The sequence below is a fragment of the Rhinoderma darwinii genome, chromosome 11 (assembly GCF_050947455.1).
Source record: "Rhinoderma darwinii isolate aRhiDar2 chromosome 11, aRhiDar2.hap1, whole genome shotgun sequence".
Taxonomy (NCBI): Eukaryota; Metazoa; Chordata; class Amphibia; order Anura; family Rhinodermatidae; genus Rhinoderma; species Rhinoderma darwinii.
In genome coordinates, this window is record NC_134697.1 from 27,638,975 (window position 1) to 27,703,807 (window position 64,833).

General features: G+C 43.6%; 2 protein-coding genes across 7 annotated transcripts; one reads left to right on the forward strand and one right to left on the reverse strand.

The window, feature by feature from the left end:
* The first annotated feature begins 2,054 nt into the window (after nucleotides 1-2,054).
* On the forward strand, nucleotides 2,055-23,498 carry M6PR (mannose-6-phosphate receptor, cation dependent). The gene is made up of 7 exons (XM_075843214.1): nucleotides 2,055-2,517; nucleotides 7,431-7,580; nucleotides 14,538-14,710; nucleotides 15,375-15,484; nucleotides 17,591-17,721; nucleotides 19,322-19,448; nucleotides 21,412-23,498. The coding sequence occupies exons 2-7, from the start codon at nucleotides 7,432-7,434 to the stop codon at nucleotides 21,532-21,534; spliced, it is 813 nt and encodes a 270-aa protein (XP_075699329.1). The 5' UTR covers nucleotides 2,055-2,517; nucleotide 7,431; the 3' UTR covers nucleotides 21,535-23,498.
* Nucleotides 23,499-27,245: 3,747 nt separating this feature from the next.
* PHC1 (polyhomeotic homolog 1) lies at nucleotides 27,246-49,443 on the reverse strand. Of its 6 annotated transcripts, none has more exons than XM_075843208.1 (15): nucleotides 49,336-49,443; nucleotides 43,023-43,150; nucleotides 41,116-41,226; nucleotides 40,140-40,217; nucleotides 39,866-40,018; nucleotides 39,062-39,223; nucleotides 38,483-38,807; nucleotides 37,700-38,256; nucleotides 37,480-37,612; nucleotides 37,146-37,333; nucleotides 36,629-36,740; nucleotides 34,681-34,786; nucleotides 33,330-33,489; nucleotides 32,053-32,278; nucleotides 27,246-29,662 (listed from the first exon to the last, which is right to left on the reverse strand). In XM_075843208.1, the coding sequence occupies exons 2-15, from the start codon at nucleotides 43,140-43,142 to the stop codon at nucleotides 29,508-29,510; spliced, it is 2,586 nt and encodes an 861-aa protein (XP_075699323.1). In that variant the 5' UTR covers nucleotides 43,143-43,150; nucleotides 49,336-49,443; the 3' UTR covers nucleotides 27,246-29,507. The 6 variants fall into 6 exon arrangements, with proteins under 6 accessions (XP_075699323.1, XP_075699324.1, XP_075699326.1 ...); XM_075843209.1 differs by having other exon boundaries at nucleotides 49,343-49,442; XM_075843211.1 differs by having other exon boundaries at nucleotides 39,866-40,015; nucleotides 49,276-49,429.
* Nucleotides 49,444-64,833: the final 15,390 nt, after the last annotated feature.

Sequence of the window (64,833 nt, forward strand, 5' to 3'; positions counted from 1 at the left end):
CAGAGGGGATCCTAAAACAGCGGATCCACGGCAGAGGAGGCAACTGGAGGGCATCAGATATTATTACTCCATATAAAATGCTGTCCTGGGACTGGGGGTCGCTTTAACCCCTTAGTGACCACCAATACGCCTTTTCACGACGGTCACTAAGGGGCCTTAGACTAGGCCGCCACCTTTGCACGTTAGCATAGTCTAAGTCCTGCATGGCTGTCCCGTGCAGGCTGGAGCCGGGGCTCTGCTGTCTGATGACAGCTGGGCTCCTGCTCCAACACCCGCGATCGAAGTTTACTTCGATTGCGACCGTTTAACCCATTAAATGCCACCGTCAATAGCGACCACGGCATTTAACTTGTTTACAGAGGGAGGGAGCTCCCTCTGTCACCCATCGGTGGCCCGCAAATGCAATCGCAAGTCTCCGATGGGGTGTCATGGCAGCCGGGGGCCTGATAAAGGCCCCCAGGTCTGCCCTGAGCATATGCCTATTAGGACGCGCCGGAGGCACGTCCTAATAGATTGCCTGTCAGATTTACACTGACAGGCAATAATGCTCTGGTATACTTCGTATACCAGAGCATTATAGCAGCGATCTGAAGATCGCACAGTAAAGTCCCCTAGTGGGACTGAAAAAATAAGTAATTACTGTGAAATTAAAATTATTAATAAAAATGACAGTAAAAAAATAAATAAAACCATTTTTTTTCCATAAAAAGTGGTTTTATTTAGCAAAAGTGTAAAAAAATAAATAAAAGTACACATATGTGGTATCGCCGCGACCGTAATGACTCCATTAATAAAGTTAATATGTAATTTAAACCGCAAGTGGAACACCGTTAAGAAAAAAACCTGCAAAAAACAATGGCGAAATTGTTATTTTTTTCCATTGCCCCCCAAAAAAGTCATAATAAAAATGAATCAATAAGTCCCATGTACCCCAAAACAGTACCAATTAAAACTACGTCTCGTCCCGCTAAAAACAAGCACAAAACATCACTAAATTGATGGGGGGAAAAAAATGACGGCTCTTGGAAAGCGACGATGCAAAAACAAATAATTTTAGCTCAAAAGTGTTTTTATTGTGCAAAAGTCGTGAAACATAAAAAACCTCTACATATGTGGTATCGCCGTAATCGTACCGATCCATAGAATAAAGGTAACATGTTATTTACGCTGCACAGTGAACGACGTCAATTTAAAACGCACAGAACAATGGTGGAATTTCAGGTTTTTTTTTCTAATCCCCCCCAAAAAAAGTTAATCAAAAAATTATATGTACCCCAAAATGGTGCTATTAAAAAGTACAACTAATCCCGCAAAAAACAAGTCCTCATACAGCTATGTAGACGGGAAAAATAAAAAAGTTATAGCTCTTTGAATGCGACTATAGAAAAACGAATAAAATAGCTTGGTCATTAGGGCTTAAAATGGGCTGGTCACTAAGGGGTTAAGGTTTTAGGTTAATAAAATAAACATTTTTTTTGTGACTTTTCTCCTCATTTGTCAAATTTGAAGTGATGAGAAAAGTTGACTTGGACGTGGTCTTCCAAGACACATAGTTCAGGCCAAACTTATAAAGTGGAGTGAGAAGCAATGCAGTAAAATCATGGAGCAAATCTATAAATCACAGAAGGTGTAAAAATATTTTTTAAGAAATGTGCAGCAAAACGCTATTATTAGTAAGGGCCATTGACTTTTATTATATATTTTAAATATTTACTAAGTGTTGAATAATTAGTAGCGTTATACATTGTTATATTGATAGTAATTTGTATTGACTTCCATTATTTTTTCCTTCTTTTCATTGTTTCCTTCCAATTCCTTTTTATCATATCGAAACTGGGCGCCTAAAAATAAAATTAAAAAAACTACAATTCCCGGCGTGCACAGACCTTCTACATCACGTGACTACTCATACACAGCGACTCCGTTCTAAAGACGGAAGATAGCGCTGGTGGGCGTGGTAAACTAGAGTTCCTGATCACTGATTGGTTAGCTGATGCGCCGCTTACTATTGGCCATCAATTGCCAATACAGATTTCACTTCCTTTTCGCTTCCGGTTTCCGGTCTTGTTGAACAGAAGGAGAAGTGACAGGAGGGAGTGAATGAGAAGTCACATGACTACAGGCAGAAAGTAATTGTGGAGGGACGGGGCTGCAGCGCATCTCCCCGGTAGCTAGGACGTCTCCGGTCTGTACGGGGCAGGGCATTGTGCGGTGTATATACTTTGAGGTGGCTGGACAGGTGACTACTGACCTGCCCTGTTCCATACAGCAGGATGGAAACTGTTACATTATAGCAGAGGAGGATACACATACATTAATAACTAGACATACTGTAGTTATATACCAGATTACTAGACATAGACTGTAGTTACATATTAGATTACTAATCTAGATTAGATCCAGGATCCTATAGATCTGGGGGGTGACAGACGTTGTTCTTGTGTGACCTGGTGAAGCTTCAAAGGACGGAATCCCAAGACCATATTTGTTCCATTGGAATCTACTGGATCCATACAGGTAACGTATGCCACGCAAAGTCAGGTGTAACCCTAATGTAGCCGGGAGTCCTGTGAGGGTTTAAATTTTCCAGATCAGGTACTTACACAAAAGAAACCTACCTGCCATCAAGACTGGAAACCAAGCCTTTTACTTACCACGTAATTCCTGCGCCCATCAAGGCCCACAGGCACCACTTATCTCATCCGCACAGCAAGACCCACAGGCACCACTTATCTACTATGCACAGCAAGACCCACAGGCACCACTTATCTCATCCACACATCATGACCCACAGGTATCACTTATCTCATCCGCACATCAAGATCCACAGGCACCACTTATCTCATCCACACATCATGACCCACAGGTACCACTTATCTCATCCGCACATCAAGATCCACAGGCACCACTTATCTCATCCGCACATCAAGATCCACAGGCACCACTTATCTCATCCACGCATCATGACCCACAGGTACCACTTATCTCATCCGCACATCAAGAGCCACAGGCACCACTTATCTCATCCGCACATCAAGATCCACAGGCACCACTTATCTCATCCGCACATCAAGATCCGCATGCACCACTTATCTCTACATGCACTCACACATCAAGACACCGTACATGTAGGTCTATATATATATATATCATTTCACTGTTTGAATAAACCACATTTTTTCATATTCACAATCAGAGTGCTGCAAGATTTTCTTCTGTATATCTATATGGTGTGCTCTTTATCTATGTATCTAGGTCGAGTGTGGTGCTTGTAGAGACATTAATGCTTCACATCATGACCTGGAAATTGAAGGCCCTACTTATCTGTATCTGTCCTAATACAAGCATCTAAAGACTCCAAACCTGCCTGCCCAGCAGTACTTCTACCTACCCATCATGGCCTGAAACCTGCAGGCTACACCTCTTTACCCACACATTAAAGGGTAACTAAACTTTCAAAAAACTTTTCACATGTCATAGTGACATGCCAGAAATTTGGATCAGTGGGGGTCCGAGCACTCAGACCCCCACGATCACTAAAACGAAGTGTTCGAGTGAGGGGTGTGCTGCTTAGTTTCGGCTTTCCTTGGCACGGTGTACAGGCTCAATAGAAAGTCTGAGTCTGTGCACCGCTCGCTCGACTTTCAGAAGAAAGCCGATTAGAAACGAAGCAGCACAGCGCTCAACCAAGCGATCGTGGGGGCTTGGACCCCACCCATCAAAACTTATGACATGTCAAAACTTTTTTTTTACAGTTTAGTTACCCTTTAAGGCTTGAATCTTGTAGATTGCACTTGGTAAATGTTTGTACGTTGCAGAATTGTGGCAAATGTTTCTGCAGCTAAAAATCTGTTCAATACATATGTCCGGAGTTGTATCAGACCCCTGATCTATGGAATGATGGGAAGTGACATATATAACTGTACCATACCATTCATAGATGTTATAAACATGGTAACTTGCTGCAGCAGCAGCCGGTTACTAGTCTGGTTCACATGTTATTATATACTTCTAAAAAAATTCATTATGGATTTGTTCAGCCAATGCAACAGCAAAAATGTTTTTCGTTTCCGTACAGGTTCGCAATATTAAAACTACCCTCTATAAAATGCTTCCTTTTAAAACGTTTGTCATTGCACCCTGATGATGTCATCCAGCACCGTGTCACGTGGCCGCAGTAGCCAATCACTTGCCTCGATGGTGATGTCACTATAGGTGACGGGATTGTCTGCTGTGGTCATCGCCACACTGATGGTGACGGGGAAGTATATTGTGAAGTTATATATTTATGTATCTCACACACACACACCTATTTTGTGGCTGTAGGAACCTATTCTTAGGGGTGAGGAAGCCGCTTAAAGGCCCTAAGTAAACGGGGTTTTCCTGGACAATAGCACAGTTATTAACTCTTTATGTGCTGGATCTTTAGCCTTTGTTATCTTAATCTATGGTGCGGAGAGCCACACTTACACAGGCAGAGCAGTAGGATAGAGGGAGCATGAAATGATGTAACCAAAACAATAGAGGTTTTAAGGCATGTGGTAACCTGAGTGACAACCCCTGGGGTCTGAATAATAGTTGCTATTCGTGGTTGTCACCCAGAGCCTGTGCGTGAGACCAAAGTAACATGGAAACCATTGAATAGATGAGAACCCAGAGCAATTTATTTCCAGAATTCTGTTCTTGAGACGCGTTGCTTTCCTGTGAAATCTTGGCCTTCGTCACGATTAAATATTTTCGTGCATATACGTCAGGTCCTCTTATAAGCCATTAAAAGGGGCTGTCTCATGAACCCCTCTCTCCGCTGCAGAGGAAATGTAGCATTACGTACCGTTCATTCAAATGAATAACTGTCCATGTAACTGAAGGACGTACGAGGATTCAGGCTCCAAGGTGGGTCCCAAGCTGGGGAACCCCTCCTCTATGATGTCCATATGCCCTAATAGAGTATAAGGATAGGGTTCTTCCTGACAACTCCATTAACGGTTAGCCAGACATATACTTTAGTTATCAGTGTACGGTTATCGCCCCCATAAACCTGCGTGCTCCTATCAGCTTAAGTTTATTTCAATATTTTTCAGTCTTTTTTTATATATTTATACTTTAACCACTTTGCGTTCCTGTGAACTGTGATCGCTCGGCCTCGTCTCTGTCCTCATACTTGAGGTCCCCCTTATGCTGTGATGAAAGAACTGGTTTCTTGGTAGTTCTGGTCCTTTTCGCGCCTCTGTCACTGTTTACCCTTCCTGTGTGGACTCTCACCCGTGTGCCAAGCTTCTGCTTTCTTACAGAACAGGTTCAAGCAGTTTGTTTGCTGCAGAGGATCCGGGGCTGGAATGATTAAATGTCAATTGCACTTGAATTCACGTGAAACATGAAAACAAAACTGAGGAAGCTGAGATCTGGGGTGCTCTTCTGCAGGGTCCACATATTTGGAAGATGCTTGTAGCTCCTCTGCCTGTTACTGAAGTATTTTAAAGGTGTTGTCCAGTCCCTAAAAATTGATGGCCTATCCTCAGGATAGGCCATCAATAGTTGATGGGTCGGAGTCAGCTGTTTTGAAGAGGGTGCAGCACTCGGACGACCGCTGCTTCCCCTTCATTTCTTCTCGCTCAATGTGATTCATCGACACAGATGCAGCGGCGATTCACAGGTATTGCAGCCTTCTTACATTCACTTTAATGGGAGGAGAAGGCTGCAATACCTGTGAATCGCCGCTACATCCGTGTCGAACATTCACCCCCTTCAACACCGTTGATCGGCGGTGGTCCCGTAAGCCGGACTCCCACCCATCAACTATTGATGGCTATCCTGAGGATAGGCCGTCAATTTTTGGGGACTGGACAACCCCTTTAATGTAACCTTTTCGCTGCCGTGACAATTTTATCACTTTTGACATACACAAATAAAACCGGGATTATAAAATTTTAATTCATATTATACCCCCTTACCCATATAATTAATGAAAGTAGACACCTGGCACATTATTTAACCGCCACCCAGCACTTAGCACTCATTGGCGCCTTCGTGCAATTTTGCATCAAAGCATAACGTTGTGTAAAGCAGCAAACCCTGAGATGCAAAAGTCCTTTTAAAAACTAAAAGTACAAGGTGTGCAGGGTTCATATATGCCACATATGCCTATGTCTACATGTACATGTCTACAAACATCCGAGTCGTGGAGTATACAAATGGTCTGATTAGGTGCTGGGGGGGATTAGATGCTTATCTTCTCACCTCAGTAGTAGGAACCTCCCCTCCTAAGTGAGACATTTTGGAGAGCACATATCTCCCCCCCCCCCTCCCTCTCCGAGTCACTTTGCGGCTGTACAGGGAGACAGATTATAGTAACCGGCTGTAATCTTTCTTCCTGCTCTCACTTGCAGCTCCCCCCTCCCCTCCCCTACACACAGAACCAGGAAGTAAAACTTTAGATCCTGCTCCCCCACTTCAGATGAGTGCTGCGCCCCGAATATTGCACCTAGAGACTGGTATAATGTAAACGTTACGTTTCTGGGCTTTATTATCTGGATCTAAGCTCTATTCCACAATCTGGTCATACACATGAGATTATAGTTGGCCGATTGTGGCCTTTGTGGCAGACCATTTTTTTGCAAAATTAACGCAAACTATCATTCGCGATGGCCAACAGCAGACTTCTGTCTGTCAAAAAAAATATGGTTGACCAAGTTGGAAAATCTCGGATGCAGTCGGGGACTAAACTACCTTTTATACGGCATTATAGGCCGAATTCGGGCGATTATTTGCCACTTTACGCTGGCCCCACTGATCGGCTAGTTTACTTTATGTTGCTGATAGGATTGTTCGTATGAACGATCCCATGAACGATTGATCGTCGGCATTCTGGCCGATCAAAGTCATGTGTTTATAGCCAGCTCTAGTCTTATATTTTGGTGTGGCAAGCGGTAAAAATCATGTCGTATTCCATGCGTCCTTGGCAGTGGAAGTGTTAGAGGGCTTCCCTGTCTCAGAAATTTCTCATACAATGTCCTATTTAACCAAGAGATGGACGCTCTGATCGAGACTCCCCAGTATTTTCCGTAGCTAAGAGATGTCTAGGGGAAGGCTCAGTCATTGATTGACAAGGTCTTTATTAAGCGCCCAAACCCCTTTGGTGCTGCTCAGAGATTTGTTACTGAAAATCGGACACATTTTAGGCAAAGGGTCATTCCAATCAATAGTTTCCATCAGATTACCAGTAATAGAAAGCTCTGAGCAGTGCCAAAGGGCGTTGTGGTCTATCGAGCCCATTGAATTCTGGAATCAATGGGGGTACAAGATCCTTTTGATTGAATTTCCCCTTCAAGTATCAAAAATGGTGGCATGCCGTCCTGAGACAGCTGACTAATGCTTAGTGTATGCCCGGCTTCTTACTAAACGTGTTTATATTCTTCTTTTCTTTGTTGCAGGATGTATTCCCGGTTGTTGTGCGTCTGTCTTGCTGCTGTTACGGTCATGGCTGCTGATCCAGTTGTTGAGGACTGCATATTGACCGGTGACAAGAAGTCTGCCTCTGAACAAGCTGTCCTCAACAGACTGGCTCCATTGAAGCACAAAAGGTAACCGTATAGGGTCAGGACTATCCGGATAATACAGTACAGAGCAAGGCTTTCAGTAACAGAAACATTACTTCTAGGGGAGAATATCTCCATGATGCGGTGCCGAAGGAAGTCCTCATACAGCAGCACATGAAGTGCCTACAGCTTCGCGGTACCAACCTGTAGGGACTCTGGTGCCACAGTACGGGCTCTATGTATACAACTCTGCCGTCATATTCGGGCCTTGCTCCATAGAGCAATGGTTTCCTCATATTGCACTGATGAGGCCTAACAACCCCAAAACCGCTGTATGCAAGTAGGAATTATAGTCCCTTAATTTAAAGGCTGTGTCAAATTAGTTCTGGATGTTTAATTGGTCACAGGGGCATACAAAAATTATGTAGGTCTTCACCTATTCTCCCAGGATGAGGATTAACCTTTTTTATTGATCTGGGAAATTCCTTTAATTCAATAATCCCGAAAGTCTGATGCTCCGCATAGGTTTACGGAGCAGAACTGCCATATTATCGACCGGAACCGGAAAAAAACAACAACAACAAAGGAACATTTCTCTAATAAAGTTATTAGTAGAATATTCTGTAGTTTTATTATATTTGGCCTTCCTAAAAGTTCTCAAACCAATAAGACAAATTTGCATACTTTTTCTATGACCATTCAGTAATCCAGAATATTTGGCATCAAAGGAACTTTATTGGTGCCAGACTATCAAAGGAGAGGCATTTTAGGAAGGCATCAAGGCCCTTGTTTGTTTGTTTTTTTACTTACTGTAATTTAAACATTCATTAAGTATGATCCAAACATGCTTGATATCACATCAGTTAATCCAACATATACCCATTGATACCCATTGTATGATGTACATATACAAAAATGAGCATAAAAGTGCAGAAAGTATTACGACAAACTACATGTATATAGTATAAATATATTAATTATCCCCACCCTACAAACCTCCCCCCCCCCCAAAAAAAAAGGAACCTAAACTCTCCCCTACCTTTCCTACCCCTCCCACACATTCTCTACTCCGTTATCATTTATAATTGTTTTTTAAGCCTCTGTTCGTCTGTCATACACTTAGTCCATGGCTCCCATAGTTGCCTGCATTTAGGCTTTTTAGGGTATGTTCACACTGAGTTTTTTTACGCGGAAACCGCGCCGCAAAACTCGTCAAAAACGGCCCAAAAATGCCTCCCATTGATTTCAATCGGAGGCGGAGGCATCTTCTTCCCGCGAGCGGTAAAACCGTCTCGCAGGAGAAAGAAGGGACATGCCCTATCTTCGGGCGTTTACGCCTCTGACCTCCCACTGACATCAATGGGAGGCAGAGAAAGCGTATTTCGCGACGTTTTATGCCCGCGGCGCTCAATGGCCGCAGGCGAAAAACGCTGCGAAAATCGGCGTGCAGGCAGAGGAAAATCTGCCTCAAACTCCCAAACGGAATTTTGAGGCAGAAATTCCGCATTCAAAAAACTCTGTGTGAACCCAGCCTAATTCTTGCTGTTATAGTAGCCAAATTCCATATTTACATTTCTCACTATCAATTTATGTCAATCTATAACCTTTGGTGCTGTATGTGCCATCCGTTTTCGTGCTATAGTTAGCCTTTGCAAAAAAAAAAAAAAAAAAGCAAAATGGCCACCAATTCTTTCTTACTCCTGAAGAACATACAACTTATCCAAGGTTCCAAGTAACCAAATCTCCATGTTCTTAGGGACCTTCTTGAACTTTTTCAATGAATCAACCATTGCAACTTCCTGTGGCAGAGTTCAATAATCTCACTGCTCTTACAGTAAAGAATCCCCATCTGTAATGACGGTGAAACCTTCCTTCCTCTAGATGCAGAGGATGCCCCCTTCTCATGGCTGCAGGCTGAGGTATAAAAAGATTATTAGAAAGATCTCAGTACTGTTCAATTATATTTTTCTACATTTTATTTAGATCGGCCCTAAGCCATCTTTCTTGGTACTGTAATCTGCCCATTCCCTTAATTACCTTGGTCGCCCTTCTTTGCACCCGCTCTAGTACAGCCATGTCCTTCTTATACGCAGGTGCCCAAAGTTGTACACGATATTCCATGTGTGGTCTGACTAGTGATTTGTATAGAGGCAAAACTATGTTCTTCTCATGAGCATCTATGTCTCTTTTGATGCATCCCATGATTTTATTTTCCTTGGCAGCAGCTGCCTGGTACTGGTTGCTAAAGATAAATGTACTGTCCACCAATATCCCCAAAGCTTTTTCAGTAGTAGTTTTACCCAGTGTTTTACCAATTAATACGTAATTGTAGAATTTGATTCCTCGGCCCAAGTTCATAACATTACATTTATCCCTAAATCCCTCTGTAGTATTATATTCTCCTCCTCTGTAGTATTATATTCTCCTCCTCTGTAGTATTATATTCTCCTCCTCTGTAGTATTATATTCTCCTCCTCTGTAGTATTACATTATCCTCCTCTGTAGTATTATATTCTCCTCTGTAGTATTATATTCTCCTCTGTAGTATTATATTCTCCTCTGTAGTATTATATTCTCCTCTGTAGTATTATATTATCCTCCCCTGTAGTATTATATTCTCCTCCTCTGTAGTATTATATTCTCCTCCTCTGTAGTATTATATTCTCCTCCTCTGTAGTATTATATTCTCCTCTTCTGTAGTATTATATTCTCCTCCTCTGTAGTATTACATTATCCTCCTCTGTAGTATTACATTATCCTCCTCTGTAGTATTATATTATCCTCCTCTGTAGTATTATATTATCCTCCTCTGTAGTATTATATTATCCTCCTCTGTAGTGTTACATTATCCTCCTCTGTAGTGTTACATTATCCTCCTCTGTAGTGTTATATTCTCCTCCTCTGCAGTGTTATATTATCCTCCTCTGTAGTATTACATTATCCTCCTCTGTAGTATTACATTCTCCTCCTCTGTAGTATTATATTCTCCTCCTCTGCAGTATTATATTATCCTCCTCTGTAGTATTACATTCTCCTCCTCTGTAGTATTACATTATCCTCCTCTGTAGTATTATATTCTCCTCCTCTGTAGTATTATATTCTCCTCCTCTGTAGTATTACATTATCCTCCTCTGTAGTATTATATTATCCTCCTCTGTAGTATTATATTCTCCTCCCCTGTAGTATTACATTATCCTCCCCTGTAGTATTACATTCTCCTCCTCTGTAGTATTATATTCTCCTCCTCTGTAGTATTATATTCTCCTCCTCTGTAGTATTATATTCTCCTCCTCTGTAGTATTACATTCTCCTCCTCTGTAGTATTACATTATCCTCCTCTGTAGTATTACATTCTCCTCCTCTGTAGTATTATATTATCCTCCTCTGTAGTATTACATTATCCTCCTCTGTAGTATTACATTATCCTCCTCTGTAGTATTACATTATCCTCCCCTGTAGTATTATATTCTCCTCCTGTAGTATTATATTCTCCTCCTCTGCAGTATTATATTATCCTCCTCTGTAGTATTACATTATCCTCCCCTGTAGTATTACATTCTCCTCCTCTGTAGTATTATATTCTCCTCCTCTGTAGTATTATATTCTCCTCCTCTGTAGTATTACATTCTCCTCCTCTGTAGTATTATATTATCCTCCTCTGTAGTATTACATTATCCTCCTCTGTAGTATTACATTATCCTCCTCTGTAGTATTACATTATCCTCCCCTGTAGTATTATATTCTCCTCCTGTAGTATTATATTCTCCTCCTCTGTAGTATTATATTCTCCTCCTCTGTAGTGTTACATTATCCTCCCCTGTAGTATTATATTCTCCTCCTGTAGTATTATATTCTCCTCCTCTGTAGTATTATATTATCCTCCTCTGTAGTATTATATTATCCTCCTCTGTAGTATTATATTATCCTCCCCTGTAGTATTATATTATCCTCCCCTGTAGTATTATATTCTCCTCCTCTGTAGTATTATATTCTCCTCCTCTGTAGTATTATATTCTCCTCCTCTGTAGTATTATATTATCCTCCCCTGTAGTATTATATTCTCCTCCCCTGTAGTATTATATTATCCTCCTCTGTAGTATTATATTCTCCTCCTCTGTAGTATTATATTCTCCTCCTCTGTAGTATTATATTCTCCTCCTCCGTAGTATTATATTCTCCTCCTCTGTAGTGTTACATTATCCTCCTCTGTAGTGTTACATTATCCTCCCCTGTAGTGTTACATTATCCTCCCCTGTAGTGTTACATTATCCTCCCCTGTAGTGTTACATTATCCTCCCCTGTAGTGTTACATTATCCTCCCCTGTAGTGTTACATTATCCTCCCCTGTAGTGTTATATTATCCTCCCCTGTAGTGTTATATTATCCTCCCCTGTAGTGTTATATTCTCCTCCTCTGTAGTGTTATATTCTCCTCCTCCGTAGTATTATATTCTCCTCCTCTGTAGTGTTACATTATCCTCCCCTGTAGTGTTATATTATCCTCCCCTGTAGTGTTATATTATCCTCCCCTGTAGTGTTACATTATCCTCCCCTGTAGTATTATATTATCCTCCTCCTGTGGCGTCGCGTTCTCCTCCCCCTGGGGCGTCGCGTTCTCCTCCCCCTGGGGCGTCGCGTTCTCCTCCCCCTGGGGCGTCGCGTTCTCCTCCCCCTGGGGCGTCGCGTTCTCCTCCCCCTGGGGCGTCGCGTTCTCCTCCCCCTGGGGCGTCGCGTTCTCCTCCCCCTGGGGCGTCGCGTTCTCCTCCCCCTGGGGCGTCGCGTTCTCCTCCCCCTGGGGCGTCGCGTTCTCCTCCCCCTGGGGCGTCGCGTTCTCCTCCCCCTGTGGCGTCGCGTTCTCCTCCCCCTGGGGCGTCGCGTTCTCCTCCCCCTGGGGCGTCGCGTTCTCCTCCCCCTGGGGCGTCGCGTTCTCCTCCCCCTGGGGCGTCGCGTTCTCCTCCCCCTGGGGCGTCGCGTTCTCCTCCCCCTGGGGCGTCGCGTTCTCCTCCCCCTGTGGCGTCGCGTTCTCCTCCCCCCTGTGGCGTCGCGTTCTCCTCCCCCCTGTGGCGTCGCGTTCTCCTCCCCCCTGTGGCGTCGCGTTCTCCTCCCCCCTGTGGCGTCGCGTTCTCCTCCCCCCTGTGGCGTCGCGTTCTCCTCCCCCCTGTGGCGTCGCGTTCTCCTCCCCCCTGTGGCGTCGCGTTCTCCTCCCCCCTGTGGCGTCGCGTTCTCCTCCCCCCTGTGGCGTCGCGTTCTCCTCCCCCCTGTGGCGTCGCGTTCTCCTCCCCCCTGTGGCGTCGCGTTCTCCTCCCCCCTGTGGCGTCGCGTTCTCCTCCCCCCTGTGGCGTCGCGTTCTCCTCCCCCCTGTGGCGTCGCGTTCTCCTCCCCCCTGTGGCGTCGCGTTCTCCTCCCCCCTGTGGCGTCGCGTTCTCCTTCCCCCTGTGGCGTCGCGTTCTCCTCCCCCCTGTGGCGTCGCGTTCTCCTCCCCCCGGGGCGTCGCGTTCTCCTCCCCCCGGGGCGTCGCGTTCTCCTCCCCCCGGGGCGTCGCGTTCTCCTCCCCCCGGGGCGTCGCGTTCTCCTCCCCCCGGGGCGTCGCGTTCTCCTCCCCCCGGGGCGTTTTTCAAATGTTTTCTATGTGTTTTACATAGGACTGCAGCTACTGCTACACTAACTTTAAGGGTTTGTCCACTTTCAGCAAATTTAATATTTTTTTTTTGTATAATTAAATGATAGAATTTTCCAATATACTTTCTGTACTAATTCCCGACGGTTTTCAAGATCTCTGCTTGTTGTTATTTAGTAAGAACCTTTATTATTTACATCCAGTGGAAAAATTCTGTCCATGGTCATGTGATGGACACACAGGTGCTGGGATCACTAGAAGACACAGCTCTGATACACATACTGTAACTGTAACGATCCCAGCACCTGTGTCCATCACATGACCATGGACAGAATTTTATCCGCTGGAAGTAAACCATGAATGTTCCTACTGAATAACAACAAGCAGAGATCTTGATACAACTCTGCTGCATCTGTACTTTGCGCTTTCTTCTTATCTGTTATATCTACTTGTTCATCTTTCTTTTTTGGATTTTTTTTTTTGTAGTCTTGCAAGATTCTGAGGTAGTCGTAAGTGCCCGAGTATCTGCAATATTAAAAGCATTTTACTGTTGATCCTTCTATTCCTTTATTCTTTAAAGGGGTATTCCCACGATTACATTGATGGCTCAGTGTGTATTTTACTAGTTAATCAATACATAAAAATTTCTAAAATCTATGTTTCACTTTTCCTCCCGACCAATATCCCCAGGTTCCTGTTTTTCTTTCCCGTTGCTCTGACATGACCTCTAGTAGTTGTTTTTCTTCTTTGGTCGAGTCTGCGCGGTAGTCCCGGTGACAATTCTTCGGCATCGCCTCTATTCTCCTCTTTGTTTGAACCGTACACGCGCGTCTTCTGTTCAGCCGCACATGCGCAGTAGATCCTCTTTGGCTTCTCTTCCATCTACATCGCTGCTGTGTTTAATCAAACAGCGCACGCTCGATTTACTTCATTCAGGGCGGCCGAGCATGCACTCGCTGTCACCCGGAGCGCGTAAAAATACACTGACCACCAATGAAAAAATGCAAAAAAATAAAGCAACATGAATATTTGTTTGCAAATTTATTTATGGGCAAGGGAGATTTTAGTGGGGAGTGGCAACTCAGGAGCACACGGGAGACCAGAGGGAGGTGCTTGCTGGGAAATGTAGTTTTCACAGGGGTAGAATGGCATTTAGAGCTGGACCGCCCATTTTGCTGGATGAACAGGGCAACACACAAGGGAGAAAGGCTGAGCCAAGTTTATTTTAGCATGGGGAAGTTTACTTACACGTTAAAATGGTACTGGGCTTATTAAAATAAAATAAAAATGATTGGTGGGAGTAATAACCCTTTAAGTACGGCTATGATGCCAAGGTGGTCATGCTGCTATATTTCATGAATATTGTGTTTCTTCTGCTGATTTTAGGTTTGATACCACAGTCCAAGATGGCGCAGACTCCTATACGTATACATTTGTAGTGTGTGGAGGAGTCCAGAGTGGCGACAAAATCAGTAATGATGGATTAGTGCAAAACAAAACCAAAACACAAGAAATCACTGTGATCGGCCGCGTCAATGACACCCACGTCCTCAATGGAAGTAAGACTTACTGTCTCAGATTAGAAAAAGGGTCTCTGCTTTGTTTCTTTAATTGCCCCTTCAACACCTTAACACATAATCATGGGTAGGGATACTCCGAGGCATCCTGACGTACCTGTCGCGGGAAGTTGGCTGTGATGGTCCGGAATCTGCTATGACAAAATTAGGGACCAACTGATCCTAGCATTTAAAGTCATTGCTGTGACTACTGGGAGGGAATTCTGCTGTAACTACTGGGAGTGTAAATGAGACTGGGATAAGTCCTACTGTGCCACTTGTAGAGGGCCTGGGAGATGTCCTTGTTGTGACTTGTGGGAGGGCAGCTGTAAATATTGGCTTAAATAGGGAGAAGCTACTAGGACTACTGAGGAAGTTGAGGAGGAGGCTACTTGTGACTAGGGTTGGAGGGGATTTCTAGGACTACTGGGTATTATCCAGGCATGTGAAAGATGCAGTAATGTAAAGCGGGCACTCCTGGTTTTCTTTGGAAGACTTTGATTTTTGGGTATGGCTCTTGATGTGCACAGGTGGGGGGGGGGGGGTGAATACACTACAAGTAGTAGGCGTTTGTGTTTCCCTAGTTAAAAACTAATATATGTTTGTGAAAGTCAAGTACAAGCAGCAGAAGCAGATTTAATATTTTTTTTTAATTTTTCTCCTGCAGCGGATTGGATTCTACTCATTTATAAATCTGGAGACAAATACGACAGTCACTGTGATAAAGAGGCAAGGAAAGCGATGATCATGATATCCTGCAACAAGAAGACACTGGCGGTATGATCTTCATTAACATGGGGGGGGGGCTGAGAGTTAAATGAGAACTCCTCAAAGATCTTTTAAGTTGATTCACAATGTTTAAACACGTGATTGTCAAGAAGCCCTCTGTCTGATAACACTAAGCTGCTAGAGCATAGGTCCAGAAGTGTTGTCATAGGGAACTGAAGAGCTGAAACACTAATAACTTTGTGTGATATGATTCATTATTTTGTTTTAACTTGTTAGGGGGAGTTCACAGAGTTTTTTTGATGTGGAAACTGCGTCGGAAAATGCGCCAAAATACAGCTGAAAATGCCTCCCATTGATTTCAATGGGAGGCCGAGGCGTTTTTTTTTCCCGCGAGCGGAAAAACCGGCTCGCGGGAAAAAGAAGACATGCCCCATCTTTGGGCGTTTAAGTCTCTGACCTCCCATTGACATCAATGGGATGCAGAGAACGCTCAATGGCCGCGGGCGAAAAACGCCGTGAAATTTGGCGTGCAGGCAGAGGAAAATCTGCCTCAAAATTCCAAACTGAATTTTGAGGCAGATTTTTCTAGTGCAAAAAACTCTGTGTGAACCCGGCCTTAAAGTGCATTATTAAATAGCCACTAATATTTTTCACACATATTAAGTCAATCTATCTGGAAGTTCTGAGCACTGGAGATGAGACATAAAGTAGAGATCATGGGGGCAGGGACTAATTTAGACTTCTTATTGCTTATCCCATTTATATACCCTGAAGCTTGCCTGAAATGGCTGATAACAGGGGACAATAGGGCTTATTTAACTGTAAATAGATATATTTTAGTTTTTTTATGTATAGGTACCAATCATGTATTGAGGGGGAAGAATAGCTGGAACACTAGATGGCCAAAAGTATGTGGACACCTGACCATTACATCTATATGAGCTTGTTGGACATCCCATTCCAAGACTATATGAAGTTGGCACCGGTTTGGGTCTATAAAAGCCTTCACTCTTCTGGGAAGGCTTTCTGCAAGATTTTGGAGTTTGTCCATGGGAACTTTTGCCCATTCATCCAGAAGAGCATTTGTGAGGTCAGACACCATTGTTGGGTGGTAGGGCCGGGCTCACAATCTCTGTTCTAGTTCATCCCAAAGGTGTTGGATGGGGTTGATTTCAGTGCTCTGTGTGGTCAGTCAAGTTCTTCCACACCAAACTCACCCAACCAACCAACCACGTGTTTATGGACCTTGCTTGGTGCACTGGGGCACAGTTCTGCTGGAACAGAAAAGGTCTGAACCCCAAACTGTACCCACAAAGTTGGAAGAAATACAACCCCATAGCGTTATCATTCTGGTAGGTAGCGTTACCCTGGCATCTGCCAAACCAAGGTTGATCCATTGGACGTTATTCGTAATTCCAGAGAACACGTTTCCTCTGGTCTAGTCCAGTGGCGTTGTGGTTTACATCACTGTGTCCAACGCTTTGCATTGTGCTTGTTGATCTTAGACTTGTGTACCCATTTCATGAATCTCTGGACGCACAGTTCTGGTGCGAACGTCCCCTCCCGAGGCAGTGTGGATCTCTGTAGTGAGTGATGTAGCCGAGGATAGGCGAGTTTTATCCACCACACCCTCCAGCGCTTAGGGGTGAGTTTGCGTAGTTTATCACTTCGTGGCTGAGCTGTTACTTCTAGAAACTTCCACTACACAATAATAGCACTCTAAATGGGGCAGATCCAGGAGGTTAGAAAATAACAAACGGACTTCTGGCAAAGGTGGCATCCTGTGGCAGCGCCACATAAAGTCACTGAGCTCTTCAGTACGAACTGTTTTACTACCAGTGTTTGTCTATGGAGATCGCATGGCTGTGTGCTTGATTTTATTCATCTGTTTTTGATCTGGTGTCGCTGAAACACCTGAACTCCATAATTAGGAGGGGGTCCACATACTTCTGGAGTAGTGTAGCTGTGAGATGGACATGTCATGGGTGGATTTTAGGAGATTTCCATTTTGAGGTATATCACCACGGGGCTGGATTGGTGGCCGAACTGCATTGATGAAGGGACGTAGGTATTTTTGTACAACCCTTTGCTTGTTGCTTTTTTGTGTCATTGTATATAATGCGCTTCTGCTGGTTACTGATGTCTTTATTTCAGGATGGCTTCACGATAATTAATGAGCAGAGAGAGAAGATGAGTGAATGTTTCTACCTCTTTGAGATGGACAGTAGTGTTGCTTGTCCTATAGAGGAATCTCATCTCAGCGTGGGCTCCATCCTACTCATTGTGTGAGTTCTCTTACAGACGAGTACAATAAAAAAAGTTGATATTTGTTTTATTTCCGATATCTGTAGGTTTCTAGACCAAACACTAATCTTCTTACTACCCGCACGCTCTTAGGCCTCCATTGTTCTATTTTTTTTGTTCAGTGGCAAGTTCTCTTAAAGTGTAACTTTATTTTAATTGGTGGGGGTCCAAGCGCTGAGACCCGCACCGATCACTAAACCGAAGCAACAGAAGCGCTTGGGTGAGTGTGCGCCATTTAGTTTCCGATAGGCTTTTCTCAGAGCGGTACAGGCTCAATAGAATGTCTGAATCTATACACTGCTTGCTTGGCTTTCTGAGGAAAGCGATCAGAAACAAAGCGGCACGTCACTCACCCATATGCTTCTGCTGCGCGATCAGTGTGGGTCTGAGTGCTCGGGCCCCCACCAAACAAAACTTCTGACATGTCAAAAGTTTAGTTGCCCTTTAAGGGTTGTCTAGTATTAGAAAAAAGGATCTTCTTTTTATCAACAAACAGCGCCATCCCTGACTATTGACAGTTCCTGGAATTGCAGCCAAATCCCATTCAAGTGCAATACCTGACACAGCCCATGAGAAGTGAGACAATATCTGCATAGAACAGTCGTCTCCGCAACGCAGGGGGGTGTGAGCAGTAGCCTACACTGTTCTTTTATTGCAACTCTATGGGTCGACCAGCACTTCTTTATTGCTTTCTGTAGCAGAAGGGGGGGATAAGCAGCTACTAGATTGCCATGACACTGCTTATCTCTGAGAGAAATGAGAATCAACCAGGAAAAATGGGTCTTGTTGGGTCCTTCTTTCACCTGAAGGTGGGCAGACCCCAAAGATATTCGTAATCAGATGCCACTGAAAATCATCAGAATCCACCATCAAATTTTCAGCTCAAAGAGGTTTTCTGGGATTAATAATTAATGACCTATCCTTAGGTGAGGTCATCAAAATCAGAACGGCGGGGGTCCGACTCCTGACACCCCCACAGATTGAGGAGTCTGCGGCGCTCACCCGAGCACCACAGCCTATTCACTACATAACAAGCCCGTCTCTGTACGTTAGAATGTGGCTGTGCCCGGTTCAAGTGAATGGGGCTGAGCTGCAGTACCAGGCACAGCCACTACTGAATGTACGGTGCTGTGCCTGGTAAGCAATGAAGAGACTGCAGCGATCACAAGAGAACCGCGACCCCGTCAATCAGCTGATCGTAGGGTGCCGGTAGTCGTACCCCGACCGATCTTCTATTATTGACCTATCCCATGGACAGGTCATCCGTATCCTCCTTGGAAAGCCCCTTTAACACTCCACTAGTGTTTATTTATAATCCTGACCACATGGCTGCCACAGAAATGACAAAACTGTAACTCGCATTAAAGTTGTCTCTTCCATATCCCTAACAAAAATGAATGCAGAAGACGAATATCAATGTGGAGAACGTGCTTCGTCTGGTTTAAATGGAGGGGGGGGGGGTTATATTTGAATACACCTGCCGGAATGACGTTAAGTAGTGCAGGAACTAAAAGTAAGATATTTATGAAGTCCTGTTGTAGGACATGACCACACTTACATTGTCTACATTATCTGCTTCAGGTTTGCTGTACTCATTGGAATTTACATTATTGGTGGATTCCTGTACCAGCGGTTTGTTGTCGGAGCCAAAGGCATGGAACAATTTCCAAACATCATCTTCTGGAGAGAGCTGGGCAACCTAGTCGCCGTGAGTATTGGAAATGTGTCTTTTCCTTCGGGTGCATAAGTAGGCATCCACGTCAATATCATATAACAAATGGACTTGCTTGCCAACGTTAGTGTGTGTTTGTGTGTGTGTGTGTGTGTGTGTGTGTGTGTGTGTGTATACTCAAAAATAGTGTGTATGTATGTGTATATATAATTAGAAATGTATGTATGTGTATATATAATTAGAAATGTGATATGCTACTCTGTTGACCTTGTCTTATCTGCTGCCTGTAAACATGTAAGGATTTGTATAAACAGAGACGCATTACCGACATAATGTATGAGGATGAGCGATCGGAGTAACGACCGCTCATCCCCATCCATAGCTCCGTGTGCCTATCGGCCCTTTAATGACAGCTCTGTAATACTGGAGGCCTAGATAAGGCTGGATAGTGACGCTATACACACAGATAAGGCTCAGTATTGTGAGAATCTAGACATGGACCGCACATCCACAATATATACGTTGATCTGAGCCGCTAGGCATAATTTATGAACATGAAGTTCTTTAACGTTTTGCTCAAACTGTATAAGCCACTTGCCACTTCCCGGCGACCTTTCAAAGTGGGTTCCTACTCTATCGGTTGCAGCACCGCTCCTGCAGAGGGAGCAACCCAGCGGCCCAAAAGCACCCATGCTATCAGACTGTGCCAAGCCTCCTTGGCTCTGGGCCTGATAAGGCTCTGTAGTCAACTCTCCTGTCCATCTCTAGGGAGGGGGCTGTACTCCATCACTTCCTGGAGACAGCAATAGGATATTTTTCAGATGTGGTGGAATTGATGCAGTTTTGTGGTGCGGATTCTACTGGTGCCATATCCAAGGGGTTGTATGAGATTAGAATAACATGACTGCCCACTACCAAAAACTGTGTCTGGTATTGCATTTCAGCCCTATTTATTTGACTGGTGCTGTGGTGCAATACCAGAAAGGGCCCACGGACAAGAGTGGCGCTGTTTCAGGAGGAAAGCAGCCATGTCTTTTTTTTTTTTTTTTTTTTTTGTACAACCCTTTATGGATATGTAATACGGCTGTTTACATGGACCCTAACAAAAAAAAAAAAATGAATGTTACATATATTAAGAACTGCCCTTTATTATTCATTAATCTGTCTTTGCATTTGTCCTCATCTACATAATGGAAGAACTCTTAGGCTGTGATTTCATGTTGTGGTCATATTTATTTTACAGGAAAAGTGTTCTACTCAATATACCGCAAAAGTTCAACAATTGGTGTGGGAAGGATCTTCTGGATCCATCACAGCCAGATGATCAAAGATCTTAGATTTTCTTCGACCAGGCATTTCGGAAGGGAGATTAAATCCCGATACCCTTAATTTTCAGATCTCTGCATTGAGTACCTTCGTGGGTACCCTCTTAGATGACCACAAGTGGATTAGAAGATTTGTCAAAAGCCATTGTGAGGTTAAGACCTTCTCTTAGGAAACCTGTCCCTCCATGGGATCTAAATTTGTTCTTTCAGGACCCTTTTCTGCTGCATTTGAGCCATTACATTCAGCAAATATAAGATCTATCTCCTTTAAAATATTTTTCATCTGTTACCAGGGCAAGAAGGGGGTGACATACAGGCTGTTTTAACTCCTGAACCTTACCGGAGTATCTTAGACCACAAATTGTCTTTCATAGAAATCAGAATATCCTGCTCCCTTCTTTTGCCACAAGTCCGGAGAATGGATTTCTTATTTTTTATTTTTTTCCCCATTAAAATGCTTTGCGTTTATTCCGGTGTAGATATTGGGAAACACTGGCGGGCGGCTTTGGGAGGTACATTTTAACCCCTGCATTCCTGTCCCTATAGAGGGCAACCTCCAATGGTGCAGTCATGACCGACTCTTAGAAACAGAATTACCGGTCCCATTTTCATCCGATCGCAAAGGAAGAGGTTTTATTCATTTTTGAAAAAAATAATTTTTTTTTGTCTTTCAGGACGGTTGTGATTTTGTGTGTCGGTCCCAACCACGATCTTCAGAAACTGCCTACCGAGGTGTAGGAGATGATCAACTTGGAGAGGAACCCGAAGAGAGAGATGACCACCTATTACCTATGTGATACAATTCCATTTGTGACATCTCTATGAAAATTAGCAATTGGAAGAAGCACATATCTTCCACAACATCCTTCTTCCCCCGCTGCTTAGAAAATCCTTTGTTTCCTAATGCTCCTCTGCTGCAGTTGGGGTTTTCTGTCCCCATAACCCTTCTGTGGTGTAACCCTACATTGGGCAGCCACCTGCTGTGCTTTGTACCGGGAGTATAGCCAACATGGTACTCGTGGTTTATGGCCAGAAATAAACCTGATGTCTTCTCCTGTATTGGCACTACATGGGTACAGGCCTTAAACCAAGAAACCAACTCAGGATAAGTCAGGAAGTCGATAAGAGACCTAGAGGTCTTTGGAAGGCCTTTCTTTGGATCGTCTCTTACCACTGTGTGGACAGGTACATGAGCACCCTGAGGATCACAACTATAGTCCTCGTATCAGATGGATTCATGGGCAGAATAGCGTAATTGACATATTGTGTATGATATATTAACTTGTCCATGGCCACACATATAACGTCACTAAAATTGGACCCACAGAAGTACTTGAACTCTTTTGTACACACTTGAACCACACAAAACTGTGCAGTTATACTGTACATTTCATCACCATTGGGTTTATGTGTAACTTGGTGCAGCATCTGAATCACTATTTCACTTTCTTGCTTCGCTTTCCCTCTAATATTTTTCCAATTAGGGTTTTGGGGTATTTACCTTTTTACGGGTGTTTATATCTTGTGTGACTTATTGGAAGTTTCAGATTTGTTTTGGTTTTTTTTGTTTGTTTTTTTTAACAAAAAGATTAAAAGTGAAGAAAAAAAACAAACACTGTGTTAATTGTATTGCCATTGTAATAACTTATTAGATGTCATGTCTAAAGGTGAAAATTTGAGTACTTCAATACACAGCAAAAAATATATATTTTTGTAGGTTAAGAAAAGGCACAGGTTCATAAAGTCCAACCTATAATTCTACTATGTTGATCCAGAGTAAGGTAAAAAACCTCAGGATGTTGATGCCATTTGCCCTAAAATTCCTTCCCAACTCCAAATATGGCAATTAGAATAAGTCACTGGATCAGCAACCCTTCTCTAGTAATATAGTATATATAACTTGTAATATTATATTTTTCAAAAAAAGGCATCAAGGCCCTTCTTGAACTCGTTCAATTAATCAACCATCACAACATCCTGTGGCAGAGAGTTCCAAAGTCTCACTGCTCTTACAGTAAAGAATCGCTGTCTAGGATTATGGTGAAACCTTCTTTCCCCTAGATGTAGAGGATGCCCCCTTTTGATGGTTACAGGACTAGCTATAAAAAGATCATTAGACAGCTCTCTCTACTGTTTTATTATATATATTTGTACATTGTAATTTGCCTCTAAGCAGTCTCTTTTAATAAGCTGAATAACCCCAATGTTGATGATCATTCCTGATACTGCAATCCACTCATTCCCTTAGTCACCCTCCTCCGCCCTCTTGTTCAACTATGTCCTCCTTATACACAGGTGACAAAAATTGTACAAATTTGAATAAAGTTTTTTGTTTTTTAGCCAAGACTTAAGAATGGATCCACAAGAGTGAATACTTGTAAATCTTGCAGTTGTACTCCTCTTCCCTGTAGGATACTCTTGTGGAAAAAATAACCCTTATTTTTCAAAATAAGCGGTCCTATGTGTGTACGTGGGTAATTACACTGTCTCTCTCTGCCTCTCGCTCTGATCCTGCTTCCCTCTCCCTTCTTCATAGACTTCTAGGGGTAGCTGTAACTGAACCCTCAGTGAGCATTAATATCAGAGTGCAGTGAACAGTTAGGATGGGGAGGAAGGAGCCTGATAAGTGGAGAGAGGTATTTTTCTCTAATAAGATGTATTACAATGTTTCTTGTGTTTGCGTATACTATTGATTTATGCAATTTTTTAAAACATTATAGGCCGTTTAAAGAGGTCACTAGGTCTTACAAAGTGAGCCTCTGACGCTGACCTATCAATGTGAGGCTGCTTCCTAAAGACAGTCCTAGGCCAGCTTTAGGAAACAGCCTCACGCTGATAGGTCAGCGTCAGAGGTTCAGTGGTAGCTCTGCCGATAGAGAAACTCTCGCGGTCAAGCCCGCTTGGCTAGTCAGCAGGTCATTTGCATATTTTGTGACAAAAAGAAGAGGGGTCCATAGTTCAGCAACGGGGGCACAGAGACGTACAGGAGAAGCACCGCTGGACTCAGAGACCTTGGCTATTAGGTGAGACTACTAACTCACTTTGTAGAACCTAGTGACCGGTCCTCTTTAAATATGGCCACCTTTTAAACCCCATTTAACATCTTCTATATACACGTGTTGAATTTAACAGGCTGTGCATTTGGAAAGTCTTCAGACCCTTTCACTTTTTTCACAATTTATGTTGAGGCATTGTGCTAAAGTAACAAAAATATATTCAAGTTTTCCTTATCATTCTGCACTCCATACCCCATAATGACAGAGTGAAAACAGAATTTTAGAAACTTTTGCAAATTTATTAAAAATGAAAACTCAAATTTCGCATGGACATTAGTATTCAGACCCTTTGCTATGACACTTGACATTTAGATCTGGGAGCCTCCCATTTCTCTAGATCATCTTTGAAATGTTTCTACACCATCATTAGAGTCCACCAAAAAAATTTGCTTGGACATGATTTGGGAAGATGCACCCCAGTCTATAAAAGGTCTCACAGCTGACAATGCATATCAGAGCAAAAACCAAGCCATGAGGAGGAAAGAGCTGCCTGTAGAGCTCAGAGACAGGATTGTGTGGAGGCACAGATCTGGAGAGGGGTACAAGAAATAATAAAAAAATCAGCTGCACAAAGTCCTAAGAGCACAGTTGCCTCCATAATGCTGAAATTGTAGAAGTTTGAAACAACCAGGACTCTTCCTAGAGCTCACTGCCCCACCAAACTAATCACTGGAGAAGGGCCTTGGTAAGAAAAGTAACCAAGAACCCAATGGTGGCTCTGGCTGAGCTCCAAAGATCCTGTGTGCAGTTGGGAGAAACTTTCAGAAGATCATTACTGCAGCACTCCACCAAGCAGGGCTGCCATCCCCACAATGAAGCATGGTGGCGGCGGCAGCAGCAGCAGCAGCAGCAGCATCATCATGATGTGGGGGTGTTTTTCAACGACTGGTCAGGGTTGAGGGAAAGATGAATGGAGCAAAGTACTGAGATATTGTTAATGAAAACCTGATCCAGAGTGGTGTGGGTGTGTATATGTGTGTGTATATTCACGTGCGTGGAAGTTGCAATATATAATGTGTGTGTGTATACACTACCGTTCAAATGTTTAGGGTCACTTAGAAATGTCCTTATTTTTGAAAGAAAAGCACAGCTTTTTTCAATGAAGATAACATTAAATTAATCAGAAATACACTCTATACATTATTAATGTGCTAAATGACTATTCTAACTGCAAACGTCTGGTTTTTAATGCAATATCTACGTAGGTGTATAGAGGCCCATTTCCAGCAACCATCACTCCAGTGTTCTAATGGTACATTGTGTTTGCTAACTGTGTTAGAAGGCCAATGAATGATTAGAAAACACTTGAAAACCCTTGTGCAATTATGTTAGCACTGCTGTAAACAGTTTTGCTGTTTAGAGGAGCTATAAAACTGACCTTCCTTTGAGCTAGTTGAGAATCTGGAGCATTACATTTGTGGGTTCGATTAAACTCTCAAAATTGCTAGAAAAAGAGAGTTTTCATGTGAAACTCGACAGTCTATTCTTGTTCTTAGAAATGAAGGCTATTCCATGGGAGAAATTGCCAAGAAACTGAAGATTTCCTACAAAGGTGTGTACTACTCCCTTCAGAGGACAGCACAAACAGGCTCTAACCAGAGTAAAAAGAGAAGTGGGAGGCCCCACTGCACAACTGAGCAACAAGACAAGTACATTAGAGTCTCTAGTTTTAGAAATAGACGCCTCACAGGTCCTCAACTGGCAGCTTCCTTAAATAGTACCCGCAAAACGCCAGTGTCAATGTCTACAGTGAAGAGGCGACTCCGGGATGCTGGCCTTCAGAAAAAGCCATATCTGAGACTGGCTAATAAAAGGAAAAGATTAATATGGGCAAAAGCACACAGACATTGGACAGAGGAAGATTGGAAAAAAGTGTTATAGACAGACGAATCGAAGTTTGAGGTGTTTGGATCACACAGAAGAACATTTGTGAGACGCAGAACAACTGAAAAGATGCTGGAAGAGTGCCTGACGCCATCTGTCAAGCATGGTGGAGGTAATGTGATGGTCTGGGGTTGCTTTGGTGCTGGTAAAGTGGGAGATTTGTACAAGGTAAAAGGGATTTTCAATAAGGAAGGCTATCACTCCATTTTGCAACGCCATGCCATACCCTGTGGACAGCGCTTGACTGGAGCCAATTTCATCCTACAACAGGACAATGACCCAAAGCACACCTCCAAATTATGCAAGAACTATTTAGGGAAGAAGCAGGCAGCTGGTATTCTATCTGTAATGGAGTGGCCAGCGCAGTCACCACATCTCAACCCCATAGAGCTGTTGTAGGAGCAGCTTGACCGTATGGTATGCAAGAAGTGCCCATCAAGCCAATCCAACTTGTGGGAGGGGCTTCTGGAAGCATGGGGTGAAATTTCTCCCGATTACCTCAGCAAATTAACAGCTAGAATGCCAAAGGTCTGCAATGCTGTAATTGCTGCAAATGGAGCATTCCAAGACCAAAGCAAAGTTTGAAGGAGAAAATTATTATTTCAAATAAAAATCATTATTTCTAACCTTGTCAATGTCTTGACTATATTTTCTAGTCATTTTGCAACTCATTTGATAAATATAAGTGTGAGTTTTCATGGAAAACACAAAATTGTCTGGGTGACCCCAAACTTTTGAACGGTAGTCTATATAGTTGTGTGTGTGCGTGCGTGCGTGCGTGCGATAACGATTGTGTTTTATTCATCTGGGAATGTGCGAGATCTTCATGGTCTCACAATGTTGCGTTCCAACAGTCTTGAGTAACTTGAGAAAGGTTCAGATGTGAACAGATACGTCGCTCACTCTGTGGTGAATAAAAACCAACATCGCTCCATCAACCTTGAAGTCCTGGTGCTGTTACTTGCCCTACACCTCTGCGATCTATATATATCACCTCATTAAAAAAAGCGCAATAATCTGACTTTCAACAGAAGTCACTTGTGACCGAAACGGAGCATGAGATCGCTATGACTGGGGGGCAAGTGCTGAGTTCAGGAACACTACGGTGTTAGCCCATGTGCCTGCTTGCTGCTGCATGACGCTTGTGTGGTAGATGACATTTTCCTTACTTATGCCAGCTTGCTGCCTGTGCCCCGCTGTACTGTATGTAATCGATGTACTTACTGCTTGTACATGGAGAACAGCGGGGCCGGTCACATGACGAAGAGTCGTATCGCCATAAAGACGACTGTTCAACTAGACTTCCGGTCCCCCGGCCGCGCTATAAAACCCTCAGAATCAGCGCGACAGGAATGTATATTAGCGAGTGTCCTCACATACTGCAGTGACTACACAGCTCATCATTTTTGGTCCCCACATAACCCCTTTAACTTTGCAAATTTTTACATTTAAAACACCCCCGACAGCTCAATACAGATGGTGCCGGGAGTATGAACTCCGCACGCATCCCCAGTTATTCCACCCTCTAAGCAGTAAAAGGAACCACTGACATTACATCACGTCAAATATCCAAAGCAATGATTATTTTATTTCATTGTCTTCAAGTGCTGACAAAATGTAACAAAACAAAAAAAAGGGAACACATTTCAATTCCCTCCCACCCGCTGCTGTAACGGCTATAATCGGCTGGCCAAGAGTCACAGCGTCCCATGATCGGGGCTACTCCACGGAGCGCTTACATAAAAACCTACAGAAAATATATATATTCATATATGCTAGAATTAAAAAAAATAATAATAATATAAAGGAAATGCAAAGGGGGAGAGGAAGCCATTACTGCAAGGAAGGTCACAAAACAATGAGGAGAAGCAAACAGGAATAAAGGGAACCTTAAAAACATGGTGCTCCAGGCCAAGCGGCAGGTTTGCCTGGACTAGAGCCAGTATGACGGCGTGCTGTGCTTTTTAGTGTGTTGATGCTTTACCGTTCATCTACAGTGGAGGCCGCCATTTTTGTATTGTTTGATGAATAATCAAAATTCTCTATGACTACGCCAGTTAATTGTAATTCCAGCAAAAATGAAACTATATTGCTTTGCCAAATTTAGGCTCAATTTACTACCTCAACATTTTGATTCCCATTATGTAGAGACCCCATGGGTACACCTGGCCGGCTACCTCTGGATCATGGTAACCATAAAGCCTGCATGGAAATTGTGGACCAGAAACCATTCAGCAAGCTGTAAGTATTCCCTCTGTAAGATATATGACAGGATCCAGCAGCGGTAGGATTTAAAAGGTTTGGTATGAGATCTGTAAAAATGGTCTGCTTTGGTCAACATGGACGGGCCGGGATTTGCATGACAAGAGGAGGGGGTGGATTATCACACCACATCGTGTATAAATGACTACTCGCCTGCTGGATCCTGTAACATCTACTTATTTATACAGATCACTGGGTAGGTAAAGCCACAATATTCAGATCCTTAAAGGGGTTGTACAGTTAAAAAAAAAAATATGGCTGTTTTCTTTCAAAAACATTGTCGCACCTGTCCACCGGATCAGCGCTATGCACTTCAATGAATACCAGATGCAACCAGTGGTCAGGTGTGACGCTGTTTTTGGAAGAAATCAGGCATTTTTTTAAAAATTTAGTGTAACCCTTTCACATTGTCATGATCCAGAAAACCAAGTAATAACAACCCACCTGATCTCTATATTGAAGAACCCTCAGGGAAACAGAATGGAGGGGGGTGGGAGGGGGGTGGGGGTAGGGATTTTCAGTTTGGTTGAGATTGAGCAATTGTTAGCCTCCCAGGAAGTGGTAGAGAAAACAATGGTCCAGTACATGGCGGCCTCCACCATATATAGGCTAATGTAAGACTTTACTGACCACTTTAAGAGGCTTGTGTGCACAGCAGATCCATCTGCTATACAACAGTACAGCATTAGTCGGGGTGTACTGTAAGGAGATGAAAATTATTAAGGCTCAGATCCCAAACATGGGGATGCTGGTGCACACAAGGAGCTTGGTGGTAATGAGGAACGCTGTAACAGAACGGTGCGCAGCAGTGGTCTACCTCTGTGACTATGTGTATCAATAGGCAGTATTGCATGCTGCGGCAACGTATTAGACTGTCCGACATATAAAACCATTGCATATATGTGCAACAGACCAGCGTACAATGAGAGGCACACGGAGAAAACAGTGTGGACATGTCAGAAATACCGGTCTCAACAGTCAGCGTAATCAGGGGATCTCATTACATACATTCAGGTCCATGTAGAAATGTGTGCATATGATTCGACAATATAGAGACCCCTGTACCTGTATAGACCAGTATATTTACAAAGCCTTTATCTGTATCTCACCTACAGATTTGCTACAAGTGTGTAGATCGATGTCTGCTGCCCCACCCCACCAAATCCCGAACCTCTTAATATTCTCCTCTGTCCGTAGACATGCGTCTAATTCGCAAAAGAACGTCAATCAGCGCAAGGCTCGGCCCGCAGAAAAGAAAATCCTCCGTTGCTTTTAGCTTCCCCTTCCTAGGCACGGTACCTGAATGAACAGATACAGACATGGAGAAGATATAGATATATATTTACAGTAATAATGAAGAGATGGTAAGAAGAAGAGCTTGGAGCACGAGTGTAGGGGAGTGTTTTAGAAATGGTGGTCAGTTGTAAGGACCGCTGATGTCCCATATTTTTTTTTTTTTTAAAGTTCTGTCTTCCCTACTCTTTCACTTGGAACAGGGGGCGATTGCCCTGGGGAGTCCTCAGTCATTTTCTCCACCCCTTTGTGCTTTGTAGGGATAGCGTGAAAAGTTAAGTCTCCTTTAACAGGTTAATTTTGGCGCAGATTTTCAATGCAGGTCCGAGTTTAATGTTCAGGGCACTCATGAGATGCTCTTCTTTCAGGAGTAACAAAGCTTGCCCGTCAATCTCTTGAGACCGGAAGTCTTCGGCTAAGTCTTGGCATCCTGTCAACCACAAAGGAAAATGAAAGGTTAACGGGACTAACAATGAAGGGGATGTCGATAGCAACATGAAGTTTATTTTTTCCTAGTACAGGTTTTAAAATGGGAGCGACAATCTAATCTGGTTGCAAAGAGTTTGTTTCCGTATGTTGCATATCACGAGAATAAATAGAGGACCGACCTGATCCACGGGCAGGTAATTAATGTTATTATGTAAGCTGGAGAAACAACACCGACACTGTAGCTATAAATACACCCATGGATTATAGAGGCCAAAGCTTAATCAAGACAGCTACAGTATAAGCAAAGCTGCATTGGCCGAAACAGAAAACCTCTGTACGTTATAATAAACGATGGGCAGCGTAACTGGAGCAAAAGATTTATCAAAAAAAAATTTTAAGCCAAAAACAGAATTAATTAAAAGGATTATTCCCAGAATAGACTATTATCCCTTATCCTGTGGATAATTGTCTGATCGCTGGGGGCCCCACCAGTCATGACGTAAACAGCTGAGTACATCGCTCAGCTGTTTCGGTCAGTCCAATAGACATGGAATGGAGTGGAGGGTGCAGGCTCAACTACTGCTCCATTAAAGCTCCTTCTCACTGCGGGCGGCTCTGGACCCCCATTCTCACGACTGGTGAGGCTCCCAGTGATCAGACAATTATCCCCATTTTCTATTTTTACATTTATTTTTTTCTGAAAATGTATAGTCTACACCTTTAAATACAAGGTCCACAGGTTGTGGGTGGAATTGCTGCTTAAACCCATTCACTAAATGGAGCTGCGCTGCAATGCCATACAAAACCTATGGACAGGTGTAGGGAACGAAAAAAAAACATACAAGTATTTCTAATCCTGGACAACCTTTTAAGTCACGGTTAAAGGAAATTTTTTTATATGTTATTGCTTTTAGTATGTCATTAAAATAAATTTTATTTATTTGTGTTTTTGTGTTGTACTTCTCTATGGGGGCTGCCATTTTTTTTTTCATCTCTGTAGGTGTCGATTAACGACACATACAGAGATGGAATACGGCACATACATCCCCATAGAGAATGCGAACGGGAGCCGTTCCATTCACTATAGCATTAGCCATCTATGTGGGAACGGCGCATGCGCCGCTCCCACACAGTGCAAAAGGAAGGTCTTCGGCAGAGCGACATCCAGCGCCATTTTCACGTGGACCGGAAGCCGCGGCCGGACAGTAAGATGACGACTTCCGGTCGCGGCTTCCGTCCATATGTTCAGAAGCAAGGACAGGGAGCGGAGGGAGCAGAGGCAGCGACAGCGGCAGGAGCAGGTAAGTTATGTTTGTGTATGTTCATGTTATACTGTCTGATTACCACTGTATCTAATCCTCCTACACTGTGCATGCACTCAAAAAATGGCAGCACAGTGTAGGAGGTTTGAACATTCAGCCCCCTCCTTTCTCCTGGCACTAGCCAGAATAAGGGAGGGGGGATTGTTTGAGGACACTAGAGCGAGTGTGTCTTCTCCAATTTTGCAGCATAAAGCAATGAGGTTGCTTTACCACATGTCAATGCTGCAATTTTGGGAACTGCTCCCTCTAGTGACCAGCACAGGGAAATGTTATAAATTAGAATCTAATTTATAATATTTCCTGACTTGTGAAAAAATTTAAAAAAATTAGAACAATGTGTAATCATTTATATACTAACAGTTTAACTAAAAAAAAAAAAAACATTTCTAGCGACACATTCCCTTTAAAAGGCAGATGTACCGTATAGGACTACAGTTGCACGTGCGTGAGGCATATGTTCGACTGCAGTATTTATAGGGGTTATGTGGGACTTTTTAAAATCTACAGCAAGGCAGGGGATGGCATAACATAATAAACCTGCAGATACTCACTCCCTGAAGTGCCCTGCGCCAGCTCCAGTGCGGAGGTCTCGTTTTCCCGGCAAACTGGTCCCAAAAGCTCCTTCATCGGTCATGTGTCGTTCATAGGAACATCGCTGCAGCGGCACAAGACTGATGACTGGCTCGCGACCACTGCAGAAGCTTCCGGTACCAGAGAATCGCAGAACAGGACCTCCGTGCTGGAGCGGATTTTAAAAAGTTCTGGATAAAGCCTTTAAATGTGAAAAGCAAACGTAAGCCCCAAATGCAGTTCCCACTGAATTCGAGGCTGAAGCTTGGCATGCACGTTTAAAGTGCTGTAAAACTTATGCCCCAGACTTATGCAATGGAAGAGTTTTAGGTCAACCAGCCTGATGTATATTACTACTATTAGGCAGTTGGTAAGAAGTTACGGTATTACATACCTAATGGAGTGTTAAACACTACTGTAATGCAACCAGACGTAAAGTACTGACAGTTTCACAATGTACACGCATCAATCTTTCTTGCATGCATCATGTCCACATTACCTTGCAGAGAAGAAATAAACTCGTACACCTCCTTCACACTCCAGCGACTGGGATTGCTTGACAGAAACACCGGATTAATCCCCAGCAGCTCAGAATTTGATGGTCCGCTAGTTGGAGTACTCCCGTCTCTTTCGCGTTGTGGTGTTCTGCAAGACGGTGGTGCTGGAGATGTTGGAGAGAAAGCTTCTTCATAGCTGGAATTATCCGATCCACGGCTGGAATCCTCCTGCAAGAAAGAAACAGATCCCGGAGTCAGCAATAGTTGTAGTAATTCCTGGATAGGTCTCCCACCCTACTAAAGGATCTTTTTCCACATAGGCACCTATGGTGCAGCACAGTGCCTGCCCTTATAGGAACCACACAGCTAAGAAAATAATCTGTCACTAAACTTGTGTGCGTCAGCCGCTAAAATTTTCTTTGCACTCTGTTGTAGTCTATTGTGCATTTAACAACTTACATCAATGTACTAATACCACACAAAAATCAGGCTGGTTCTTGGTCACATTTATAGTTAACTGTCAAAATGCCACAGCAGAAGAGAGCTCATATTTACAATCTGGTTCAAAGGGATTTAAAAGGAAGTTTTTCTTCTGCATATTGCTAGGTCGGGAAATATTAAGTGTAAAATAAAATCCTAGCGATAGACATAGCGAATTGAAACACGGCCCCGTTAATTTGGCCAAAGGAGGAAGTTATTGTTAACAGTGACTTTTTTTTATATGTATAAAGTTTAAAATATTGCGGCTTCTAGAAGTTACAGGAGGAACTAGGCGGAGGAAGGAGGCAGAGGTGAAGCGCAGTCTCTCCTCAGCCATATCCCTACAGGGGTTTTCCAGAATTCAAACAATGACAACCTTTAGCTGGGCCATCAATGTTTGATTGGTGGGTGTTCGACCCATGGGACCCCCGCTGATCAACTGAATTAAGAGGCTGTGGCGCTCCAACCCCTTCATTGTTTACAGAGGCACAGCAGTTTGTCCATATGGGCACGGTGAATGGTACTGACCCTCCGATCGAACAGAGGATAGGCCATCATTATTTGACTCCTGGAAAACCACTTTATGCATCTCACAGGTCTTTGTTCTTTACATAAAAATCGATGTGAGGAGCTCTGTCCTGAATACAACTGCAGAGGAAGACTGAACGTCCATTCTGCCTCACTACCCATAGGCAGGTATATTGCAGTGTGAACTCAAGGCTATCGCACTATTGATGCAGATTTTACACTTAAAACCACATTACTTTTTACAATGTTAAAAGAATCAGGCCCTAGGCACCTCTGTGACCAGCATTCTCTTCCCCTGGATCTTGGCCCGTGCAATCTCTGAGCTGTTTCTGCGTGGCCCACGTCTGTGAACTCTCACTGCTCCGGCTTCTTGGAGTGGATTTAGCTTCTTTCTTTTAAGACGTAACTGGTGGCTGCAGTTGACATTATATCTAACAGAGAAAAATATTAGTTTTTAAGTCTTAACACTGTTTAATACACTCCAGGCTGGGGAAATCTATGACTAGTCACCAGCTGCTAGGATAGCTGGTCTGAACTAAACGCGGCCATACACATAGGCCGGACCGGTGGACTATCTAATGTGTATGGTGGCGTCCGGACTATGACAGATTTTGGAGGGGGCAAGGATCAGGCTGTTGGATTTCAACATGCCTGATCCTTTTGATTTTGGGGCGATAAGCTGCTGCTTCCCCCTGTTCAGAACACAGGCTTGGCCGAGCGTTCATGTGTATGGGGAGAGGGAGGAATAGCAGTCGGCCGAACGAGGGTACAGCCGACAGCTATCTAGTGTATGGCCAGCTTTAATACACAACAGAAGGGTTGTAGGAGGGTTACATGCATAATAAAGCTCTTGTAAGCCAAATATTTTGTCAGTAAAATGCACTTATCAACTTTAAGGATCCTTATGATGAGAACATAGCACAGATTCACATAAAAGGGATGGTGGGGAATGAGAGGTTAAATAATATCATGGGGCCGGTCACACAAAAATCCTTTATAAACTGCAAACATCACATAATAGTATGAGGAAAACTGAAAGACGCATTCCATGTTCTCTATTAGGGTATGTGCACACACACTAATTACGTCCGTAATTGACGGACGTATTTCGGCCGCAAGTCCCGGACCGAACACAGTGCAGGGAGCCGGGCTCCTAGCATCATAGTTATGTACGACACTAGGAGTCCCTGCCTCGCTGCAAGACAACTGTCTCGTACTGAAAACATGATTACAGTACGGGACAGTTGTCCTGCAGCGAGGCAGGGACTTATGTATGATGCTAGGAGCCCGGCTCCCTGCACTGTGTTCGGTCCGGGACTTGCGGCCGAAATACGTCCGTCAATTACGGACGTAATTAGTGTGTGTGCACATACCCTCAGGGTAAATGAACATCACAGAGGAGGGGATTTCATGCTCAGGCCGGGGGGTAATTAGCCTGTAGAAAGTGTTTGTGGCCGCTAACAGCTCCCCCCCTTCAATATGAGCGAATCGCAGGGGGTTACCGCAGTCAGGGCTCATTACCTGCAGAGCTGCAATTAGAAAAGGGGTTGTCCAGATGGAACATGATTCTACACAAGTGAACATGGCAGTACATCAGTATTCACACTCATATTCTCATTCACCTTTTGGCACAGGTCACGGAGCAGAACCTCTTTGAGCCACGGAATCGGATTGCTGGGGCCAACTTTCCACAGTGTTCACACTTCAACAGTTTCGTGCTACCAGAATCTGTAATAAAAACACAAAAAAAGTCATTTGAGGAGAATCAAACAATTGTTAAATGGAAAAAAGTTTACGAACAATCGATCGGAGGGTGATAGAATTTAAAGATATGGAGCCGTTCTAACTCCATACCAGATCACAAACCAGATGGGGGATGAAAAATTTCCGTCCATAAAGATGCAGACTATAAGACTCAGTTTTTAGCAAGAATACATTTTGCTAAAAAGTCCCTGCGTCTTATAGTCGGGAGTCAAGGGACCCAAGTGCGCCGGCCCCCCTGACCACTTCCTTAATTAAGCCCTTCCAGACCCATGACGTTCCGGCACTTCATGGAGCGGGGGGGTGTGATATTTGGGTGAGCCTGTTCAATAGACTGCAGGTGTTAGCTGAGTTTTACAGCTGACATGCTGCCCTAACGGCCAAGAACAGCAATTGCGCTGTTTCTGGCCGTTTAATTAGTTAAATGCTGCGGTCAATGGCGACCACAGCATTTATAAATGTCAGATAGATGTGGGTCCCAGAGACCCGCACCTATCTCTAGAATGGGGGCCCCTAAACTCCGTTCTAGCTTTTTGTGCTCTCGCGGCCACTTGATTACATGTCGAGTTACTCCCATAGAACTGAATAGTAGTTACGGAAACAGGGTAGTTTGCATGCTACGCTGCTTCCATAACTGACATTCACTACTATGGGAGTTACAGAAACAGCATAGCTCAGCGAGTTACACGGTCTAACGATCGCTGGTTCAAGTCCCCTAGGGGAACTAATAAAATGTGTTAAATGAAAAAAAAAAATAAAATAAAGATATTTTCAGGAGCTAAAAAAAAATAATATATATATTATATATATTAAAAAAGTTAAAAAAATTTAAATCCTTTTCCCATTTTTTCCCCAAGCGCAAAGTAAAAAAAAAAAAAAAAAAAAAAAGAAGAAAGAAAATCGGTATCCCTGCGTTCATAAGAGTCTGAACTATTACAATATACCATTATTTAACTCGCACGGTGAATGGCGTAAAAAAAAATTACATTTAAAACACCAAAATCTTTATTTTGTGGTCACCTTAGCGCTAAAAAAAAAATGAAATAAAAAGTGATCAAAAAACCGTATGTACCAAAAAATGGTGGCAATAAAAACTACAGCCCGTCCCGCAAAAAATAAGCCCTCACACCGCTCAATCGATGAAAAATATAAAAGTTATGGCTCAGTGATGTGGTGAAACAGAACAAATTATTTTTTTTTTAACATCGTTTTTTTGCTTTTAAATAATTTTTTCCTATTTTCTGTTTTCTAAAACCCGGGGGCGTCTCCTAGTCCGAAAAATATGGTACATTATAAAAAGATTCTAGCAGAAAAGGTTGAAGACACGAAGCTTGTGGCTGAATGGAGTTTAAAAGTGGTTGTCTTATGAAGACTTCTAATCGGCGTAAGTCACATCTAGCTATACATTTTCCCTGCAGCAGCTGAAGTGCAGCATTACACGTCAATCAAGTGAATTTGAACGTTCCCTATGCCTTCCATATGCCCCAATAGGTCAGTGGTTGTCTATGTGTATTACACAATGGCACATGTTTTAAGGGATACAAAGTGCCAACATTAACCAAACTAAAATAAATGTTTTAGTATGTGAATAGCACCTACAATTCCAGGATAAGAATAATACAAAGAAAGTAGATAGTCACATTCTACAAAATGCTCATACAATGCTCTTACACCGGCTCAGATTTTCACTCATTTTTATAAATCCTTAGGAAACATTCTACAAAATTGCACATTATATATTGCAGTTGCATTCAAATGACGCACACGGAGTACACAGAGACAATGAGCAAAACCATTATTGGGACATACCACTAACAGTCTGATCTACTGCAGGATGGTGGGGAAGACCCTCTACCGGAAGCAAAACTGTAAGCGACGCAGGCAACTTTTCTGGGTCCTTTGGTATCTGAGGACTGCCAACCTAGAAGAAGAAACAGCGACTTAGCAAACAATGAGGCTACATTTACACGTGTTGGACTTTTGAACATTAAAAAATCAAAAACACAAATTCCTGCACGTTCTAAGGCATTTCTGTCGGCAATCTGCACGAGGATTAGCCGCATTGTCATTTAATGAGGCTAATCATCGGATTTTCCATGCGGTATCCATGGAATAAGCAGCATGTGGGCAAAAATCTGTGCAGACGTTTTACGCAGCATGTGAACGGGGTTGCAGAAACCCCATTTACATGCTTGGGATGCGGATCGTCAACGGATTTTATGCAGATTTCAGCACGGAATCGGCATTGAAATCGATGTCAAATTCGACACATGTGGAGGGGGCCTCATGAATCACTTTAGTTGTGGTCATTTGTAATGGTGCTTACAGGAAAGGGTTCTGCTCCCTCCTGGATGACAAAGCCCTCTATAATATGAGTCAGGATCTGTGGCTTCACAATGGCTTGTGGGGGTTTGGAGTCGCTGTGCTGACGAGAGGTGACCGAGAGTGTGGGTGCGCATGGAGGAGCAGACGCAGTGAGAGTCGGGGAGACTTGAGAGGCGGCCTCAGACTTATCTGTGGAGTGCAAATAAAATAAAAAGTTAAATTATAAACCATTCCCAGAAAACATAAAAATAAAGTAAGAGTGTAATCAACAGAAAGATGTCAGAGCGGTAATGTACAGACTCAGGAAAACAGGGCAAGATGTTCCATTCACCCACCAGCCGGAGTGCCGCCCTCCTCAACTGTATGTGGGGTGTCTACTGGGGGCGATGCTTTTACAGGTAGCGTTGGTGATTCCTCCCTGTCTTCCTCACACTCGGTCTTCCTCTTCCCAGCTCCAGACATCTTACCCTAAGAAACCAATGACCAATAGGAAAGGTGTTATAAAGATAAAAAGAAAAACAACATCATAGACTTTTCTATCGTACAAAGACTCACCTGCAGGACTCCATAAAATGGAGCTTGGGCTTCCTGCACAGCACCCGACACAGCAGATGGCATAGGGGCAGGAGACGGAGGCAGCGTGATGTGTGTTAAGGGAGACCCCTGTGATGGTACCTGCGGAGCTCCCAGGGCCAGAGCTTGGGCAGGACCCTGCTGTCTTGCGCCCACGAGTTGAACAGGAATGTGAGGTTGGTTGGGAGAGGACATAGGAAGTGTTCTAGCACTTTGGGTAGGTTTGGCTGCCAGGTGTCCTTGTAGATTTAAAGGTGGAACCCCTTTGCCGGGTTGTTTGGGTTGAATGGGCACAGGAGCTTTAGTTGGCAGAGTTGCCTCAGTAGTCTGCAGCATAGGTTGTACAACCAGAGTCTGTTGTGCAGGAGTTGCCTGCAGGCCTTGCTGAGAGGGGACCTGCGGCTGCTGCTGTGCCAACTGTAGGTGAGCAGAGGCATGGACGAGCTGGGACTGACGATGCTGGTGGATGGCAATCTGCTGCTGGAATACCACCTGCTTCTGTTGTAGGACTGAGTGAGGCTGAATATGAGTGTAAGTAGCTGATGGATAATTGCAAAAAGAAAGGAAGAAGAAAAACATATGATATGGCATCAGTGTTGGATTGAGATAAGGAAATAAAAAGGTTTGGGAGAACATTAAGAAGTGGCATAGTTTAAAAAATAAATCAATCTGAACGACGTATTCAATCAAGACTTTCTGAAAGGATAGTACATAGGATAGGGGAATACTTACAAGAATACGGATAAGAGACCCATGTGAACTTACCAGAGCTTATAAGGGTCTGGTTGGGTGCTGGTGTTGCAGCTCTGGTTAGGTTGATGCCGACACTTTGCTGCATAGCCTCTCCTTCTGCTTTTCTCCCCTCTGCTTCTGTCTGACTCCCCTGACTCACTGTGCCTCCTGCCGGGCCAATCTGACTCTTCACAGTATGTGGTAAAGCAGAAGGTGGCAATTGTGAAGGTGCAGAGGAAGAGGGCACTGGGTGGGTGATTGGTTTGGACTGTAGAGGTGCAGGATGAGCAATGATAGGCCCGGCAGCCGTGGACATGGGTTGAGAACTCTGCTGACCTCGAACTGCCAGGTTTTGCACCTAGGTAGAAAAACAACAATGTGTAACGTCCAAACTCTATGCTGATCTAGGTTCAGTTCAGTTGGACCACAGGGGTCCAGGCCTTGTGGCTGTAAAGCGGTCGTATTATGGTCGGATGAATAATTTTTTTCTTTCCTTAAAAAAGGACTGGTGGTGTGCTACATATATCCCCTTACTACTACTATAACTATATCTGACCTGTAACAACATCAATATAGAAAAAAAAGTTCTCGTAAAACTATATGAACACTTACCTGGTCGGAGTCATGATGCATGCCTTGGTTCTGGGGGGATGCCACTTCCTGCTGGACTGTAGCCACAGAGCCATTGGGCATTAGAATGAGTTGAGAGTTCAGAGGGACACCACGACCAAGAGATCGGTTCACTTGTAATAGGTTACCCAGCTGGGGCTGCTGCTGGTAGAAGATTGAAGATTAGTAAAGAAGAAGAGGTGAAAACCTTGCGGGAAATAAGATACAGATGTCATCAGCAAACAGTTCAGCCTGTCGCACGCACAGGCCACCAACAAATATACAGGCTGTGCACGGTGACCTGCCACTAATACGCAGCATTTACACCAAGGCTTTGTGAGTTGTGACAAGTTACTATAAATATGTAAGGCAAACTTGGATTTAGAAAGGGGACCTATAAGATGTACGTAAAGATAAGGAACAGATGTCCTGTCCCATCAAGACAACCCCTGTCCATATACCCTATTAGAGCATATGGACATCATAAAGAGGGTCCCCGGCTCTGACCTTCCCTCTATGTGATAAATCTTCTGACTCAGGCCTTCAATATATTACAAGGGATAATGAATGAAGCTATACAGGGAGCGCTACTTATATTAGCCAGACCAGAGACATGGTGCAAATGTAGTAGACTGTCGCTTTTTGATTTCAGTGGGTGCGGTGTATAATACTACATGTTGGGTTAATACGCGGCTGTTTTCCTCGTTACGGAATTTATAAAATATTAATTAATGGACAGTTTTCCAAAACAGACTATAAAAAAAAAAAAGGAACATCAGACTGCAATGGATTGAACATCTCACTTACCCGAAGGTACATTTGTGTCTGTGACTGGCTGAGAGGTGGGGAGCCAGCGTTGCTGAGCAGAACGGACTGAGTGAGTGTGGTAGCACTGGGGGCAGTGACATTCTGGGCACGACTCAGGAGCTGAGCTGAAGAGCTGGTCGACAAATTCACCTGCTGAGGGAATAAGGAGAATTAGTAAAACGCTTCCATCAGGAAAACACAGCTCTGTAGTGGATAAGAGGCCCTTCAAATCCGGCCGAATACGTAAGACGATGTGTCAATAGTTACGACGTACCGATCCTTGCGTAGTGCTCGTCTGTTGATTGGAAATGGTGTTCGGGGAAGCAGCCTGGCGGGTGGCAGCAATCGTTGCCTGTAATGGCAAAATAAAAGGTTAATGCTACATTCTATATAAAACGGATACAATATTTCTTGCCACATGGCGTGTCCGGATGATAAGTATGCGGCCTCTGGAAGATGTCAAGCGGTGGGAGGGTCAGAGTGGTTTGACCGCAATCGCTCTAACATAAATGGTTTATCCTTGAAATACGCCATTAATGTCTGTTGTGAGATAACCCACTACATCCTAGCAATATACCGTCAAGGTCCCACCTAGCTGGCTTGAGTGGTGACCGCTGTCACCAGAAACTCTCCTCAGGAGTGCATCCTCAGGCTTTGGGCCTAGAACTTCAAGTGATCAAATCTCAACCTATCTCAGGGTCCTTCTGTAATGTCTCCTATAAGAAGTGCAGTCCTATAAATGCAGACCCAGAGAATCAGCTTATCCCCCTCATAGGGCAAAAGGAAAGCGCTTGTCCTGATGTGTTCCGGCATTGAGCAGTCAGGGTCTTTAATCTGGAGACACATTTTCCAACGAAAAATTGACCGTTCAGCCAGACGTTGTGCGCCCAGTTACAAGTAACAGCAAGACAGCCATGCGGGAAGTCAGGAGCGTATTTTTAACAACTTCTGCTTTCTTAATTGCTTTAGACACAGCGCTCATTGTGGTGCCACCCACTGTATAACTCACCATAGTCATGTGACTGACAATACGATGTCCATTACCATGTCAGTCATGTGGACCTAACAAGACCCAAATCTGCTATGTTAACTTGACACTGATCACAATCAAGCAGGATGTTACCTGTATATGGAGGCGCTGCGCCAATATTGGAAAGCCAAAGATCGATATATAGCTATCTCTCTCAATATATACCTACAATCAGAAAACATTCTAAAGCATAAAAATTCTCATCGTGAAGAGAACTTACCTGCTGAACTGCTGCGAGACTATGTAGCTGTGCATTACTCAGCTGCTGCTGCAGCATCAACTGGTGAAAGTACTGCGCTGCATTAGGTTGTCTGTGTAAAGCCTGCAGAGCCTGTGGGGAAAAGACTGTTAGCGCCCACACGTAGACCTTGAACCTGGCACATATAAATACATGGTAGTGTGAAGTGGCAGGGGCCTATATCCTGGCTCTTCCCAATTATATGAATGAGAAACATAGTTAATGGGGCTTAGGCAGGATGCTGCAATGCCATCTGGTTTAAGGGCTTATTCAGACGAACGTGATATTCGTCCGTGCAACGGGCGTGATTTTCACGCGCTTCGCACGGACCTATGTTAGTCTATGGGGCAGTGCAGACAGTCCGTGATTATTATGCAGCGGGTGTCTGCTGCGTAAAACTCACGACATGTCCGTTTATTGTACATATCTCGCGCATCACGCACCCATTGAAGTCAATGGGTGCGTGAAAATCACGCATGCCACACGGAGGCACCTCCGTGTGACGCGCGTGATTCGCACAACAGCAAAGTATGAATATAAACAGAAAAGCACCACGTGCTTTTCTGTTTACAAACATACAGAGTGTCATAATGATGGCGGCTGCGCGAAAATCACGCAGCCACGCATATGATGACACACGGATCGGTCAAGTGCCTTTTGCGCACGCAAAACGCAGCGTTTTTTTGCGAGCGCAAAACGCACACGCTCGTGTGAATACGGCCTAACTGTAATAATGCAATGACCTGAAAGAACAGACCGATAAGTGACAGAAATCAAACGCGGCTCGAGAGGGATTTAAAAGGGACAACTCCATAGAACATGCTCATATTTGCGATAGGCACCTACACACGGATCAGTATTTCCTGAGAAGTTCCGTAAATTGAAAACGCAGGAAAGTCAAACCAACGACTGATAGGCTTGAGAATAAGAAAATAGCATTTAATGAAAGTCATCTGATGAAAAATCTAGAGGTGCAGTTTCAAGGCAACAAAATATATATATACACTCAGGAATCAATTACTATAGAGATCCAATATAATGCTACACAGACTGGGGGTAGGTGGCTGCCTATAAAGTTGCACTGTTTTATTAACGGCTTGGCGACAAATTTACGGTGCGGGGATCTTGCGGGCACAGGAGCAGTATCCGCATCACCCGCAGTGAGTGTCAGCAGTATGACTCCGGATAACTCACATTCCAGCCGTTTACCCCTCAGATCATGCAGTGAATAGTAAACGCAGCATTTCAGGGGAAGGACAGAAGGGGCTCCCTCTCTCACCCCATTTGCACCCCCGCGACTGCCATGGCAGCCGTCCGACAGACATAATACGCTGCAATATAGGAGTATTGCAGAGTACTATATCAGTGATCAAACTATCGCGTGTCCCTGTCCCCTAGGGAGACTAAAAAATAAAATAAAAAAAAGCAAATAAAAAAAAAATGCAAAGTAAAAAAACGAAAACAAAACCTTTTTCCCTTAAAAAATATTTCATTATGGACTAAAAAGTATTTTAAAAAAAAAGTATAAACAATAGGTTTTGAGGCAACATTAAGAACCCAAACTATAAAAGGAATTGCGTCATTACTACTACACGGTGAATGCAAAAAAATAAATAAATATGGCGAAACTGTATTTTTTTCATCCCCCAAAAGACAAAAAAAAATAAGTTTTTTAATACATTATATGTACCCTAGAATGGTGCCAGTAAAAAATACAACTTATCTTACAAAAAAAAAAAAACAAGCTCCATACGCCTATGTCAACGGAAAAATGAAAAAGTGATGGCCCTCGCATGGCAGAGATAAAAAAACAAGAATAATTAATGTCTCCTCAAGACCCAAAATAGCTGCATCCTTCAGGGGTTAACTAGTTCATATCGGACACTTACCTGGACAGCCTGGCGTTCATAGAGCGACATCTGAGAGATCTGTGGGCGAGAGCTGGCGCTGGATGCTGTGTTCCCATTGGTGGAAGAAGAGTTCTGTTCACTCTCAGTCTCCATGTTCATTCTTTGATCTGTTAAATAAATATTGCATTTTTAGTACGAAATATGTCCAGGTATAATTTTCCGCAAAGAGCAAAATGACATATGGACTCGAATATGTTTCTATGGACAATACCACCTATTAGGCACATTTGGACACGAGAAGAGACCACTCTACTGCATTATTACAAGGATCGGGCTCAGCGCTGGACATGGCGCGTCTCATTCTTCCTAGAGGAAATACTGAGCAGAGCAATGCGAGGACAACGCAGCTTAAAAAATCCTTCATGCTTTCGGTGGGAGGAAACCGGAGTTACTAAAGAAAACCCACACAAACTCTATGTAGATGCTGCCCTGGCCCAGCTAAGCACTGAGCGGCCCATTGTCCTATTACTGTGCCCCTTGTATAACTGCACAAACACCTTACAATCTGTTCAGATGCCCATGCTATGCACATACCCAATATTCTCTCTATCAAGGGGACGACATGCACACAGCTGGAAATATAAGAAATAATACTTGGGTCTACTAAGAATTACATCAGTGATCAAAGAATGGCAATTTGAAGTCCCCTAGTGGGACGAAAATTTTTTTTAATAAAGCTTTGAGTTAACAAAAAAAAAGTATTCACATAAAGAAATGAAAGTTTGTTTTATTTTTTTATTTTGCACGTTTTTTGTATTTTTAAAAAAATACACATTTGTGGTATCGTCGGAATCGTAACGACCCGTACAATAAAGTTATCACAATATTTGAACCAAACATTAAAATGGCATCATAAAAAAAATCCTCAAAAAGCAATGGCGGAATTGCTTTTTTTTTTTCTACTCTTCCCCCAAATATATATTAATAAATGTTAATCAATAATTTATATTTACCTCAAAATGGTGCTAAAAAAAAACAAACAAAAAACTGTCCTTATTTGGTTTTGCCGTAATTGTACTGACCCATGGAATAAAAGTAATCTTACACAATTTATTGTGCAAAAAACAAAACAAAAAAAAAAAACAAAAAACAATGGCTGAAATGTTTTTTTCCCATTCTCCTCGAAAGTCGGGTTAACCGCTCAACGGAAAGGAAAACGGAAACCTCAGCTTCTGTTTCCCTTATCAATGGTGACGGAAACCTAGCTAATGGTTTTCGTCTGTCACCGTTGTGCCAACGGAACCCCTCAGCAGAACACAGACAATGATGTGAACACGGCCTTATATGTAACCCAAAAAATTGCTATTGAAAAATACAACTTATCATGCAAAAAACAAGCCCCCATACAGCTACGTCAACGGAAAAATAAAAAAGTTATGTCTTTTGGAATGCAGCGAAAACAAAAAAGAGGAAAAACATTGCAACATGTATGCAACTTTAGAATTTACCTTGCGTATCTCATTGGCTCACTATTTTCAAGACATCTGCTTTCTGTCAGTGAATAGAAACATTCTTGTTCAAAACTGCTCTCAGCTGGGAGATGGATACATTTGTATCCAGTCCAGGCAATCCTCTGGATTCCAGGCTGATACATTATACTAAGGGCGGATTTACACGACCCTGATTTGCGTCCATGCAACCCGCGTGAATTTAATGCGGGTCACACAGACCTATGCAAGTCTATGGGGAAGTGCAGACTGTCCGTGATTTTTGCACAGCGTGAGTCCGCTGCATAAAACTCGCAACAGGTTCTATATTTCGGAATTTTTCGTGCATCACGCACCCATTGAAGTCAATGGGTGCGTGAATATCACGCGCACCACACGGAAGCACTTCCGTGGGACACGCGTTATTCGCGCAACAGCAGTAAAAAAATGTAAACAGAAAAGCACCACGTGCTCTTCTGTTTACAAACATCCGAACGGAGTGTCATAATGATGGCGACTGCGCGAAAATCAGCTGTTAAGTGCCTTCCGCGCACGAAAAATGCCGCGTTTTTTGCGTGCGCAAAACGCACACGCTCGTGTAAATCCACCCTTAGGCCATGTTCACACGTTCAGGATTTGATGAAAGTGTAAACTGTAATTCCACGCCCTTTAAAATCTGACTGCGCCACGGATTCTTTTAAAAGTCCACGTCGGACTTGCCCATGGCATATCCTGAAAGTGTACATATAGGCGTATACTGATACACTGTAGCAAACTATCATGACAGGAGTGAGATTTGTGCTATTGATGTATTTAGTTCAGAGGATTGCAAAGACTGGATACAACAGTACCGAAATCACATATATGAGAAATACTAAGTCTGTATAGGTTTTCAGCCTCTTGATGTAAACACGAATTTGTCCATTCACTGACAGCAAGCAGATCATTGAAACACAAAGTATGGTCATTATTCTGCGATTAATCTTTCTTTATAGAAAGAGGAAAATATCCCCTTTAACCTACAAAAGGAACTGTTTCCAACAAATCCAGGCCATCATAAGCGTAATTATATAAAATCCCTGTACTATGATATCATGATACAATTGCGTTTCTTATCCCTGTGCTGTGACATCACAGTGTTTATTATCTCAGTACTGTAACATCCCTCAAAATGTGAACTGTACACTGTCATGGTGTACATAGTGTATACCGCCAGTGTAGAGCGTGGTGTACATAGTGTATACCGCCAGTGTAGAGCGTGGTGTACATAGTGTATACCGCCAGTGTAGAGCGTGGTGTACATAGTGTATACCGCCAGTGTAGAGCGTGGTGTACATAGTGTATACCGCCAGTGTAGAGCGTGGTGTACATAGTGTATACCGCCAGTGTAGAGCGTGGTGTACATAGTGTATACCGCCAGTGTAGAGCGTGGTGTACATAGTGTATACCGCCAGTGTAGAGCGTGGTGTACATAGTGTATACCGCCAGTGTAGAGCGTGGTGTACATAGTGTATACCGGCAGTGTAGAGCGTGGTGTACATAGTGTATACCGGCAGTGTAGAGCGTGGTGTACATAGTGTATACCGGCAGTGTAGAGAGTGGTGTACATAGTGTATACCGGCAGTGTAGAGCGTGGTGTACATAGTGTATACCGGCAGTGTAGAGCGTGGTGTACATAGTGTATACCGGCAGTGTAGAGCGTGGTGTACATAGTGTATACCGGCAGTGTAGAGCGTGGTGTACATAGTGTATACCGGCAGTGTAGAGCGTGGTGTACATAGTGTATACCGTCAGTGTAGAGCGTGGTGTACATAGTGTATACCGTCAGTGTAGAGCGTGGTGTACATAGTGTATACGGTCAGTGTAGAGCGTGGTGTACATAGTGTATACGGTCAGTGTAGAGCGTGGGGTACATAGTGTATACGGTCAGTGTAGAGCGTGGGGTACATAGTGTATACGGTCAGTGTAGAGCGTGGTGTACATAGTGTATACGGTCAGTGTAGAGCGTGGGGTACATAGTGTATACGGTCAGTGTAGAGCGTGGGGTACATAGTGTATACGGTCAGTGTAGAGCGTGGTGTACATAGTGTATACGGTCAGTGTAGAGCGTGGTGTACATAGTGTATACCGGCAGTGTAGAGCGTGGTGTACATAGTGTATACCGGCAGTGTAGAGCATAGTGTATACCGGCAGTGTAGAGCGTGGTGTACATAGTGTATACCGGCAGTGTAGAGCGTGGTGTACATAGTGTATACCGTCAGTGTAGAGCGTGGTGTACATAGTGTATACCGTCAGTGTAGAGCGTGGTGTACATAGTGTATACCGTCAGTGTAGAGCGTGGTGTACATAGTGTATACCGTCAGTGTAGAGCGTGGTGTACATAGTGTATACCGTCAGTGTAGAGCGTGGTGTACATAGTGTATACCGTCAGTGTAGAGCGTGGTGTACATAGTGTATACCGTCAGTGTAGAGCGTGGTGTACATAGTGTATACCGTCAGTGTAGAGCGTGGTGTACATAGTGTATACCGTCAGTGTAGAGCGTGGTGTACATAGTGTATACCGTCAGTGTAGAGCGTGGTGTACATAGTGTATACCGTCAGTGTAGAGCGTGGTGTACATAGTGTATACCGTCAGTGTAGAGCGTGGTGTACATAGTGTATACCGTCAGTGTAGAGCGTGGTGTACATAGTGTATACCGTCAGTGTAGAGCGTGGTGTACATAGTGTATACCGTCAGTGTAGAGCGTGGTGTACATAGTGTATACCGTCAGTGTAGAGCGTGGTGTACATAGTGTATACCGTCAGTGTAGAGCGTGGTGTACATAGTGTATACCGTCAGTGTAGAGCGTGGTGTACATAGTGTATACCGTCAGTGTAGAGCGTGGTGTACATAGTGTATACCGGCAGTGTAGAGCGTGGTGTACATAGTGTATACCGGCAGTGTAGAGCGTGGTGTACATAGTGTATACCGGCAGTGTAGAGCGTGGTGTACATAGTGTATACCGGCAGTGTAGAGCGTGGTGTACATAGTGTATACCGGCAGTGTAGAGCGTGGTGTACATAGTGTATACCGGCAGTGTAGAGCGTGGTGTACATAGTGTATACCGTCAGTGTAGAGCGTGGTGTACATAGTGTATACCGGCAGTGTAGAGCGTGGTGTACATAGTGTATACCGTCAGTGTAGAGCGTGGTGTACATAGTGTATACCGTCAGTGTAGAGCGTGGTGTACATAGTGTATACCGTCAGTGTAGAGCGTGGTGTACATAGTGTATACCGTCAGTGTAGAGCGTGGGGTACATAGTGTATACTGTCAGTGTAGAGCGTGGTGTACATAGTGTATACTGTCAGTGTAGAGCGTGGTGTACATAGTGTATACGGTCAGTGTAGAGCGTGGTGTACATAGTGTATACTGTCAGTGTAGAGCGTGGTGTACATAGTGTATACTGTCAGTGTAGAGCGTGGTGTACATAGTGTATACTGTCAGTGTAGAGCGTGGTGTACATAGTGTATACTGTCAGTGTAGAGCGTGGTGTACATAGTGTATATAGTCAGTGTAGAGCGTGGTGTATATAGTGTATACTGTCAGTGTAGAGCGTGGTGTACATAGTGTATACCGTCAGTGTAGAGCGTGGTGTACATAGTGTATACGGTCAGTGTAGAGCGTGGTGTACATAGTGTATACGGTCAGTGTAGAGCGTGGTGTACATAGTGTATACGGTCAGTGTAGAGCGTGGTGTACATAGTGTATACCGTCAGTGTAGAGCGTGGTGTATATAGTGTATACTGTCAGTGTAGAGCGTGGTGTACATAGTGTATACTGTCAGTGTAGAGCGTGGTGTACATAGTGTATACCGGCAGTGTAGAGCGTGGTGTACATAGTGTATACTGTCAGTGTAGAGCGTGGTGTACATAGTGTATACTGTCAGTGTAGAGCGTGGTGTACATAGTGTATACCGTCAGTGTAGAGCGTGGTGTACATAGTGTATACCGTCAGTGTAGAGCGTGGTGTACATAGTGTATACGGTCAGTGTAGAGCGTGGTGTACATAGTGTATACGGTCAGTGTAGAGCGTGGTGTACATAGTGTATACGGTCAGTGTAGAGCGTGGTGTACATAGTGTATACCGTCAGTGTAGAGCGTGGTGTACATAGTGTATACTGTCAGTGTAGAGCGTGGTGTACATAGTGTATACTGTCAGTGTAGAGCGTGGTGTATATAGTGTATATAGTCAGTGTAGAGCGTGGTGTATATAGTGTATATAGTCAGTGTAGAGCGTGGTGTATATAGTGTATACTGTCAGTGTAGAGCGTGGTGTATACTGTCAGTGTAGAGCGTGGTGTACATAGTGTATACTGTCAGTGTAGAGTGTGGTGTACATAGTGTATAGTGTCAGTGTAGAGCGTGGTGTATATAGTTTATACTGTCAGTGTAGAGTGTGGTGTACATAGTGTATACTGTCAGTGTAGAGCATGGTGTATATAGTCAGTGTAGAGCGTGGTGTATATAGTCTATACTGTCAGTATATAGCATGATACCATGGCTGACAGAGGAATAAGTGTCCCAGTATAGGAGACAGCTGGAGAGCTCGCCACACACAACACAATAACAACACCCACCATTGGCTTTACCGGAAGTCCTCCCCCTGTTGCTGGACTAGTACAAGCTGTGCACACACCACCTGTATACATACAGTACATCAATACGGTGTATAGACAGAGGGGGAGGAGCTCTGTGTCCCTGTACACATATACACACAGTATGAGTAGCCCCGAATATCTTCTGCCCTTCCCTATCCGCTCCTCACCTGTTAGGCCCCCGTTCTAGCGCTGACCCCTGACCTTTCCCCCTGCGGTACCCCGCTGACCTCTGACCTCTCCCCGCCGCTCTCAGTTCGGGCTCAGCTTCTCCCTCTCTGTCTGGTTCTTTCTCTCAGCCCCTGACGTCATTTCCCGTCAGACAACTCGACTTCCTGAACACGTGACCCCCCTTCGCCTTACTCCGCCTTCTCTCGCCTTCTACTTTGTTGTCATGGAGACCGAGGGGCGGTGTTCCTGAGTCGGCTGTGTGTAGAGCGCTCAGTGCAGGAGCGTGCGCTTCTTCTCATCATTACCGCGTTATGTGGAGGAGGGCGTAATATAGGGATAGGGAGAATGCAGTTATTATTATTTATAAATTATGTATATAGCGTTACCGTTATCGGAAGTATAATGGGATGTAAATAATATACAAGCGTCTGTGGGCACAGATAGGCACAGCATACGGGGTTATATAGGGAGACAAGTTCTTGTGCCAGTTCCTTCAAACCTATTGAATAGATATTCTATATATTTAGAATACAAAATTGACTGATATTTTCAGGAATTCTAATATACAGTGCCTTGCAAAAGTATTCACCCTTTTGGTGTTTTTCCTGTTTTATTATACCTGGAATTAAAATTGATTTTAAGTTTGATTTTATGTAATAGACCCGACAAAATAGTCCAAATTGTGAAAAGAAAAAAAAACCTGAAAAGTTGTGTGTATATATACGAGGGTGAGTCAAAAATTATCCGCAATCCAGTTATAATAAAACTTCTGTTGGCCGCACTGTCTTATCAGCGCTTCCGAGGTCGCTGCCTCCCCAGTCACTGCTGTGCAGGCTTAATCGTGTTACGTCTGTTTATTTGTGACTACGGTGCGAGAAACAATGGCCGACCCACTTGTGATTTGCACATAAGAAGAGCAGCGTGCAGTGACACGATTTTTGTGGTCTGAGGATGTGTCTGGTGCCGATATTTATCAAAGACTTTCTGACCAGTATGGAGAGAGTGTTTTGTCGTGAAGAAGTGTGTATGAATGGATAGAGAAGTTCAAGGAAGGTCTCACTAGTGTCAGCCATGAAGAAGGGCCATCATCAGGAATCTCTGGGCCCCATACAGCCAAGGGGTCCGGGCCCCCCTCCATTACTGATGGTTGGGCAACGGAAAGTGGTGCGCTCACGTTTGTATGTTATGCGCTCTAGCTGATTTTGGTACTGATGTCAATTACAGTCAACGAAACCATGGGTCAGGCACATGACCGGTTAATGCCCTGGATTTTGTTTAATTCAGCCAAAACGTATCCCACTGTATGGCATACACTAGCATACGTTGCCTGGGGAAGGGCCCTAAATGGTCCACAAATGGCCGGTGACGTTAGTAGCTTTCCCAGAGCTGGAGTCCCCGGGCAGAGCTTCTACTAGCGCTCTGCCCTGTTCCTGATGTCTATATATGGACAGTAATGTCAGGAGCTTCCCCAGGGACAAAGTCCAAGGGCAGAGTGATTGCGATGCTCCGCCTGGGGATTCCGGCATTGGGAAGATCCTGAAATTACTGTCCATATAGTGTTGTCAGGAGCTGTATACGTTTTTTTTGTTGTTGCATGATCTCTCAGGATGGAATAGCAGAGTCTACTATGCTATTCTATCCATAAAAAAAAGGTAAACCCCATTCACATGAGTTATATTGTAACATGTAGTGAATTTTCAGTGCGCAATCTGCACCGAAAATAGGAGACAAATCCGCCGCGTCTGAAGTGGCCTTATTTAGACGGCCATGTTTGGTCCGTGATATACAGACTGCATGTTGGCCATATTTCCAGGATCGACCACAGTTCAGGGAGCCGAGCTCCGTAGCATCATACTCATTCATGATGCTGAGTCCCAGCCTTATTTAGGTGCCGTAAGGGGGACGGAGGGTGCCATGAGGGGGGGACATGGGAGCCATGAGGGGGGGCACTGCCGAGGGGGAAAGGGTCACCATGTTCACATACCTCACTGATTTGTCTCTGGGCAGAGCTCCGTGATGTCAGCATTCTGGAGACAGCTTTGTCACGGAGCTAAATGTCGCTACAGAGCGGCAAACAGTGCATATCTGCAGGACGTTCTGGAACGTCCCTGCAGAGTTCATTGTGGACAGCCCGGGCATAGTCTATTGGCAGTCTGCAACTGGCCATGTGGCCGGGCCCCTGATGTCAGTACCATAGTACTGCCCAGATGGCGGCCCTGATAACAACATTGAGCGTGCATCCTCCCTATAGTCCTGATCTTGCCCCATCGGACTATCACCTGTTTGGTCCCCTGAACGAAGCGCTATGAGGACGAAGATTCACGTCTGATGAAGAGGTGAAGACAGCGGTGCATTCGTGGCTCACAGATCAGCCTAAAACTATTTTTAATGTGGGAATACGAAAGCTTGTTGACAGATGGACAAAGTGTATTGCAAAGCAGGGAGATTATTTCTAAAAATTATGTATTTGTATTTGCTGAAAATTGATTAGAATAAATTCTGCAGCAAGATTATGGATTATTTCTAACTCACCCTCGTATTCACCCCTATGAAAACCCTAAGGTTACGTTCCCACGGGTCGGATACACTGCGGTCTAGTGACCTAGAACCCGCAGGGAATTCCGCCCTGAAAAAACACTATATTGTGCATATTTTCAGACAGAAACCAGCGCTTGAAAAGTCTACATTTACCCCCGACCCTTGTCACAATGACACGTCCCTCTGTTTTCTGTGCAGCCCGGCTTCCTGGGATGACGCTGCAGCCCATGTGACCACTGCAGCCTATAAATGGCTGCAGTAGTCACATGGAATGAAACTTGATCCACATGGAATGAAACTTGATCCCAGGAGTCCAGCCTGGACAGAGGAATGCGTCACTATGACAACGGCTGGGGGTAAGGCTGTATTCACACGACACTGAAAAACGTCTGTCTTTTTAACGGCCGTCACAAGGCCGTTTTCAGAACAGAGAAGTATATTCACACAGCCTTTTTTTTACTGCCCGTGAATAATGGCCATCAAAAAATAGAACATGTTCTATTTTTGGACGTTTTCACAGCCCCCATAGAAGTCACTGGATCCGTTTTTCAGAAATCAATCCTTGTGACGGACGTTAAAAACGGATCCTGACCCCTTACAAGACGACTCCCTCTCCAGGCACAGTGCTACTTTAAGCCCTGTGCCCGGGGAAGACCCTGACATCACTTTCCATATATGGGCAGTGATGTCAGGGCTTTCAGCTATGGAGTCCCCGCCCAGAGCATCACAAGCTCTCTGGCCGGGGACTCGGGAAAACCCTTGACATTACTGTCCATATATGGACAGTGACGTTAGGGGCTTTTTATGTGTTGCCCTTCCTGCATCTCAGGTAATAAATGTTAATGAGGCCACACTGCAACTTGCAGATTGACGCGACTGCGACACATCAGTCGCAAAAACTCCAGCAGTTGCAGATTTCTTGTGACTGCCATGTCGTGGGTCGCAACGCAACCACAATGTCTTTCATTACCTGAGATGCAGAGCGATACAGCGATCTTCAAGGGGTTAAAGACTACCTATACAGATCATATTGTGTGTTTTTAACTACTGTGATATACAACTGGATTAGGCCGTATGCACACAACCGTATTTTCATCCATCCGTAAATACTGTCTGTAAATACGGATCAGTAGTCATCCGCAACTTATCCGCATATACGGAACTGTATCCGCAAATATGGTCCATAGTGCATCCGTATAAACGGATCCGCAAAAAAAGAAGAAAACCACAAATGATGTGCAACATCTGCAAGCCTGGCATCGCCTAGCAACGCTTCCGTAATTACGAACGGCTACAAGTGCACATCTGTAGCCATCCGTAATTACAGAAGCTCCCATAGGCTTCTATGGGGAGTCCATTCCGTAATTACGGATAAGAATAGAACATGTTTAGGTTCATTTCTACGGAACGGACACCCATCAGTAAAAATACGGAAAGGTGTCCGTGGCCCATAGAAAAGAATGGGTTCGTAATTACGGATGAAAAACATGGTCGTGTGCATGGGGCCTCAAGGGAAACACTACAATTTAATATCCTCTTGTGTAAATTAATTCGGCCTCATTCACACGGTCGTATTACAGATTTGTGCTGTATTGATCCATAATATGGCGCCCATAGACTGTATCTCTGTTTACCTTTAGGCAGAGTTTTTTGCAGGCGGAAATTCTGCCTCAAAATTCCGTTTGGAAGTTTGAGGCAGATTTTCCTCTCCCTGCACGCCGATTTTCGCTGCGTTTTTAGCCCGTGGCCATTGAGCGTTGCGGGCATAAAACGCAGCGAAATACGCTTTCTCTGCCTCCCATTGATGTCAATAGGAGGTCAGAGGCGTAAACACCCGAAGATAGGGCATGTCGCTTCTTTCTCCCGTGAGACGGTTTTACCACTCGCAGGAAAAAGACGCCTCCGCCTCCCATTGAAATCAATGGGAGGCATTTTCAGGCCGTTTTTGACCAGTTTTGCAGCGCGGTTTCCGCGTAAAAAAAACTCAGTGTGAACATAGCCTTAATCTTTTACGGAGGGACACAGAGGTTTTTTCTCCAAAATCTGTAAAAAAATAAATAAATGGTGACACGTTGCATTGTATAATATAGGAATGTGGTGGGACACAGAGTATCTACTTAATATAGTTTGAGAATGATCTTATTTTGAATAAAAAAGACTAAATGTATTGATTTTGAATACTTTTTCTCTGGAATTCTAGTATGTGTATAGAGTTTGAAGGTCTCTGGCAGATAGCTGAAATGATGAAACCCGTCTCCAACCTGTTTAAAGACCTTTGATTTACAAACTGTTCTGTAGGTCAATAACAAATTCCCTTTATAGAAGAGAAATACTTATTCACCTGGATGATAAAAATCATGGCCTACTATGTACAATCACTTCATAATCTAAGCGGTTAGGCTGGGTTCACACGACCTATTTTCAGGCGTATTATGCCTCGTTTTACGCCTGAAAATAGGGCTACAATACGTCGGCAAACATCTGCCCATTCATTTGAATGGGTTTGCTGACGTATTGTGCAGATGACCTGTAATTTACGCGTCGTCGTTTGACAGCTGTCAAACGACGACGCGTAAATTGACTGCCTCGGCAAAGAAGTGCAGGGCACTTCTTTGCCACGTAATTTGAGCTGTTCTTCATTGAAGTCAATGAAGCACAGCTCAAGATTTACGAGCGTCACAGACGCCTCGTAAGTTACGAGGAGGAGCAATTACGTGTGAAACGAGGCAGCTGTTAACAGTCTGTCTTTTCACACGTAAATGCCTCTCAGCGTGTGAACATACCCTTAGACAGAGGGAGGGATGCCATTGTGGGGTGGAGATGGGTTTCTATGATAGCTGGGGGAAATAGATAGGAGCTGCATCTTGCGCTGTAACCCGAAACCGTCAGGTCAGCGGGACTGAAGGCTTCAGTGGCAGCACGTTATGAACTTAGATGTGATTGATAACAGGTGGATCATGCGTGTCAGAGACATGCAGGACCCACTGTGACCGAAGCCGTCAGTCCTGCTGGCCTGACAAATTCGGCTTTCAGCGCAAGATACAGCTTCCATGTATCCAGGATAGATAGAGGCTGTATCTGAAAAAGTAAAGACAATATTTAATAAAAAACAATTACAAAGTTACACTAAACACTATAATACATTGTTTTAGTAAAAAACGTTTTACATAGACTTTAAGTTGCACAATATGAACAACTGAATATATACGACTCAGTCATACTCCAATGGACATTAATTGTAAATGTACCTTTGATGAAAAATTTCTGTTCTCCTCCAAGAAAAATATCTGTGAAAGTAAATGACCAACATTTGCCGAATTACCAAATTGATCCATGTAAACCCATCCTACCCTACGGTAAGCATTAGATTGATGCATGTGGACTCTATTACTACCAGTGGGTTTGGCGCTGTTCTAATCTGTTCATAGAGGCTGCCGATTACGCATATCATCCACGCTCAGGAGGCAGATCAACTACATTGATGTTACCAGCTTATCCAGTTGTTTCCAGTCCATGCAAGGTACAGATGTAGCAACACGAGGATATAAGTATGAGAGTCGAAAGATGAATTGTGCTTATCACAATTTAGGCAATGATCAGATACATCAACAAGTAGCCAGAGAACTTGGAGCAATGGAAAGAGCGGAGTCTTCGTCAGCTCATATATAGAGATAAGACGTCCTGTAACAATAAGATAGCTAGATTTACTTTCTGTGTGCTACAAAATCCAAATGTATAACTGATAGAGAACTAATACCAGTATTCTCTGAGAAAAACAACACTTACTTTGATGGACAAGGCAACATTTCCGAAACTGGGCAAATCCTCTAGATACACAGTGGTTATAAAGGACGTAATTGAAGGTTGTGATGGGATATCCGATGAGTATGTCATCTCAAACAAGGAAAACCAAGAACAGAGGAGAATGCGAGACGCGTGGGAAAAGCAGTGTGTCTCAGGGTTGGACACGGTGATTGCACCTTGAGATGGAAGCCTGCTGTTAAATGATGGTAACTACAAGGAAAAGAAGAAGATAGGTGAAGTAACTGAAGACCTAATATTCTGGCTTACAGGCAGCCAATAAAGCTCATAACTAACTTCGTAAAAAAAAACATTTATTTACAGATTTTGACTAAGAACAATGGGAATGGCCAAACATCTACATGACAAATTATCTGATATGCTTAACAACATCTCTGCCAGTTATATACTACAGGTATGCATTTTTTTTCACGGAAGCCTTTCATTTGGTTCTGAACTATTTTTTTTATGCTACACTACATAGTAGTGATTTGTTCTGTTCCGGTTTCCATGAATAGTGAGACTGTCACAACACCTGCAGAGGATGGTGTGAACCCACTGTGTCACCTAGGGTTCACCCAAGGTTGCTACCTCTGGAGTAGTCTCCTTTGGCGACGACTGAGTTAAACAGGTGTGGTACAGAAATAGCAGACGGTATGCAAAGTCTGGTATAGCAAAAGTCATGGCAGGCGGCAGACGGGCCCTCACGGTTGGTAGAGCAACAGGTCAGGATGGGACGCAGAGTTTTCGTAATGAGCAAGAGGTCAGGCAAGGCGGCAGGCAAGAATAGTCAATGGTACAGGAAGAGGTCAAATCTTAGGAAATCGCAGGGTATCACTAGCAAGCTAGGAAGGAATTGTTCAGGCAAAGTGTCCAGATTTTGCAACTTTTACTAGCTGGGCGTTCTGACGAGAAGTATCATCCACTTCTCTTCAGAACGCCCAGCTTCTGGCAGTGCAGACACAGCGTGTTCTCGAGAGATCACGCTGTGTCGTCACTCACTTCCTGCCCCAGGTCCTCCATCGTGTCGGACGAGCGAGGACACATCGGCACCAGAGGCTACAGTTGATTCTGCAGCAGCATCGGCGTTTGCAGGTAAGTCGATGTAGCTACTTAGGCTGGGTTCACACGACCTATTTTCAGGCGTAAACGAGGCGTATTATGCCTCGATTTACGCCTGAAAATACGGCTCCAATACGTCGGCAAACATCTGCCCATTCATTTGAATGGGTTTGCCGACGTACTGTGCCGACGACCTGTAATTTACGCGTCGTCGTTTGACAGCTGTCAAAAGACGACGCGTAAGGGTATGTTCACACGGCCTATTTACGGACGTAATTCGGGCGTTTTTGCCCCGAATTACGTCTGAAAATAGCGCCTCAATAGCGCTGACAAACATCTGCCCATTGAAAGCAATGGGCAGACGTTTGTCTGTTCACACGAGGCGTATATTTACGCGCCGCTGTCAAATGACGGCGCGTAAATAGACGCCCGCGTCAAAGAAGTGACCTGTCACTTCTTTGGCCGTAATTGGAGCCGTTATTCATTGACTCCAATGAATAGCAGCGCTAATTACGGCCGTAATGGACGCGGCGTTCAAGCGCCTGCACATGCCGGTACGGCTGAAATTACGGGGATGTTTCCAGGCGGAAACATCCCCGTAATTTCAGCCGTTACGGATGCCCTCGTGTGAACATACCCTAAAATTACAGCCTCGTCAAAAGAAGTGCAGGACACTTCTTGGGACGTTTTTGGAGCTGTTTTCTCATAGACTCTATTGAAAACAGCTCCAAAAACGGTCGAAAAAACGGCGCGAAAAACACAGCGAAAAACGTGAGTTGCTCAAAAAACGTCTGCAAATCAGTTGCTGTTTTCCCTTGGAAACAGCTCCGTATTTTCAGACGTTTTTGGCTCAGCGTGTGAACATACCCTTAGGGTATGTGCACACGTAGTGACCAAAAACGTCTGAAAATACAGAGCTGTTTTCAAGGGAAAACAGCCCCTGATTTTCAGATGTTTTTTGAGCAACTCGCATTTTTCGCTGCGTTTTTCGCGCCGTTTTCGCGGCGTTTTTTACGTCCGTTTTTGGAGCTGTTTTTATTGGAGTCTATAAGAAAACAGCTCCAAAAACGTCCAAAGAAGTGTCCTGCACTTCTTTGGACGAGTCTGTATTTTTACGCGTCGTTGTTTGACAGCTGTCAAACGACGACGCGTAAATGACAGGTCGTCTGCACAGCACGTCGGCAAACCCATTCAAATGAATGGGCAGATGTTTGCCGACGTATTGTAGCCCTATTTTCAGATGTAAAACGAGGCATAATACGCCTTGTTTACGTCTGAAAATAGGTCGTGTGAACCCAGCCTTACCTGCAAACGCTGATGCTGCTGCAGAATCAACTGTAGCCTCTGGTGCCGATGTGGCCGACACGATGCAGGACCTGGGGCAGGAAGTGAGTGACGTCACAGCGTGATCTCTTGAGAACACGGCTGTGTCTGCACTGGCAGAAGCTGGGCGTTGTGAAGAGAAGTGGATGATACTTCTCGTCAGAACGCCCAGCTAGTAAAAGTAGTAAAAACGCCCCGATGTACGCACATAATACACGCCCAGTTGGACTTTTACTTTAAACACGCCCACTTGGACTTTTGCAAGCCTCATTTGCATAAATACAAAAATGGTCATAACTTGGCCAAAAATGCTCGTTTTTAAAAAATAAAAACGTTACTGTAATCTACATTGCAGCGCCTATCTGCTGCAATAGCAGATAGGGGTTGCAAAATCTGGTGACAGAGCCTCTTTAACATGGAGACTGGAAGAAACATCTCCTAAATAGGGAAGCTTTTTGGATTTTGCAATTGGAAACAAGGTTCCCATAGGGTTTAAACTGGAGAAATGATTTATTGTATCTCTATTGAATTCTATCTAGGATATTTATCCAAATGATAAAGTATCTATTTGGTTGTTCTATGCTAATGTTTTGTTGTATATTCTTGAGTAATTATAGTGACATAGTCTCTGCTGAATGGGAGTAGATGTCTGTACTAACGACTACATGAGATTACGTTTTCTTTAAGAGACGTGATTGAGAAAAGTGTTTTATTATATAGATCTATATAATTGCATTAAGGGAACATGGGAAGTCTGTTATGTAGGAGACAGGATTGGTTCATTGTGGTTTTAAATAAACTGCTGTGTCACAGTGACGTATGCTATGATTAAGAACTCTTCGAAACGCGTAAGTGTCACCCAACCTACCTGTTCATTTTTTTTTCTTTTTTAATACGTTGCCAATAAAAATGTATATTGTTATATGGATGTGCTGGAAAACTTCTTATTCTTATGTTCATATGAATACTCGTTCCCGATCATTGCCTTGTGTAAACAGGGCAAAAATCAACCGATGCACAAGCAAACACTCATTCACTGCCTGATCGTATAGTTTATGCAGCAGAAAATATTGTCGTTGTGTAAACAGGGAGACGCGCTGCCGACATGGTGATGCATGGGGACGAGCTATCGGAGTAACGAGCACTCATCCCGATACATTAACAATCATATTTCCTTGTGAAAGGAGCAAACGAGCGCCGATCAATGAGCTGTCTCATTGATCGGCGCACGTTATTATGGCCAAAATTGGCCAGTGTAAAAGAACCTTAACAGATAGTAGGGGATCAGAGAATATCGAGTGCTTTGGTATTTGGGTTATATTTGTGTAGTCTCGGAGAACTGCTATAGATGGTTCTCTATTTTGTGTAGAGCCTATTGCGGTAAGCTCTGCTGGGTACTTTGCTTGGAAATATGAACTAGTGGTGCATTAATGAGAATAGTTTATGTATTTTTCTCTTAGACCCTCTTTTCCTGTTGAAAAAAAGTTTTGTGCCTTCATACACTAAGTTACAAAATATCTTTGGAAAATATTTTAAAAAAAGCTGGCATACTATGCCACGGTGATGAAACTATTTACTTGGAAAAAACAATCCCCATAGGAGAAAAAATCTGGCAGGAATCAGAGCAGAGAGACGGGAATCCTTATTAGTGACTGTGTTACTTCTCTCCATGTGACCACTGTAAAGATGAACTGCAATATAAGTCCAGTAAATGATGATACGAGGCTGAATCACACACAGTTTATTATATTTATTTTTATTATTATTGTTTTGTCCCAGTTCATCTACCTCAGTAGCATTCTGAAATGTATTTTTCATTTCCAGATAACTCTAGACAGCCAAGAATACCCACCCAATAGATCAATAACTGTTTCCCTAGAATATTTTGCCTCAGGTTGAATAAATTCTTCAGGATTTCCACCGAATTGTATTTTTAGAAAAATCTGACTAATAGCAGAGCCTGAGATTGGGGGTGGCATGTCTGCTGCTAATATTCTTTTCCCCTCCGCACAGTGCCAACCCATCAGCTGAGGCTTGTCTGACAAGCTGGTTGCTAGGGATATACTGCATAACGACCAAATTCTTTTCAGTGTAGTTATTGGCAGCATGTCCCTAGAAACATGTGTCAGATTGCCGAAGTCTTCAGCTCAAGGTAGAATTACCACTGACCTGAGGGCAGAAAAGTGGCAAGAAGGCTTAAAACAGTTATCTGGGCTCCTCATTTTGTTTTAGTAATAGTTTCAAATGTCTTGAAATAAAATAAAAATAGTACTCACCTTTCCTTTTCTCCAAGCGATACAGCACTGATACTCCAGCGGTCCTCTCCGTGATTAATTACCTGCAGGAAGCATGTGACTGCTGCAGCCAATCAGAAGGCTCAGCGGTGACTAAACATATTTTTGGATGAATGCCAGGAAGACAACACATGACCGCTGAGCCCTCTGATTGGCTGTAGCAGTCACATGCTGCCTGCATGTAAACAATCACTGAGAGGGCCGTTGGAGCGTCAGCGCTGGATAACCGGGGAAAGGAAAGATGAGTACTAGTTGTTTTGTCATTTCAAGACTTCTGCAGCCATTGCTAAAAAAAAAAATAGGAATCCGGATAATCCCTTTTAATCGAGATTTTCTCAATCTCTTACTACTAGAACCATGTGGAAAACCTTTGTACACTTAATGGGGGCATTACAGGATCAAGAAATTGTCATTATTTGCTTCACTTCTGAAATTAATAAAAATGTCCTAATTTGTATCCTGTTGAGATTTGTTCCACAGGCTGAGATCTCAAGAATTGCAGATGTATGGAGGCATGTTTAATATATTGCTTTTTCAATTCAGAGAATCCCTTTAATTACAAATAAAATTCATTAAATGACCATTGTAGTATTGGTATTTCACAATTACTAAAATGGTAATTGTCCTTTTCCCACAGGTCAGAAGAAAAAAAGCTATAACCATTCCCCCCCAAAAAAAGAATGAAGCAGAACAACCAAAACTTGTGCATGGTGTATCGACTATTGAATCCTCAACAGATAACTTCTCTTTCATAGATCCTATAGTATAATGTAATACAGGATATATATACTCCTTCCACTGTCGAGCTCTGCCATTCTCCTCAGCAGTCGTATCAGGAGTTAATATGTATTGTAATACTGACATCAATGTGACCAGTTTAATTAGTGTCCAGCTACTCAGGAGACGGCGTCCAACAGAGTTGATCTGACCTATCGCCTGCAGTCAGACTTTATTATACACTATAGGAATGAGTTATTCTATAGAGACATGGCCCAAATGTCCGGCTGAGATCACAGCAGGCAGCAGTCATTCACCATAAATACAAAACAATGATAGGGTTTCAACAAGAATTTCAACACGTCACGTTTTCTTGATGCTTCTGGAGCCACGGTGCCATAATACTGCTGTCTGCTATGTAGCGTCAGCCTAATATATAAGACATTTGTTTGCTCAAAAGCTCAGACTTCATTTGAAATTTCCACTTTTAACAAAAACTTGACTATAGAAATGTAAATAAAATAAAAAGATTTTTAACTTTGTGACTAGTTAAGTCAAAAGTTATTTTATGGTGTTTTCCACATTCATTTATTGAGCTGCTTTCAAAACCTATTCAAAATTCTGCTGGTTTGGTTTGAACCTGACTACAGTTTAGCTCCATTCCGTTGTCAGACATGTGACCTAACATTATGGGTAAGGATATGTTCACACGCAGTAGCAAAATACGTCTGAAATTACGGAGCTGTTTTCGCCTGAAAACAGCTCCTGATTTTCAGACGTTTTTTTAACAACTCGCGTTTTTCGCGGTGTATTTTACGGCCGTTATTGGAGCTTTTTTTCAATGGAGTCAATGAAAAACGGCTGAAAAAAAGGCCCAAGAAGTGACATGCACTTCTTTGACGCGGGCGTCTTTTTACGCGCCGTCTTTTAACAGCGATGTGTAAAATTACACCTCGTGGGAACAGCACATCGTAAAACCCATTGAAAGCAATGGGCAGATGTTTGTAGGCGTAATGGAGCCGTCTTTTCAGGCGTACTTCTGAAAAAAGTGCGTGTGAACATACCCTAACTGTGTAAGGGTATGTTTACACGCTTAACAAAAAACACCTGAAAATACGGAGCTGTTTTCAAGGAAAAACAGCTCCTGATTTTCAGATATTTTTTAAGCAACTCGCGTTATTTACGGCCGTTTTTGAAGCTGTTTTTCTATTGAGTCAATGAAAAACGGCTCCAAAAAAAGGCTCAAGAAATTACATGCAATTTGAATTAAGAGGCGTTTTTTCCCTGTGGGAACGGAACACCGTTTGGAGGCGTTCAGCCCCCGCATTTTTAGCCGTTTTTCAGGCGGTTACTACCATATACCTATACTTCCTCAATACACTGCTCTTTGGTTACAGGTGTTCAATTGAATTGTGTATTCACTTATCTGTAATAAATAGAAAAATAAATAAAACATCATTTCATTAAAAGTGGTAAAGCATTTACAATGTTGCTTACATTTTTATGTAGAATTAAACTTTGGAATATTGTAAAATGTCATTCCAAAGCGGTTTCCCTTTAAAAATGTCTAGGAAAATGCCACTTTTGAATCACATTTTACAGGTTAATACGTTGAATAACTTCAAGGGAGTCTGTTCACAGAAATTGGCCTATCAAAGCAGCAGCACCGTAATATAGTGTAGCCTCATCTGAATATAAGGCCTTATTCACACAAACGTGTGCGTTTTGCGCGCGCAAAAAAAGCAGCGTTTTGCGCGAGTTGCACTTCCGTGTGTATTCAGAGTTGACTGCGTGGCTGCGGGATTTTCACGCATATGCCATGCAAATGACACGCGGTTTTGAAGTTTAGAAAAATAAATGAAGGAAGTGCGCTTTTTTTTCCCTTCATTTCTTTATCTACTGTTGCTCGAATCACGTGCGTCACACGGAAGTGCTTCCGTGTGCCGTGCGCGATTTTCACGCACCCATTGACTTCAATGGTTGCGTGATGCGCGAAAATCGCCCAAGTATAGGATATGTCGTGAGTTTTACGCAGCGGACATACGCTGCGTGAAAATCACGGACTGTCTGAACGGCCCCATTCACTAACATAGGTCCGTGCGACGCGCATGATTTTCACGCGCGTATCACAGACGTAATACACGTTCGTGCGAATAAGGCCTAACGCTGTTTTCATTTTTCAGCTAAGTGGCTCCATTGCAGCGATAATAACTTTATTCTTCATATGCAAATGAGCTTTTTGGAGCAACGAGGGCATCACTGTTGCTCCAAACTGCTCTACCTTCTACCCCCAGTTCCCCAGTCCGACCCTCCCTTCTTTGATTGACAGGGCCAGGCACTGTAGAAGCCGTGATCACGTCTGGCCCCATACTCTCCTGAGCGCGCCTGCGCCTTGGCTTCTGAATCGGCGCATGCGCAGTACAGCGCTGAAGTTTAACCAGTTGAATCGGCTCTACGGCGCAGGCGCCGATTACATCAAACTACACCCAGGAGTTGTCTCATCTCCCTGTTTATCTCCATCTCATGGCCACCACTTCCCTCCACTTCCTAAATCACTGGACGAGACTCATCAATTTGATTGATAGTTCAGGCCAGCGGCAGTGTGAGGATGTCATTGCGCAGCTGCCCTGAATACGCACTGTGAAAGCCCTGGTGCAGCTGTATTCAATGGCTCCAGAGCTGCTACCACGCATGAACTGGAGCCATCCATACAAGTCTTTGGCGCCGAGAGGGAGCCGGGCCAGGAGCTAACGCGTATATGCACTAGTGGATGCGCTCCAGAGACCCTGGTCATCCTCTACAATAGAAGAATCAGAAAAAACAGGGAGAATAGTCAGTCACAATCTAGGGTCAAACGCAGGTAAAACAGAATATAAAGCTATGTACAGTGTATTAACCACTATAACTGTCAACCAGTCAAGGAAATAGTATGTTCTTGTTATTGATTGGTTGTGCAGCCATGCCGCTCGGCATCCTGGTGTGGGACAGGAGGATGCCGCTAAAGCGCATCGGGATTAACTAAGATTGTTACAATCCGAGACCCTATCAAAAGCCTTGTCTGCTTCTGGATTTAAGAAAATCCCCTGTTGATGTGTATGTGTTTGAGAATGAAGTAGGCAGGGAATAACTTTGTGAATATTACAAGCTGTTTGCCTATTTCGTACAAAACCAGTTTGTTCAGGGATTATCGAATCTGCCATTACCAGGTGAAATCTCTTCACTAACAATTTGGGGTATGATTTGTAATCTTCATTCAGCAGAGACATTGGTTAAGACGACGTAAGTCTTTATTGGTGGGGAGACATAATTTGACATTAAAATGGGGACCTTTGTTCTTGGATGGTATTGCTACGTAAGACATTGAATAAGGTGCACTTATTTACTAGGTAAAATATCACAGGATAAGTAGGGAATTAATTTGTCGGATAACTATTATTAGTTCAACCAACTGCAAAAAGATTACAACGGGAAACAGCCAAAGGAAACAAATTATTTTCTGCACATTTCCCTTTAGACAATGTCATATAGTGCACACATTTATCAAAATGGCCCACAACATTAATTATTTGGCCCAACTTACTAATTTCTCTTCCTTATACTACCATATGGCTGGCATATTTGTACACCAATATTTTGCACCAAACAGGGGCGTACATAGCATAGGGGCAACCAGTGCATTTGCACAAGGGCCCAGCTGGTATGGGGGTCTACTGTTACCTTAAAAGCAGATAACAGCTTCCTACTGTCTACTAAATGGTATATAAATCCCTGATATAATGAACTTCATAGTTCTCCATTACTGGTGGATTGTTAGAGAAACAT

Bases quoted from the DNA above. Each gene is read 5' to 3' on its own strand.
- M6PR (XM_075843214.1), top strand. From the start codon at position 7,432: ATGTATTCCCGGTTGTTGTGCGTCTGTCTTGCTGCTGTTACGGTCATG. The intron at 14,711-15,374 runs GTAAGACTTACT...TTTCTCCTGCAG, and splicing joins CACCCACGTCCTCAATGGAA to CGGATTGGATTCTACTCATT. The intron at 15,485-17,590 runs GTATGATCTTCA...TCTTTATTTCAG, and splicing joins GCAACAAGAAGACACTGGCG to GATGGCTTCACGATAATTAA.
- PHC1 (XM_075843208.1), bottom strand. From the start codon at position 43,142: ATGAACATGGAGACTGAGAGTGAACAGAACTCTTCTTCCACCAATGGG. The intron at 37,613-37,699 runs GTGAGTCTTTGT...TTGGTTTCTTAG, and splicing joins CATTTTATGGAGTCCTGCAG to GGTAAGATGTCTGGAGCTGG. The intron at 34,787-36,628 runs GTATGTCCCAAT...TTTTTATTACAG, and splicing joins AGTAGATCAGACTGTTAGTG to ATTCTGGTAGCACGAAACTG.